At 35.0% G+C, this 59900-nt stretch overlaps 1 protein-coding gene across 1 annotated transcript; it reads right to left on the bottom strand.

The window, feature by feature from the left end:
- Positions 1–9458: 9458 nt before the first annotated feature.
- Positions 9459–53053, bottom strand: LOC126980037 (inactive hydroxysteroid dehydrogenase-like protein 1). Its single transcript, XM_050829666.1, has 6 exons — positions 52844–53053; positions 25489–25611; positions 23399–23506; positions 17804–18024; positions 15273–15500; positions 9459–13359 (listed from the first exon to the last, which is right to left on the bottom strand). The coding sequence occupies exons 1-6, from the start codon at positions 53004–53006 to the stop codon at positions 13249–13251; spliced, it is 954 nt and encodes a 317-aa protein (XP_050685623.1). The 5' UTR covers positions 53007–53053; the 3' UTR covers positions 9459–13248.
- Between the last annotated feature and the right edge of the window lie 6847 nt (positions 53054–59900).

Consider the following 59900-nt stretch of genomic DNA (forward strand, 5'->3'; position numbering starts at 1 on the left):
GCTGGTGGCAGGGGCGTGCATTGGTTCTAGTTTCTATTCTAGCAAGGTAAACACTGTAGATCTAGTCGCACTGTAGTAGTCGTAGACAAACTTTAGTCCGACAGTACTACGTTTTAAGGTCTACATTTTGAAGTTGCATATCGAATATACAGTCTGAAGACTGCCTACCTTTGGTATTTAGTATCGAGCGTTAGGTAAGATTTAATTAGTGGGGTAAAAGTTTCATTTTAGAATATAATAATAAGCCTTTAATTAATTCCAACAACGTTCAAATACATAATAATATAATCTTAACACTACGCGTATAATATAAAATATAAAAGTTCTGTTATTGGAACGCCACTGCGGGTATAGGCCTCCTCCAGCTTACTCCATGTATCCCTCCTCTGTGCTTTTCCTCTCCATTCTTTTCTTGCTATTTTTATTATGTCATCTACCCATATGTTTCTTGGGCGGCCTCTTTTTCTTTTGCCAGATGCTTTCTTCTGCCAGATCCATCCCAAATTGTCGTTTCTACTGTCCATCTTTTGTCCATGAATCTTGCCAATTGACCTGCTCAGCGCCACTTTTGTGTTACAGAGTACTCAAGAGCATCTATCAAATTTGTCCTTTTCCTAATGCTGTCACTTCTAATCTTTTGAATTTTTCTGATTTTCAACATACCCCTTTCCATCGCTTTCGGGCAGGTCGCTAGATTTGTTTTTATTTTTGTATTGTATGTCCACGTTTGACAGCCGTATGTGAGAGTCGGTAGAATGCAGGTGTCCATAGCAATCTTTTTGAGATGCAGAGGGAATGACCCTTTTAAAATTTCTTTTAAGCTCCAGAATTTTTTATAGAGTTTTAGAATAACGTAACCAAATTAAATTAAATAAACTTTAACACTACACACTTCTTTGCAAGGTAGGCAGTGCCTAACTGCCTATATAGTATGAACGCCTCTGGCTGTTTTAATGTTCAAAATCGTTGACAATTAATTTGAATTGATTTGTTTACGACTTGTCAGTCAAAATCTCTCCATCTTGCTGTATATCCGCTAGAGATGTTCTTCTCTGACACGCTCTGTTTGTCTTTACGTTGGTATATTGTAAGTATGGTATGGTATGGTCTTGAGTCTAATATCCTTAGCACACAGTGGGGATGGATACTTACGTATTAAGCCTTAGTAAGCAATATGCCCATGGTGCTATGGTAACTTAGAACATTAATTTTTTCATTGAAACTAACGCCATTTATATACCGATATACTCGTAGAAACGGAATTTGAAACTTTGACAGTTGTAATGTTTTAAAAACAATATTTAATTTATTGCAAATGGCGTCTGTTTGAAAAAAGCTACTCTATACTTGTACTTTTGGCATTTTGTAATACATAAACTCCTTGTTATGTGGATTCACTCACAGAGTACTTTCAGTTATACTTGATTAAGTGTTATTTTAATTGTAGTAAATTATACAAAAAAATATAATAAAAAAACAATGCAATAAAGTGATTGAATGTGAAAAATTGATAAATACACCTACACACGCATTCACGTAGACTGTAATACACAGTACACACATAGGAAAAGTTGCATATACGGCGTCCAGGTGGCGCTAACGGGTAAGAAAATGTGCCGAGTTGCCTATCTATGTCTGTATATTATTACTCTTATGTCTTATCCTCTCTTATGTATGCAATATGCCGTTGTCAGTATGACGCGACATCTCCAAGTGAAACATTATCCCAAAAAAGTGTGTGAACTTATGAACGCACGCAAGAAATTATTCTTCTTTGGCGTAATAAAACAAAAATTATTTAAAAATATATTCCTCGTAATATTACATGTTTGTGTATAAAAAGAACATATTTATAAAGAAGGTATTTAAAAGAACCAACGAAAATATTATTGTACCGCATAATTTAGTTACATAACGTGTAATTTTTTCATATTAAGGACGCGTTCTCAAAACAGAGAGCTATCGAATCGCAACACTACACTGACACCGCTCAAACACATATACGAACTTCAAGTTAATTGCGGGAATCAAATTAATTTGATACTTTAGCAAGTTTGAATTTTGTTTTTTTTAATACCTATGTATTTTTGATAATTGTTTGATGTAATCGTTTAGTAGTTAAATATTAGTTTATATTACTTTAGATGGCAACTCTGTCGCATAGCGTCGTGTGCAGTAAACGCAGATTTTTTTAAATCCAAGTTATCGATGATGCAGAGAACGATTTTGGGATCATTTTTTAAATCCAAATTGGCTGCCGCGCAAAATTATGATTTCAACAATATGGATATCGTATTCGAGGTTCTCGAGGGTGCAGAGAACGAATTTGGGATCATTTTTGAAGTGAAACTTCTTTGCCCGCATGAGGGTAAAATTTTTAAGGATGAAACGGAATAAAGTGTCACGAAAATGAAGGACGTTTTTATCCAAGAAGAGGGGAGGGAGATTGAGTCTGATTGAGATAGAGTGCGAAAATTCGGATGTAGCATGAAGCAGAAGGTACCGCTATGAAGTAAAACAACTTCACTACTAGCTTTGTATCGTGCAGGTTTAATGAGTAATAATAATTAGTAAAACATCTAATAATTTCTAATATTAACAAAAATCAATTGGTTTAGAGAACAGATTAGGATAATTGTTAATATAAACGAGATTTAAAAATTGGTTTTCACAAATAAGTTTCACTTCTGACATGTGTACTTTGTACGCACGCCATTTTTTGTGTTGTCTGGTGCTTTGGACGTAGCTCCCCTAAAAGTGGAGCTGAAAAAAATCATGGAGACATACCTTGTGGGGTACCGTTGGATAAGTCTTTGAAAGTTAGATTCAGGTTTGATACATGACATTTCCTTTGGTCTTTGAAAATAATGCGGGATTAAGGAAGATATTCTTTCAAAATCAAATTTTGAGATTTTTTAATTAGATTGGTAACTATTGGTAATTGGTATATATTTAGGGAATGAAGAATTAATTTATATATAATTTATATATTATATTTATTACATTATACATATATATATATAAAACAATAAATATAATGTAATGTATACTGACGATGTAAATGACACCTATGAAGAAAATTTTGTAGATTTTATAGGCGCCCGATATTCGTTATTGTTGACCCCGAAAACCATGAAAATGACACCCATGATAAGAAGTTCGTAATTTTCATAGGCGCCATCTTGGATTTCGATTCCGACCCGATATTCGTTACTGTTGACCCCGAAAACCATGAATTACACCCATGAAGAGAAGTTGGTAAAATTCATAGGCGCCATCTTGGATTTCGATTTTGACCCGATATTCGTTATTGTTGACCCCGAAAACCTTGAAAACTACACTTATGAAGAAAAGTTGGTAAATTTCATAGGCGCCATCTTGGATTTCGATTTAATATAGACCTTATATTTAGAGATGAAAATAAATCACTAATTCTTCAAAAAAAAAAAATACAGAAACATAATTTTTTGAAAATCTGTTTGCGTACAAAATATGTAAAGTATCAAAGACAGTATTGTAGAGCTTATAAAAAATATTTGTTCCTACAGCGATTTTTCCTAGTACGAGCTGCTGCTTACAACCGACACAGTGTCTACCCACGACGGCGACGGAGCGCGGACTGACGTTGTTTCGATAGATCTCTCTGTGCAATGCGTACGGAGGGACAAAATAAAATAACCCTTAATACTACAACTTAAAGCTCATGCTTATCAGAAAAATATATGAATTTTAGACGATTCATTTTTATTTTTTTCTGAGATTATTTATAACATATTCATTAATTTATTTCCCGTGTTTTTGAAAATATTATATCTGCCTTCCTTACGTAATTTTTAAGAGACATTTCGTCAATTTTGTGTGAAGAGGTAACGGATAATCGTTTTTACGACATAAAATATTTAAATTTCAAAGCAAATGTTTCCCGCTAATTGGAGGTAAAGAAGTAATCTATTTGTGGCAATTTTTAGTTGTGTTAGATTTAGTTTCATTTCATCACAAACTCTACCGAAAAATATTTTATTTTTGTCGGATTCGTAAACGCGTCCTTAAAACTCGTGTATAAATTATAATTTTATATATTTAATCTGATCAAGTGTTACAAGAGGCTTGGTAGTTGAAGTATAATACAAATAGTCTAGTTGACCAGCTAACGTCAGAGTGTCTTATTTGCGTGACGGTGTGAGCGCGCATCGTAAAATTGGTCTAGTTGATCGGCTTACGTCAGGATGTCGAATTTACGTGATGGTCTGAGCGCGCATCGTAATATTCACAATTATTCCCTAATTGCACCAAAAGAAGTATTACTTCAAAAACGGACAATATTTATATATAAATAATAATCAGCAAGATATTGTCGCGTAGCAACGCTTCGATGTACACGAAGAGAGTTACGTTCCGGACGTTTTTTCCCGGTGAACAATTTCGACCATTTATAGAAGCTATTTAAAATACGTCATCTTTAAAGTACTCATTCTACATATAAATACTTTACCAGTGGGACGCTCCTTTGCACTGGATGCCGACTTGCTTATGGGTACCACAATGGCGCCTATTTCTGCCGTGAAGCAGTAATGTGTAAGCGGTATTGTGTGTCGGTCTAAAGGGCGCCGTAGCTAGTGAAATTACTGGGCAAACGAAAATTAACATCTCATGTCTCAACTACACGAGCGCAAAAGTGGGAGAGTCACGCTGCCGTCTTATGTCGTCAGCACAATCGGGCCAGACTCGTCCGGGTTACTTACCACACTCGCACAGAATACCGGCGTGAAGTAACGGCCTAGTACCGCTATGTTTCGCATAGGTTAGTGTCGAGAACCGGAGGCAATCCCTTCCCCCCCCCTCCCCCTCCCCATCACCCCAGAATAAAAATATGAGAGCTCCTTAAAAAGATATTACCCCAGGAGGGTACCGGCTCTACCAGAGTCGGAGAATCCCTCCCCGAGCATTCTCGCTCGGGCTGCCCCTCGTATTCTGGCACAAGGGCACAGTACCGCGCATATCTAAGGACAAACAGGGCAGCAACACCACGGCACCCCGCTCCATGCTTTATGTGGACTTCTGTAATTTCAGGGGAATTCACTCCAATTTAAACGCCGTCCACCACCACCTTGAGACGGCGCAGCCGGCCTTGTGTTTCCTTACGGAGACGCAGATATCTCTACCTAGCGATACGTCATATTTAACGTACCCCGGGTACAAAATTGATCATAATTTTATGCCTCATGTCGGGGTATGTGTGTACGTTAGGGAGGATATCTGCTGTCGCCGTCTCGGCAATTTTGAGGGTAGGGACCTGTCTACTCTCTGGCTCCGCGTAGATTTAGAGGACCGCGTCCGCATCTATGCGTGTGTCTACAGGTCCCATAGTGGTAACGCAGAAACGGATCACCTCATGGGCTGCGTTCAAGCGGCATTTGATGACGTGCTTGCTCAGATCCCCTCCGCTGAAATCGTAGTCTTGGGTGATTTCAACGGGCACAATGCCGAATGGCTTGGATCCCGTACTACAGACTACGCAAGGTGATCTGTGCATAATTTTGCATTGGCGTATGGTCTGTCCCAATTGGTTGAGTCGCCAACGCGGCTCCCGGATGTGGATAGCCACATTCCATCCTTATTAGATCTTCTGCTGACTACACATCCCGATGGTTACCAGGTCTCTGTCGACGCCCCTCTCGGAACGTCCGACCATTGCCTGGTCAGGAGTGTAGTGCCTATCTGACGCCAACGTCGCAGACCACCAGCGACCCGCCGCGTTTGGCACTACAAGTCAGCAGATTGGGATAGGATGCGTTCCTTTTTTGCATCCTACCCTTGGGGCAGGGTTTGTTTCCCTTCGGATGATCCTAGTGCCTGCGCCGTTGCAATAGCCGATGTGATACTACAGGGCATGGATATTTTTATACCAAGCTCTGTAGTACCGATTGGTGGCAGATCACAGCCCTGGTTCGATGTGTCAGTTAAAGCACCATCTGACTGCAAAAAACAGGCATATCGAACTTGAGTTGCGGCGCTGGGCTCAAAGGATCCGAATTGCAAGTTCTGAAGAGGAACTATAACCGTGCCTCCAGATTTTTTAAGTGGCAAATCGCCCGTGCGAAATCGAAGTACGTCGTTAAAATTGGCGAGCAGCTTTCCAGTTACCCGACCGGATTACGCAAGTTCTGGTCGTTGTTGAAAGCTGCTCTTGGTAACTTCAACCAGCCGTCCATGCCACCGTTGCATATGAGGAATGACACACTGGCCCATACGGCAAAAGAGAAAGCCGATCATTTGTGCACTATTTTTGCCTCCAACTCGACTCTTGACGACAACGGAAAAACACCGCCGACCATCCCGCGGTGTCAGAGCTCCATGCCTGAAGTACAGTTCACAGACAGAAAACTGTTGGGCGAGCTCTGTTTTCGTTGGACGTCAGGAAGTCGAGCGGGCCGGATGGCATTTCTCCAATCGTGCTTAGAACGTGTGCCCCTGAGTTGACGCCGGTGCTAACGCGTTTATTCCGGCACTCTTATCCAAAAGGCGTAGTCCCTGATTCATGGAAGTCAGCCCTTGTCCATCCGTATGCATATGAGGAATGACACACTGGCCCATACGGCAAAAGAGAAAGCCGATCATTTGTGCACTATTTTTGCCTCCGACTCGACTCTTGACGACAACGGAAAAACACCGCCGACCATCCCGCGGTGTCAGAGCTCCATGCCTGAAGTACAGTTCACAGACAGAAAACTGTTCGGCGAGCTCTGTTTTCGTTGGACGTCAGGAAGTCGAGCGGGCCGGATGGCATTTCTCCAATCGTGCTTAGAACGTGTGCCCCTGAGTTGACGCCGGTGCTAACGCGTTTATTCCGGCACTCTTATCCAAAAGGCGTAGTCCCTGATTCATGGAAGTCAGCCCTTGTCCATCCGATCCCAAAAATAGGAGACAGTTCGGATCCGGCAAACTACAAGCCTATAGCTATTACCTCCCTACTCTCCAAAATCATGGAGAGCATAATTAACCGCCAGCTCTTGGTATACCTTGAGAGTCACCAGATGATCAACGACCGGCAGTACGGATTTCGCCATGGTCGGTCGACTGGCGATCTTCTGGTATACCTAACACATAGATGGGTGGCGGCTATTGAAAGCAAGGGGGAAGGCCTGGCAGTTAGCCTGGATATAGCGAAAGCCTTTGATCGTGTATGGCACAAGGCGCTCCTCGCGAAACTTCCATCATTTTGGCTTCTCGAGAGCTTGTGCAAGTGGACCTCCAGCTTCCTCACTGGGTGCAGCATACAGGTCGTTGTCGACAGTTATTGCTCGAATCCCAAGCCCGTGAACGCTGGAGTGCCCCAAGGCTGTGTGCTATCTCCCACGCTGTTTCTTTTGCATGTAAATTATATGTTGGACACCGCCAGCATACATTGCTATGCAGACGACATCACTGGTGATGCCGTATACACGGGTCATGCAGGTCTCTCTCGGGAAAACGTCGACCAGTGCCGGGGGAAACTTGTGTCTTCTATCGAGTCCTCTCTCGAGAAGGTCGCGGAATGGGGTAAGTTGAACCTGGTCCAATTTAACCCCCAGAAGACTCAAGTTTGCGCGTTTACCACTAAAAAAACCCCATTTGCCATATCACCGCTCTTCCCTTAAAGCCTCGCCTAGTATCGGAATACTGGGTCTCGAAATCTCGAGCGATTGCCAATTCCATGGCCATTTGGAGGGCAAAGCCAAATTGGCTTCGAAGAAGCTGGGCGTCATAAATAGGGCACGGCAATACTTCAAGCCGGCTCACATTATAGCGCTCTACAAAGCGCAGGTCCGGCCTCACATGGAGTATTGCTGTCATCTCTGGTCTGGCGCACCCCAGTATCAGCTCGATCCATTTGACCGCGTGCAACGCAGAGCAGCTCGAAATATCGGGGATCTAGCACTCTGTGAACGGCTGGATCACTTGGCGTTATGTAGAGACGTGTGTCATCATTGTGTATCTTCTACCGCATTTATCACGGGAAGTGTTCCGAAGAGCTGTTTAACCTGATTCCTGCCGCCGAATTTCACCTTCGCACGACACGCCACAAGTAAGGATATCATCCCCACCATCTGGATGTGTGGCGGTCCTCCACAGTGCGGTTTCCAAGGAGCTTTCTTCCTCGTACTACGAAGCTGTGAAATGAGCTTCCTTGTGCGGTGTTTCCGGGACGAAACGACATGTGTATCTTCAAGAAAAGCGCGTAGACCTTCCTTAAAGGCCGGCAACGCTCTTGTGATTCCTCTGGTGTTGCAAGAGAATGTGAGCGGCGGTGATCACTTAACACCAGGTGACCCGTACGCTCGTTTGTCCTCTTATTCCATAAAAAAAATTGTACTGCCACTCAGAATTTTTGGATTTATCAAGAATCCTGAGCGGCACTGCATTGTGATAGGCCCCTGCCTATTATTATAGGGTATTAATAACCATCAGCTGAACATCCTGCTCGTCTTATCCCTTGTCATAAAAAAAGATGTTGAAAAAGTAATTTGGTTGGATTCTATTATAATAGTGTTTTCATTCACTTGTAAATTTATTTGTGTATAGAGCTTGAAGCACTTATCAAAAATTCAATCAATTGTGGTTCCATTGTAATTATTATGACGGGTACTCACGATATATAAAACAAAGTCGTGTTAGTTACACCATTTATAACTCAAGAACGGCTAGACCAATTTTTCTGTTGTTTTTTTGGATTTAAGTAATGATAATAAGTAATAAAATATCGAAAAAATCACGAAAAAATATTATTATAAAAAATAATTATTTTCTGATACATTTTGTATGGATTGACATTTTCATGACATCTCGAGAATAGAAAGAATTCAATGAAGTTTTTTGTTAGTTTCACGCTACATGAGTTATAAAATACAGTGACATCATGACAGTGTACGTCATGTTATTCAAGTTGACTGGTTGGTGTGCTTGTTTCGAGTGTGCGAGTGACTATTAGCTTATTGTGCCGATATTATCATTAACAATGTCACGACTAAGACGATCAAATTATTCCTGACAAAGACGTAATGCAACTAGGATTCGAAACATTGCGAATGAAAGGACTGAAGAATAACAAGAAATTGCAGGTGAAAAGAACCGCGTTAGTATGGATCGTCTACGTGCTATGAATCACAAGAGCAAAGTGTAGCAGCCCGTAAAACGGATCGGCTGGCAATACGAAATGGTCGATTCATGCAATTGGATCGAAATATCGGCATAAAATCAATAATATTATAGTATTATACTTTTAAATATCATTGCATCAAATATATAAAATATATATCGTGAGTACCCGTCATAATAATTAGAAAACTGTGATTCCATATTATATTCCGGTTTTATGTCCAGTAGTTTCTTTTATAGTAATAAAATGAATATGATATTCATCAAAAATAATTAGTTTAATGAGGATAATAATTTTTGCTACCCACAAATAAAACGGAGACTTTATTAAACTTATTTATTTAATTATATAATACGATGCTTATAAATAAATACAAGAACAACATCCGTAGTTTATTTATCTAATAGAAAAGTAAGTGTGAACTTATATACGCACTCAATAAGTTATGCTTCTTAGGCGTAACTAATATCTATTTAATACGTGTAGATAGACTATGACAGCTGTGGAAACGCCGAAAAAAATATACTTGAGAAGTAACCTCTATTTTGAGCAATTCACGCACACTTACAAAAAGTGTCATACAAATCGCGAGTGTAAGAAACTTGTCATGCACACTAAGTTAATATTGCTGGCCTGTTTTTATCGGTTTTATAACAAGAGACTATCTGGACGTATAAATTATCTAAGGCAATAAACTTAAAAAATATATTCCTCATGCTATTTTACATTTGTAGAAAGAACAATATTGTAATAAAGAAGGTATTAAATACAACCAATTTGAAAAATATGCTATATTTATGTAACATAATTAACTTAAATAACGTTAATTTAAATAACAAATGTATTTATTTTTATTTTATAACTTATATTTGTTGAAATTTATTTAACTCGTCCATTTTCAATTCTGGTTCAGTAGACATATGAGTTACAAGAGGCTTGTGATAGCTGAAGTATGATACAAATGGTCTAGGTTGTAAAGATTAAAAGGGGGTTGATTGTTACTGCTCACAGACTGAGATCCGGACACATGCCTTTGAATAAGTTTAAATTTTTGATGAAAATTGCGGAGTCACCTCTATGTGAGTCATGTGGAACAATTGAGGATTTTGAGCACTTGTTAAAGCAATGTGTCCGATTCAGTGTAGTTTGTAAAATTGTAAGACTTATGGTTTTGAACAGATTTGATACGGGCATGTTTGTAAATATATTTGCCCGCCCTGCATCTAAGGATGCCATAAGTCTGTTTGAATCCATAAGTCTTATTTTTTGAACACTATAAATATAACTTGCTTTTCCTTTTATTAACATTTTTTTTTAGTTTGTTAAGTTAATAATTTTGTTTTTCTTTTGTCTAATGTACTTAGATTATAATGGGGCTGTCATGTACATATGTATAAAAGCCCCTAATTCAATAAAGAAAAAAAATGGTCTAGTTGACCAACTAACGTCAAGATGTCAAATTTCGTAATAATTCACTCTGGTAATTTTTCATAACCACACCGTAATAATAATCAATAACATGTATTACTTATGAACACAAATGGATTGAATTAATTCTAATAGCCTTAACAGTATGCAACAATAGTTATGTCTGTAAAATATTAATTATTACTTTAACTTCTATGTGAGCAGTTAACATAGTTACAGATACAGGAAAGATTGCTGTTTGAGGCAATTTGCATATAGATTTCTTTTATTTAACGACAGAACTGTACACCTGGGGGTGGCCGAAAATCAGCGCTGCACGAAATGCTATGTTTGTTATATAATTTTTTATTTGCATGTCATGTACAGCGTCACAATTTATATATGAAGTAGAAAAATAGGGCCAAAACTGATTACAGTACATAGGTATTAAACAAAAGAAGTAACATTTTATGATTTAAACAAGCCAGAATAAGATAACAAAATATTTACAATTACTATAATAAGCTACTTAGAAAATAATGTTACAGGAGTGTGTGTGCGTGTATGTAAGGTTGTGTGTTGTGTATTTGAGGGTGTATGGTGTGTGTGTGTGTGTGTGTGTGTGTGTTTAGATGATCATTGCAGTCGATGTATATCTCTTATTTCTTTTTTTAGCTGTACTTTGGACAAGCAACACATATCTAAATTAAAATAAGCATTATTGTAGGTGAGAGCCATGTTAAGCAGCATAACCTGATTCGACTCCTTTATCTAAATATAATTGTAGGTTTTGTATCAAATTTAACTTTATTTGAAAGCAGTACTATCAAACTATGGAATGATTGATATGAATTACTTGCATGGTGTTTCCGGGAAGATGCGACATGGGGACCTCCAAAAAACCACGTAAACCTACCAAAAGATTATTTATAATTAATAATCTTTTGCATTAAGTGATTCCTCAGGTAATGCAAAAGGTTATTAAATATAAATCTTCTCTTCCATAAAAAAGAACACAGAATTACTGTTTACATTAAAACACACCATATCGCTTATAATACACCTCTGTCCATTCTTAGATTAATTTCTTTTAATTATATATAGTAACTATAACAATGATAAATTAAAACTATAACGGCCTTATTCATAAACTTGGTATATGTTATACCTTAGAATAAACCAAGAATATGCAAAATGTTTACAAATAGACATTATCTTGCTTCTGATTGGTTAATTCAAGGTTTATTTGGACGCATAACGTTTCCCGCGTTTATTTTTTTAAAATTTGCAAGGTTGCTTGACATTCAGAAAACTTCAGAATTATCATTGTATTGACAGTTTTGTCAGCGATATTGTCAACATTTTGCATATTCTTAAGTTTATTCTCAGGTGTAACATTATACCCAGTTTATGTAAGGCCGTAATAATATAAACAAATTATAATCACCTTTATGCTTAATAATGTAAAATGCTATAAATATCTAAGCCTCACCTCGAGTTTAATACTTTTTTTTTGTACTGAAACGAATGAAAAGTCGAGTCAGTGCAAAATACTAAGAAAAATAGAGATCTTTAAAAAAAAATATTTTATATAGTAGGAATATACACAGTACGAATACACTGTTATATAAGTAGGTCCATCTTTTCTTACTCTATGGTATTATATACAACTAGTTTTGTGTTGAGCGCCATCTTGTGAAATATTGATAATAATAAGTTGTATCATACAACTACATCACATTTGAATGCGTGTAGGAACTAAGTAAATATTATCGGCCTTATTAATAAGCTCAGTATTAAGTTATACCTAGTAATAAAGCAAGAATATACAAAATGTTTACAAATAGACATTTTTGTTATGATTGGTTTATCCGGATGTCACATTTCCCGCGTTTCTTTGTAAGACTGCTTGACATGCGGAAATCTTCAGGATTATCATTGTTTTGACAGTGCTGTCAGCAGTATAGCAAATGCATTAAAAGGCATAAAAGGCATTTATTTTCTCAAAATTGATTCCTTAAGAATTATTTTTGGTGTCATTTCTAATATACTAGATACTACTACCGCTTCGGAAACAAATGGCGTTCTGAGTGGGAAGACGGAGAGCGGAGAAGCGGCGCAAGAAACATACAATATTGTATATATTTTCAATAAAAATATACAATATTGTATAGTAATTTCTATCGCTATAAAACAAATATAATCACAGGCTGCCCGATCACTTAGATATTCAGCTGTGGAGTAATATGATTTACGACAGAGCCATTTTTATAAAACATTTAGTAGTGGCTGGGACTTTATTATAAAAGTGTATACACTGTCATGGTTTATTCTCAGGTATAACTTTATGCGAAGTTTATTTGTGAGGCCGTATTTGTCTTAGTTCATGCTGCTTACCACTGCAGCTCTTCGAATTCGCTTTACGGTAGTTTAAACCGTAGTATAGGAGCTGTATCTCTTTTAATACATCAGTATCCATCCCTACTCCTTTTGTAAACAATTTAATAGGTTATATTTTCTCTTTCATAAAGCTTCTTTTGTTAATGGATAAGTTTCTTCATTTATTATACGGCCATAAGTACTATTGCAGTTTTAAACTAAACATAACAGTTAGTTATTTCTGTAAAACGCCCTCTCATTCACAAGCCTTATAAATATTATAACACATAACAGTACTAAAGTCGCCTACAGAATTTTTCTAAGAATTATTTAGTCTTGGCAACATTGTTACTCATGTATTCGCTTCTGAAATCCTTCAGCATAAGTTGTCCTATTTTAATTCGGGCCCATTCCGGTGCTAGTTTGTAGAAAGTGTACTGAAACAGATAATAATAAACTTTTAATTCACATATTTAATTTAATTGAGGATTATATTAATTCACTATTAACACAACATTTATCCAACAATTAGCACTCAAGGCCGCTACCCGGATAATTCACCAAAATAGCGCATAATTGAAACTATTCTATCTATATTCTAAACCTGACAGTCTATATTATAAAGCTTATATTTTTACAAAAAATAATTGTGTGCTAATGCCATACTAATCATTCAATGTAGATAAAAAAAAGACGTGTGGCACTCGGGGACTGCCGCGGTAAAGCTATTACATAGCATTTTTTATCGAGTTATGCAATTATAATTATTTATTTATGCAGTATTTTTTTTTGATAAAATTAATTTTAAAAAAAGCAAACGGGAAGTGAGTAAAATTTAACTTGCAAGATTTGATTACAGACAGACAACGGGACAGATGAAACTAAATAAAAATGCTTGTCATAATAATAAAAAATTAAAAAACGTGATAAAAAAATAAAGAAATTAAAAAAAATCAAGTTGTACTCCAGGCTCGAACCTGGGACCTTCTGCACAAAAAGCATACGTGATAACCGCTGTTCCACGGCAACTGTAATGACCGTGCCGAAATATCTATATACATGTAAGTGTTAGGTTATTTTCGTTACGGAATTTCTGGATTCGGTCTCCACGCTGAAGGCCCGCGATAGAAGCTATGCAATAGCTTAAAATTGTACGAAAATTTATTAATTGTATGACAATACTATTTAACATGACATGTTAAATGTAATGTATGAAATTAATTATTAATTATTACATGTATTTACATGTTTTGTTTTGTAAGACACATTGTATTATATTTGTAATAAATTAAAAATGCTTATAATTCTGAATTAAAACTATGGCGATCTAGTGCTAGAGAGGAAACCTGGATCCGCTGGATTCCTCAAGGTCGTTGGCTCGGTCCCCAGCCTTAAATAAGAAATATGATGTCCATTTAAGACCCATGCCGCCCAGTAGTTAGTGATCCTGCCAACTGAACTAGAGGTCACGGCTTGAATCCCGGTATGCCGACTATTGATTTTTGTTTCCGAGTCATGGCTGTTTATATGTGTGTATGTATGTATATTTTTCGTATTAAATATAGCGTTGTCCGCATAGTGCACACTATGCCTAGTTTGGAAAAGATGATTTGTGTGCTTCAATATGAATAAAATTGTGGTCATGAATGTTTTACTAAAAGTGCTAAAAGTAACACTTAATCTTAGATCATTTATACATCTAGATAGACTATGACAGCTGTGAGAACGTCGAATAAAATAGATTTTAGAACTGACCTCTATTTTGAGCATTTGAGGCACACTAACACAGTGTCATACAAATCGCGATTGTAAGACGTAGCTTGTCACGCACGCTAAACTTATATTCCTGGCCTGTATTTATCGGTTGTCTAACAGCAAGAAACTCTATCTAGAAGTATAAATAATGTAAGCACTTAGTTATGTCCAGGAAGGTATTCATGTTATATAGTTATAATGGTATAAATACTATAAATCTATGCAATTTTTATGGAAATCCAATGTTTCAATTAGAAAATGTCGAATTTTAATGGCAACATCGACATGGTTTGATAAGTACGGGGTAGATTACATAATAAAGATAAATTTTGATTAATAATTATATTAATATTTATTATATAAATTAATTTAAACTAAAATAATTTTATTCAATAAAGGATACAATATCACGCATTGAAAGTCAAAAACTATCATCCATTCGAAAAATTATGCCTCAGACCTGAGAAGAACGGGCGCAAGAAACTCAGCGGGCTTCTTTTTTTTTCATAAAACAATGATTGCAATGTTATATCGTACAATAAAATTCACAAAGTCACTCCATTTCCAATATGTGGTATCAATTGAGCGAGATTACCTGAATTCCGTGCAGCCAGTACCCCGTCGTGTTTTGAACCCGCCCAAGCAAGTTGACAGCACTCCGAGCGTACGTTTCCGCATCAGGCACAAACAAACTTCCATCCAGGAGCTTCTTTGAGAAGTTGTTCATCTTCGTCGATACGAAGAGTGGAGAAAGATGCTGCACGTAGATGCCTTTTGGCGCGTACTCATGGCGGATTGCGCGCGTAAAATTTCTAACGTACACCTGAAATATAATAGGTAGGTATGTCAAATAAAGTTTAATATCGATTTGAAGTAAATAATTGGATGGAGGTAGCGTGTAGGTATTGGGTAAGCTTCGCTTGTTCAGTCTTAACAAAGTACCGCTTCCTTCTCGGATACAGGAGATGGAAAATGGCGGGCCCAAATGTAATAAGTTGAGAAATGTTTTTAAAAAAAATTGACCTCTTATCTGAATTGGGAGAATTTATTATTTATATATTATGTTTCTGGCTTACTGACATTGACAGTTGTCACTAGTCTCATTATCGAGTGACCTCAGACGTGGCTTGGTATTGGCTTATAAGCATAGTTTCGTGTTTATCGATGGGCTTTAATTTGAATATAGAGGTAGGTTTCACATTAACAATCAATATACGGACTGTATTTAAGCGGATATTATAGTGTTTTTCTTTTTTAATTATAAGACTTACTCAGGAGATTGTGTATGTTCCTAGGAGATAGAGGCAAATTATTTTTAAAGGTCTCTTAACTTTAGATGAGAAAGTAAGAAACTAGCTTTGTTAGACATAGGCACTACGTCTTTTAGACATTATAGTAAGAAGGGACATACTTAAGAAGTATGATTTACATGTAATATATTTATACCCAGGCAGATGCCTGTGCGCAGGGCTTTATACGGTTAGTGTAAGAATTGACTGCGATACAGTTGGAAATGGATAAGGCGAAAGGTAAGTAGAAAACGCGCAAACAAGGCATTTTTAGACAAGTTTATTAGTGAAATTACACCATTTGGAGCTATGAACACTACTTTATCATATAACACGTACCCTTAAGGCTTATTTGTAGGTTTCTAATATTTGCTGTTGGTTATTTTAACTTAACACTCCAGAACTATTTTGAACTACCACTTTTCATTGCAGTTAAACAAGTTTTTTCTCGGCATGACGCATTTGTTTAGTACTATTCTCAGAAAAGGTATTTATATAGCTTGTACTTTTTTTTGTGTAGGTACATTTATTCAGATTAGTAATCAAATTAGAAATAATGAGAATTGTAAGCATATAAACTGTTTGCGCCTGTTCAAATATTACGATTTCCACGCAAGAATTTTGAAAATGTTGGCTTTGTTACATAGATCGCGGGCCGGCAGCCGTGAACTCATATCGCTTAAGGTCGCTAGCATTTAGTGTCGCCTTAATAAGAATATAACAACATTGTATGAAGAGCGGAACCAAGACGGTCAAGACATTTAACTGACCGTAAGTAATACGCCGTACGCGTTAGCTATAAAAATAATTATTTGTTTACGCTCATCGACAATGTTTCCCTTAATAAACTGGGCCTCCTCTGTGACTGAGAACGAAATCGTAATCCTAGATGGTGATCCTGCACCACCCAACGGGCAACAACCTTTGTAAATACAAGGATGAGATGTTTACTTGACATGCCGAATTCCACTTTTGGACGACACGCCACAAGTTAGGATATCTTCCCCAGCATCTGAATGTGTGGCGGTCCTCCACAGTGCGGTTTGCAAGGAGCTTTCTTCCACGTACTACAAAACTGTGGAATGAGCTTCCTTGTACGGTGTTTCCGGGACGATACGACATAGGTATCTTCAAAAAAAGCGCGTACACCTTCCTTAAAGGCTGGCAACGCTCCTGTGATTCCTCTGGTTTTGCAAGAGAATGTGGGCGGCGGTGATCACTTAACACCTGGTGACCCGTACGCTTGTTTGTCCTCCTTTTCCATAAAAAAAAGACATGCCTGCGTGATGCCGATGATGGTGACTTCCTAGGAGTGTTCTGAGCTTCTGGAAGGAGTTGGGCTGGTTGGAGTACGCCAGGTGGCAAACAAACAACACTGCACGCAAAATGAAACCAACTGTTTTAATTACGAAAACTGGAGAACCTATACCATACCATATAGCTGGGTCTCCAAATCTCTTTCAAAAAACCCAGTGGGAGGCACAGGATGCCGGCTAGATTATGGGTACCACAACGGCGCCTTTTTCTGCCGTGAAGCAGTAATGTGTAAGCATTATTGTGTTTCAGACTGAAGGGCGCCGTAGCTAGAGAAATTACTGGGCAAATGAGACTTGACATCTTATGTCTCAAGGAGACGAGCGCAACTGTAGTGCTGCTCAGAATTTATGGGTTTTTTTAAGAATCCTGAGCGGCACTGCATTGTCATGGGCAGGTCGTATCAATTACCATCAGCTGAACGTCCTGCTCGTCTCATCCCTTATTATCATAAAAAAAAGCATTTTTGGAGATGCAAAAACGTGTTATGTATTCAAATGGATCGCTTTATTTTTATGTCTACCTTACTAGCGCCGTAGATCGCCCACATGGGGTGAGGCTGTAGCTCGGAGCCGGAGGACACGTTAACTATGGCGCCCCTCCCCCGCGCCTCCATCCCCGGGAGCAGCATGCGAGACATCCTGGTCACCGCCACCACGTTCACGTTGATCATCTCCATTGCCTTGCTGGTCGGCATCTCACACAGCGGCATCGGGTATTCGTATTGTACTCCCACGTTGTTCACTGGACCATTAAAGATGACATATTTTTAATCGAAAAGGTGGACAAACGGGCGGGTCACGTGGTATTAAGTGATCGCCGCCGCCCACATTCTACTGCAACACCAGAGGAATCACAGGAGTCTTGTCGGCTTTTAAGGAAGGTATACGCCCCCTTCCGTTGAAGGTACCCATGTGGTATCGTCCCAGTAACATCGCACAAGGAAGCTAATTCCACAGGTTAGTAGTATGTGAGAAAAATGTCCTCGGAAACCGCCACACATCCAGATGTGCTGCACATCCAGCCAATTGATGTTACGAGTACCCTATCATCGTTATACACACGAGACGAGAGGCTTTTAGGTGTTAGTTAGTACACGTTTTTCATCTCACATTTACAAGGCTCCGTCGACGGGATGTCGACAATTCACCCAACGTCAGGGTGGCGGGGATTTTTATTGTTATTTTGCTAATTGAAGTACAGAAATAACTAAGTAAAAAAATGATCGGTTGATATAGATATGGTTTCCTTTTGTGAACTAAAGAATAATCAACAAAAGAGTTAATACGGTTAGTATAAGACAACCATAATACAGGATGTCCCAAAGTTATGGGAACGTGAACGTGAATGGGAACATGAAGGGAAAGTACCTTAAACATCGTAGCATTTAATTAGTTAATTTACAAAAAAATACCCACTTAATTGACTACTTTCTCATATCTACATATCATAAAAGTAGGGGTGTTTTTTTTACATTTAAGTCGGTTCGTTTCCCAGACGAGGCAAGTAATTTTAAGAAAATCTTTGAATGCAGAATTACTAACTTTTAAAAATAACAAAGTCTTTTGTCTTTAAGGTACTTTCCCTTCATGTCCCATAATTTTGTGACAACCTGTATATTCAATTAGATCGAAAAATAACACTTGTGAATGTCAAAAGTTATTCATTTCAGAGTTTTAATGAGAAGCGGCAATAAACTTTATGCCAATATTTAAACCTTCATAAATTATTTTAATAACAATCTATCAACTAATGCAACATAACAAAATTTCGTTGCAAGTGAAAATTACCACCGAATATCCAGATGTTGATTTTTTTTACGGTAATAAAATGGAATCCAGATTATGTGAAACCGGTTTACCATTACAATATTATATTTAGTATTATAAAAAAAAAATTGTGTGTGTACACAGTACACATGTCAGAAGTGAAACCTGCATTGTGCATGAACCTCTTAACTGCATATGAAGTCCTGGTACATGATGCCATTTCAACCGCTATGAAAGACATTACTAACACCTCTACCATATTTATGTTCTCCTGGTGTCTATGCAGTTATAAGTCGTGCGTATGACATAAGAATATATTAAGGTATACCTACTCGCGTCATACATAAAAATAAAATAGTATGCATATTTCATTCTCATTCTTTGCCGGCTTCATCCTACACATTTTTGTATTTGTGTCTCTTACCTATCGTTTTTTCCGTTGCATCCGGTTTGATATCACAACGATTCTAAAGAAGTTTCACTTCAATATTTAAAATAATATATTTGTTTCGGGACGAGACGACATGGGTACCTTCAAAAAAAGCGCGTACACCTTCCTTAAAGGCCGGCAACGCTCGTGTGATTCCTATGGTGTTGAAAGAGAATTGACCTTAATACCAGGTGACCCGTACGCTCGTTCGTCCTCCTTTTCCATAAAAAAAATATAAATTTGCTTCTGTTTTTTAAATATAATTAAATTTTTGTGTATTGACCACATACAAATAGCGTAAATTCAAATATTTTTATTCATAATAGAATTTATAATGACTTATTGAACGTCAGGAAATACTACCACCCATTCGAAAATTAAACAACATATATTTTATTACGACTATAAACAAAATAATTAACAATATCACATCATACTTAAAACATTGACATATTGTTGTGTGCGAACTTGTAATGTCTTATGTACATATTATTATGTGATGGCTAATATTAGTTCAATCGCATCAATATTTAATTTCGTTAGAAAAAAAAACCTAACAGGAACAAATAATCGCATAGTCATGTTAATTTTTTAAAAGATTTATGTCAAAGGGTAGTGTCAACAAGAATTACGAATTACGCTCAGAAATAGATATAATATAGACTAAGTAAGTATAAAGTTAGTTTTTTTTTATGAAAATACGGGACAAGACGAGCAGGACGCTGAGCTGATGGTAATTGATACGCCCCCCATTACAATGCAGTGCCACTCAGGATTCTAAAAACCCCAAAAATTCTAAATGGCACTACAAATGCGCTCGTCATCTTGAGACATAATATATCAAGTTTCATTTGCCCAGTAGTTTTACTAGCTACGGCGCCCTTCAGACCGAAACACAATAATGCTTACAAATTACTGCTTCACGGTTGTGTTGTGAATACATATTATTTGCACCTCTCTAGCTCAGTGTTTCCCAAACATTGTTCTGCCATGGCTCGGTAATTATCACACTGCCCCATCGTGACCCCCTTTATACTTTAAACCCCAAACTGGTTCCATTAGGTAAAATTATACACATTTTAATAAAATAAAATCTCAGTCTCGTGCCAGATTTTGGCGAGACAACACGTCCTGAGTATGCCTTGTGTAGAGGCGAAACACGTGTCGAATTGTTTTTTAAAAGCAAATATTGGCGGAATTAACACTAAAGAAAACTTAAATCATTTGCACATTTTAATAGTAAAAAGGTTTATATTATTACCAATATTAGTAGTTTGTAATATTAATAATATTAGTGTTATAATAATAATAATAATATTATTAATATTAGTGTTATAATACACTAAAAATAATGCATTGCTTGTAACTTAATCTAGTAGGCTTCATAAGATACATAATAGCTTTAAGGGTAAATGTATATATTTTTACTATAAAGTCCTGTTATTCACTGTTAAGGCATTATCAATAAATAAATTTAAATGTAAAAAATGGCTCTGTTGTTAGTCTTACTAGGTACTCCACAACTGAATATCTATGTTATTGGACAGCCTGTTACTACATTATAATAATATAACAATAATAATAATATTGACACACTTTTTACACAAATTATCTTGCCCCGAGTTAAGCATATATAGCCTGTAACCCATAATTACAAGACAATCATATATTTAATACAATATACTTACTTAAACATACATAAATACATTTAAATATCCATGACTCGGAAACAAACATCCATATTCATCATATAAATGCTTGCACCTACCGGGATTCGAACCCGGGACCTCTAGCTTAGTAGGTGGGATCGCTAACCACTCGGCTATACAGGTCGTTCTATATTGTATATGTACTTGTTTATTATAGATGCCTCGATCGATAGTAGGGACTGGTAGTATTTTTAAAACAAAGCAGGAATGTTGTGACCCGGTATTTTTTTTTAATGCCCTGGCACCGGGTCGCCACCCGGCAAATGAAAAACACTGCTCTAGCTCATAAAATAAAGTGAAAACCCAAAGTCGTTTTTGCATATATCAGCCATTGAAAAATACTCTATTTGATTGAAATAAGTGGCCGTTGAGTTTTTTTTTATTGAATAGGAGGACAAACGAGCGTACGGGTCACCTGGTGTTAAATGATCACCGCCGCCCACATTATCTTGCAACACCAGAGGTATCACAAGAGCGATGCCGGACTTTAAGGAATGTGTACGCACTTTTTTTGAAGGTACCCATGTCGTATCGTCCCGGAAACACCGCACAAAGAAGCTCATTCCACAGCTTTATAATACGAGGAAGAAAGCTCCTTGAAAACCGCACTGTGGAGGACCGCCACTCATCCAGATGAGTTTCTTGTATGTTCTTCTCACAAGCTCAACGTTTTCCGAACATGTGGTAAATTCAGTAATTTAAAAGAAATATTTATAGTAACTATTCAATTGCGCACAGTTTAAGCCTAATTAAATAAAGTATATTTGACTTTGAAAAACAAAAATTAATAACCACGTGCAAGGTACTTCTTGCCTCACACAGACATAATATTGTGGAGTAAATACCCAAAAAAATTTATTGAAGTAGGCGTTACTTTGCACACGAGACTCAGTCTCGTGCCAGATTTTGGCGAGACAACACGTCCTGAGGATGCCTCGTGCAGAGGCGAAACACGTGTCGAATTGTTTAAAGACAAATATTGGCGGAATTAACACTAAAGAAAACTCAAATCAGTTGTATGAGTAAATAACTGTCTGCAGTTTTCAAATCGATACGACTCAGGAGTCAGGGTCCTTCACACTCATAGCATAGGCCTATTATTGAGGATGTCTTCGGGCGGTTGCTTCACCGCAGCCCATCATGTGACCCTCCTCATAAATAAAAAAAGATAAGAGATATAATGATGAATTCCGATTCTTTGGTTAGAAAGCAAGATACTATTATATATATTTCATAATATTTATACACATACTAGTGGACCCGACAGACGTTGGTCTGTACCTACACACGTCTTAAATTTGAAAAATCGGTCCAGCCGTTAGGAGGAGTTCACTAACATACACATGAGCAGGAAAATTATATTATATGGACGGAATTGAGAATCTAAAGCAATCTCAAATTCACTGGAACATACAAATTATCATCAAAATCGTTCCGGACTTTTAGGAGATAGTTTAATTGTGAATCTCAACCATTCTCGAATCTACCTGAAGACACACACCAATCTCAAATTCACTGGAACACACAAAAATCATCAAAATCGGTCCAGCCGTTTAGGAGATAGTTCAATTGTGAATATAAACTATTCTCGAATCCACCTGAAGACATACAGAAAGTTTCATTAAGATCGGTCCAGCCGTTTAGGAGGATTTCAGTTACAACAGAGTCACAAAAGAAATATACTAGCTGACCCAGCAAACGTTGTATTGCCGATATTAAAATCTTGATACAAAAGTAACTGTTGATCGTAGATGGGTGAAAACTTTAAGTTGTATGTATTTTTAATGCTGACTGATAATCAAACAAATTAAAAAAAAATTTCAAAAAAATTAAAAAAATAAATTTGGCGTGGACCATCCTTAACATTTAGGGGGATGAAAAATAGATGTTGTCCGATTCTCAGACCTACCCAATATGCACTCAAAATTTCATGAGAAACTGTCAAGCCGTTTCGAAGGAGTTTAACTACAAACACCGCGACATGAGAATTTTATATATTAGATATAGATTACAATAACTTTTAAGTAGCCTTCATTAGTTTTAATTATTTCATAAGTTATAATTGTAAGCTGTAAGTCTCCCAAATATTAATTAATAAAAAAAAATAAAAAAATAAGACTTAGAACGTTAACACACTAATATTGATTTATGGTTAGGTATAAAGGAAAAGAAGAAGATTTAAAAATGTAAATTTGCAAAAGTCTATTTACCCAATATTCCCACGGGAATTTCCTTGAGCTCGTCTTCGATGCGCTGATATACCTCAGGGCCTTGGCTGAAGTCTGCCACAATTATCTTAGTCTTCACACCGTGTTTTTCTGAAAACAAATTTGTAATTACACATTAAGTACTTAACCTCGATTTCACCAATGACACCAAACTGAGTTTAATAAAACCTAGTTTTACGTAAGCGAGTTCAAATTACAGTCTTGATCTAAATTAAACACAAAGCGATTTCACCAATACCATAACTTGCAATTATTGTTGTGTGTGAAATCTATATTTATCACCACCTTCGTTGGAATAGATTACTTTCTCCCCGGTGAACAAAGTGTAGGTACTATAATTATCCCAATTCTACAGTTTCAATCCGAATGAAACATATTGTCTTGGAGTTAAGTTGTTAGAATCTAATATATAAAATTCCCGTGTCGTAAAATTCACGTCTGAACCGATTTGTATGAAATATCGGGAAAGTCTGAGAATCGGCCAACATCTATTTTTATATCCCTAAATGATAAGGGTGATCGACCCCTTAATATGTTTTTTTATGGATTTTTTTTATTTTTATTTTATTATGATTCATCATTGAAAAATACGTACAACTTCAAATTTTCGCCCTTCTACGATAAACCCCTATTTTTGTATCGCGATTTTTATTTTATTCTGTTCCATTCACAAATCCGCTATAGGGTTGCAAGATGGCAGTAGTACGATATATTTGGTAGGTCTGAGAGTCGGTTGCATCTATTTTATACGCCATTTTTTTTTTATAGGGCAATACAACGTTTGCTGGGTCAGCTAGTGGCATTATACATTTTAATTGTAAATCACTAAATTTTGAGGTTGGATGTGTCAATAGCTACTTACGTCACGACTTTATTATTCGAAAAAAAAAATGATTCAATCTAGGACGGTTATGGCATATACAGCAATGTTAAGAGAAATTTGTCATATTTTTATACATATAATTACTAAACTTTATAATGTCGTTGATTTTGAACTGTGATTACTTTAGTACCTATAACAAAGCGATCCTGTGATACGGATACGACATTTTTTTAAATCTATCTTTTTTTAATTTTTGTTATATTTTTAAAGTGTTAACCCTCACTTCTAGGATTAATACGCAAAATTTGAAGACAAAATTAATTTATGAACGATGCGGGACTCTAACCCACGACCTATCCGCGTTCCGTGCGATTGCTCTCCCAGCTGAGATGTTAACCGTTCGAGCGACGTATCATAAAATCTTGTATACTTTGTTCAACTCTCAGGTTGTGGCTTCATGATGAAAATTTTATTTTCACCTCTCCAGCACGAAAAGGGCGCTATTGCTACGTGAAAACTCGCGTGAAGGAAAGTGATTTAAATTTCGAACCCCACGTGATCATACATCCAGGAATTACTCCGCGTTAAAAAAATAAACAATGCGATCCGGTGCGTTCCGAAACTCATTTAAGCCTAGTGTATTATCTCATTGTCACAAAAATTTATATGTTACTTATCGAAATTTAGATTTATAAATTTTACTATTGCCTTTTTAAAGACTTAATATTTAAAATAAATACTAGTAATGATATTTATAATAAACATTGTTAAATGTTATCTTAATTGTTTCTCTTACTATATATAACACTTTTCTCGCTAGTCGAGGTGAAAAGTTGTATGTTTTACACGAGAGCAAATTTTTTTTTGTCTCGTGCCTTTAAATCACTCACTACCTCAGTAGTCTATTTTAGAATCACTCGCTAAACTCGTGATTCAATTCTAGACTACTTCGCCAATTCGTGATTTAAAGTCAGCATTCGCAGCAAAAAATAACTTTGCTCACTTGTTGAACAAATAACTATTGTGTATTTTTTTTTAATGAAAGTGCAAAATTTCACAGTACAAGAGCTATTATCTCGTGTTATGATAATATTCCCTTATCCCTTTAAATAAATCAAGAAAGAAAATTGTAGTTTTCCAATAGATTTCCTATCACATTGAATGATAACAAGATTATTTTCATTTTCATGACGCTGTTAGCTTGAATTAAGCTTCGACAACAGTTCAGCTTGCGACAATATTTACAAACCAATTTCCTGAGCGACATCCTTCAGCTTTTCAGGGTTCCGGCTGACCAGCACAATGTTGATGTTCTTCTTAGCCAGCTCCAACGCATAGTACTTGCCGATACCGTCCGTACACCCCGTTACCACTGCAACAAAAACTTCAGATAAAGAAATTACAGTTCTCTTGGTAAGACTATAAATAGTAATCTTCTTCTCCTCTTTATTTTAAATACTACCACATTTTCAATAGAATATCGTCAAAGTTCAGTATTCAGATTCAAATATCTGCATTCAAAATTGGATCTAAAAATCACTTAATCGAACGTCAAGCACTACGATACAAACTAATTTTATCGAGACCGAGAGGATATTTTGGAAGAGAGAGAGAATATTTTTAAAAGAGAAACCCAAGAGGCGTGGGTTCGAGCCTCTATCGTCCATTTTGAGTACAAATTAAAATTGAATACAAAAGTAAATGTTTAAAAAAAATTGACCGCCTTTCTGATTTTTATACTCGCTAATCTCTGAAATTACTCGAAAGACTTTCACGAATGCCCTCCGCGTAGCCTGGAGGAACATTTAAGCGGTTTTTGATCAAAAGCGAATATTATTTAGTCATGATACTGAACAAACGTTATAAAATGTATCTGTTGTTCTCATTTTGAATAACTCGTAAAAGAAGGCGGGCGATGTCAACCCGTAATTAATAATAAAAATAAAATAAAATAAGCCTTTATTGCTGTTCACAAATATTATAAAAGATACTTAACTAAATATAAACTTAAATTTAAATTATATGTTAGGTTAAACAGCTTGTCTTTCGACAAAGGCCTCTTCTAAAGATTTCCACGCCTCTCTGTCTTTCGCTATTTGGATCCATTTAGGCCCAGCTACTCTTTTTACTTCATCTTCCCAGCGTTTAGTTTGTCGCCCTTTTCTTCTACTACCATCTCTTGGATACCAGTCGGTTATTATTTTTGTCCATTTTTCTTGTTTTTCTCTTAACATATGTCCTATCCATCGCCATTTTAGTGTTCTGCATATTGATTTTGCTTCTTTGAATTTAGTCATACTTTTTATATCTTTCAATTTAACTTTATCTCTTCTTTTAACTCCGACTACGCTTCTTTCTATGCTGTTTTGACAGACATTTATTTTATTTGATAATTGTTCGGTTAGAGCCCATGTCTGACAACCATAGGTCAAGCAAGGTAAGATACACGTATGATAAACCTTTCTTTTCTCTTTAATTGGCATTCCCTTATCTTTCATAACTTCACTGAGGGATCAATATCTCTTCCAAGTATTAGCTATTCTCCTATCAATTTCCTTACTCATAGTATTAGTTCCTGAAATTAACTGTCCCAGATAAATGTAATCTTCAACGTACTCTATTTGTTCCGTATTTAATGTGATTTTATATGTTTTTGAAGAGTTCGTCATGATTTTTATTTTTGAGGTGTTCATGGATAGTCCTGCTTTTGCACTTCGATCTGCTAGTTGTCGCAACATTTGCTCTAACTTTCGTGGACTCTCAGAGAATAGAACCAGATCATCCGCAAAGCGTAGGTGGCTTAATTTCTTGCCGTTCACGTTAAGTCCACTCTCACTCCGATCTAAATCCCTAAAAATCATCTCCAAAACTGATGAGAATAATTTGGGTGAGATAGGGCCTCCTTGTCGGACTCCTCGCTCTATAGGGAACTCTTCTCCTGTTTTTTCCAATCTAATTTGCGCGGTACTTCTGAAATAAACGTTCTTCAAAATGTTTATATATTTTTCTTCTATTCCTTGATGATGTAGTGCTTCCCAGATATACTTGTGTTCCAAGGAATCGAAGGCCTTGTTGAAATCTACATATCCTAAATAATAGTTTTTCTTATATTCATTGTATTTTTGCAGGATTTGTCTAAGGACATGTATGTGATCTATCGTCGAAAAATTGTTTCGAAAACCAGCTTGTTCTTTTGGTTGATTTTCGTCGAGATGCGAAATAATATTATTTTTGAAAAAATTTTGTAAATATTCGACATTAAACTGATTGGACGGTAATTTCCTATGTCACTTTTGTCTTCTTTTTTGTGTAGAAGTATTATTGTAGATTTTGTCCATTGATCAGGAATATTTTCAGTCTCGAGAATTTCATTATATAAGTCCGTTAATATGGGAACACTTGCGGGTATAGTAGATTTGAGTAATTCATTTGTGATTTGATCAGACCCTGGCACCTTTCCTGCTTTCTGTGAATTAATTGCTTTAATTGTTTCTTTTTTTAATATTGTAGGTACTGACTTTGCGGTTTTTGAATTACTTTCACCTGAAATATCTCTAGGATATTTGCTTTGATATAAATTTATATAGTATTCTGTGGCTTCTTTGATCATTTCATCCCTTTTACTTGTAATATTTCCGGTTTTCCTCTTAACACTAGACATCCATTTTTTGACTCTATTCAATTCTTTAAAGGCTTTCTTTATTCCCCCAGTTTTTACGATATGTTCTTTCAAAATAGTTTGCCGTCTTGCTTTCTTATCCTTTCTAATGTTCTCAATTATTTTTTTACTAATTTCTGATATCTTAATACGGTTTTCTTGGTTTTTCTGGCCTTGTAATAATTGTTTTCTAGTCTGTATTAGTTGTCTTGTTATTATGGATATTGAATTTGTTGTCACCTTAAACCTAAAACCACGTTGTACCTCAAAGTCCTTGTTTTAGTTTTTAATAAATTTAAAACATGTTCATATCTTTCTTCCATAGGTGTGTTTTTACCCTTGAATTTTTCTGCTAGACCTTTTAGTTCAGTCGTAAGCATATCGATATTTCCAGTACTCACCAGAGTAGAATGGTAATTTTGCCATCTTCTATTCCTTTTTATGGGCTTTCCTGTTAATGTCGCACGGACCATTCTATGATCTGTATGGAAGTTAAGGTTTTGGATAATTGAAACATCATTGAAGACTTTGCTATTATTAGATAGGATATAGTCAATTTCATTTCTATGAAAACCATTGGGAGAAATCCATGTCCATTTCTTTGATGCCTTTTTTGTGAAGAAGCTGTTGAGGATGCTGAGTTTGTTTTGTAGAGCAAATGTGATTAGCCTTGTACCATTTTTGCTTCTTTTGCCACATCCGTATTTGCCTATCGCGTGCTCTTCTCCCTTGTTACTGCATATCCCTATTTGTCCATTAAAATCGCCCATTATTATAATATTTTTATGTGAATTTCTAATAGCAAATTGCAAATCCACATAGAACCTATCTATTTTTTCAATGTCTTCCTTTTTATGAGATTCGGTTGGGGAATATACTTGAATAATAGACCACATTTCTGTTTTATTAATAGGCAGCTCTATATTAAGGATTGTTATTCTTTCTGAGATACCTTTGATTTCCTCGATTTTACTAGCACGACTCTTTTTGATCAAAATAATAATTAATAATAACGTAATCTAAATAGAAGCGAGGTACTTGGTGCGGGTTAAAAGGCCGTGTGAAAAGGCCAATGATGAAGTCATTGTATACAATGTAATAACTACGAAACTGTGGTCTATGTTCAAAGTTGTGTACGTGATGTACGTAACTGTTGTGCTGCAGACCGATTGGAAAATCAACCAATTTCAATTTACCCAGGTACTGATGTACTAAATTAAAGTACTTAGCATAAAAGTGATAACTGTAAATCGCTTAAGCACTTATTACGATTACTATTACTAGTACTTATAATGGTGACAAAATAATTAGAAACAAAATATAAAAACGATAATCCTATTTTATTTTTACAATAACCTAATATAACAACTAGTCATCTCAATCGGTCGAATAATTTTGTAAGCATATATAAAAACTCCTAAAGACATAACCTTATTTAAATCAAATAATAAATCGTTTCGTTTTTGTAGCATTATGTAGTTTGTTTCGAAAAATTTTATAGAAAAACGGATCCATAATATTTAATAACCTATAAATGAATTTCCTACATATTTTTAAATAAATGCAGTAGGAAATATACACGATCATTATTTATAAATTTTCTAAAGACTAAATTTTAATGAAATAACTAGACACATTATGATTTATCGATTTCTCAACCCTGCAACACAACAAACATAATATTAGAATTTGTTTGAGATTGACGCAAAACGTAACAATAGGTAAACATATCAATTTCAAGTGTATAAATATGTAAATGCTTGTTAATTAGTTTGATAATCTACATTTAATATTATTATTTTGTTAGTATTTTGAATATTCTGAAAGTATTTTGAATTTAGACTACCGAACTGATTTTAGAAATTACCTTTTAACCGACTTCAAAAAATGAGGAGGTTCTGAATTCGTCGGTATGTATTTTTTATGTTTGTTACCTCAAAACTTTGGAGTAGGTGAACCCATTTTGATAATTCTTTTAAGTTGGTGTCAGCCAAGGTAGTTTTGTAACTACATACATAGTTATAGGTGAGATGTGCTTGAGTCGCACGTGCGATGTGAGGAGGCGAGAGGCGAGAGCGGGGCCGCGACGTTACGGCACCGATTCCAAAAATAACAATAATCGTTACTAGAATTAGATTAATTATTAGATTGTATAAAAATACGTAATTATTTTCATACTTTTGAGCGCATATTATATCTATTGTTTTGGAATAGTATTTTTGAAGTAGGTTATTTTTTTGTTAAACTTTTTTTTTAGTGAAAAGCTTCTTCGCTTTACTTCATTTATATTTAAAATGTTTTCGGTCTTAAAAATTAATATTTGCAAATCTAGTCAGAGTAGACATGAGCTAAATACTGAGTTTCTGTAACATAGATACTAACTATGAATACGTGTTAATAAATATGAAACTCCATTATACCTCCATATAACCTCTCAGTCTTAGATAATTTATACGTCTAGATAGTCTCTTGCTGTTAGACAACCGATAAAAATAGGCCAGGAATATTAGTTAAGTGTGCATGACAAGTTACGTCTTACACTCGCGATTTATATGACACTGTGTTAGTGTGCGTGACTTGCTCAAAATAGTCTTCTATTTCTTTCTACGTTTTCACAGCTGTCATAGTCTATCTAAACGTATAGATGATCTAAGCTCACAGTATTTTTTATACGCTTTATATTATAGCTTCACTTGCATGTTTGTATGTATGTTTGTAACTGACTCCTTTAGACGCGATTTTGACCCACTTTAAACGGCCAGATTTCATTCAAACTTTGTAGATTTATCGAGGACCGATGACAGTACACTAATTTGATAAGATTAATCCATTATTCAATTTGCAATCTAAGGTTTTTGTCAATTTATATATTTTTTTCTATAGTCAATAAGGCAGGAATTGATGTTAAAGTACTTAATAGTTTTAAAAGTACGCTTTTATAGAAAATTTAACTGAAAAAAAAACTAAACAGTACGCTTTATATACGCGTGCATTTTAGTTTTTTTAAACTATAATTTTTATGTGACGTGAAGCAGTTGATTGGCCAATCGACTGCTGTTACGATAATCACAACATAACAGTTGCGAGAGATTATAAACTGTCAAGGCCTTATTACAAGATTGCTTTTACAAACTAACCTTGAAATTTGTTTAACATTCTCAAAAGATTGGTTGAATATGTTGCAAAAACAAAAAAAAATAATGCACACATTGTGTCAATTCAGGTTTATCCAGGAAATGATTGGTTATAAGTGGTCGGGAAGCAGAAATCTGTTATTTTTTGGTAGATGGCTTTAGTGGGCGTAATCTTATAATTTATTTCTCAAACAATTATTACAGACTAACAGACCCGACAGAATATGTTGCTCTGTAAAAAAATGTTGATAATAAAAAAACTCTTTAGCTGGAATTTCGTAAAATCCTTTATTAATTGACCTTTACTCGGCGAAAGGAATATTCCTACCAAATTTCAAGTCTCTACGACTTATGGTGCCAGAGATATCATGATGAGTCAATACATAGGCGGAAATCTCTGATATATCTTAATATATATAAATCCAGTGTCCTGATGTTTGTTTCCAGTGAATTCCGAAAATAATGAACGGATTTTTTCCTGGAGTGTAGTTTAGTCCAACTTGAGAGATACGATAGTTTATATTTCGATTTGGGACCCATAATTATTTTTATTTCCAATATTTGTTTCGTATGGACATATTTTCAATCAGAAAATTAATTCACGCACGGTTTGACAGTTCTGCTGTGAAACAATTCCATCATAACAACAGGGAGAGCATATTTTACGTAATAATTCTTGATGTTTTTAAATATTATTGACAAATTGATAAATAGAGTATTTTATTTATTATGTACAGAAGATCGTCTGTCGGTTCAGCTATCTATATATATAAAAATGAATTGCTGTTCGTTAGTCTCGCTAAAACTCTAGAACGGCTAGACCGATATGGCAAATTTAGGTCTTGAATTAATTTTTTAAGTCCAGAGAAGGTTTAAAAGGTGAATGAATAGGAAAATGCTTGGAATTAATTAAACAACAAAGGAGAATGGGACTTTTGGGCCTGATGGTTAACAAGTTGAAATATACTTTAAAAAAAGGTTATATCTTTCTGATGTAAAATACAAAAAACTAGCTCATTTTGCAATCTACAAACCGAAAAAACATTAAAATAAAGAAAATAGATTAAAAATGTATTCGAATGAATATTAATATGAATAAAATATATTATTTACTCAGGAAAAACAGAACTGAGCAATTATTATATTATCAAAAAAATTGATCAATAAATCGATTCACATAAAAAATAGATACTAGTGAAATCCTTGTTCATCAACGCTAACTCCACTTTGACAATGACAGTCTGCCAGATCATTTCGTTTCTTCGTCATTGTCACTTCGTTCCTTGTTGTATTCGTCGTGTTACCGACTTGTTAACTACCTACCCAATGGAATTCCAAGGAAAGTTGTCTCTAGCAGTCTGTTTTACAGTTCATGTATTAGCTAATGAGTATATATTATTCTTATCTGTGCAAATAAAACTATCTTTTAATTTAGGTACACTTTATTATATCTAATTACCAATTGTCTTATATTATAATTCAAAAAAGTGTCGCTACAGTAGTAGATAGGTAGGTATTTTTTATCATCATTTTTTTTTACATCTTATATAAGTATGTGATAAATCCTTAGCAGCTAGGCATTGAATAAACCTACTATAGATGAGCTGTCAACATAACCTCATTTTTATATCTTCGATTACTCAGCTCCTAGATTGACAAATCTTGCAAAATTTTCTATGATGGATTATTTAAATATTATCTTTTAAATGGTGCTACTTTCATCTTGTTATCACCTGGGCCCAGGAATGTATGGAAGCGTTTCAATCTCTTTTGTTTTTCTTTTGATGTGTCCGTACATAATTTCTATGAGAGAATTTATTGACGCACGGTTTGACAGTTCTGCTGTGATACAATTTCATTACGACAGCAATTTCAGTAATCCTTGATGTTATGATATATTATTGACAAATTCATAGCTAGTCAGTCAGTCAGTCATAGGGTCAGCTAGTAATATTATAAAGATTTTTGCTCGTTACAAAGATAACGTTTCGCACTAAAACCACTTTATTGTTTTTTGTTTCGTTCGTTCAACTGTGAGTTATTCTTAGCAACTTGAACGGTTAGAATAATTCATAACTCCATGAATACTGCTTTATATCAATGAAAATTATTTTAATTAGTCACTACACAGCGCAGGGATAGATACTTACGTTTAAAGCAATATTAATTGAAGTAAAACTTGATGGTTAGACTTTGATCTTACATTAAACATTAATCACTTTATCTATAAATATAAATTTAACATCTATTAGAAGTGTATACAGCATTTTAATTCTTAATAAATGATCTTGTATTATGTCGTTTGATACGAGGGCTGCACTAAAAGTATCGGGAATGGAATATTTCCACTGTTCTTGTCGTATTAAAATCTTTTTAATTGAAAACTCCTTCCTTGGTTTTAAAAATCGAATACCATTTATTTATTTAAAAAAAGATATTCGGTCTTATCACAAGGACTTTTCAAACTTGTTTAGTCGTTGAGAAAATGGAATTGACTCGAGAAAATTCTAGAGCGATTATTTATTATGACTTTCGAAGTGGCTTAACACAAAAACAGTGTGTTGACCGGATTATTTCTGCATTTGGTGATAAAACCCCATCCAAAACCACAATTTATCGCTGGTTTGCTGAATTTCAACGTGGACGTGTCAAGCTCAGTGATGATCCCCGTCAAGGTCGTCCAAAAACTGCAGTCACCAAAGAAAACGTTGATGCTGTGCGTAAGCTGATTGAGGAAGATCGACATGTGACATACCGCGAAATTCAGGCAACTTTAGACATTGGCATGAGTCAAATACAAATAATCTTGCATGAACAATTAGGTCTAAAAAAGTTGTTTTCCCGATGGATACCGCAATTGCTCTGTGAAGAGCAAAAAGCGGCTCCCGTTACTTGGTGCGTCTCTCGAAAGATTCCACGCAGGATCCTCAAATACTGTATACAACATCGTATCAGGTGACGAATCCTGGATATACGCGTACGAACCCGAAACAAAAAACCAGTCACGAGTTTGGGTGTTCGAAAATGAGTTAAAGCCAACAAAAATTTTACGTTCGTTCGGAGTGTTGCAAAAAAATGGTGGCCACGTTTGTCTCCAAAACCGGCCATGTTGCGACTATTCCTCTTGAGGGACAAAGAACGGTTAGTGCAGAATGGTATGCTAGCATTTGTTTGCCACAGATCGTTTCTGAACTCCGTTAAGAGAACTGCAACCGCCGCATCATCCTCCATCACGACAATGCGAGTTCTCACAACGCGCACGGAACAAAAGAGTTTTTAGAGCAAGAAAACATAGAATTATTAGACCATCCGCCGTACAGCCCCGACCTAAGCCCTAATGATTTCTATACTTTTCCTAAAATAAAGAATAAATTGCGTAGTCAGAGATTTTCATCACCTGAAGAAGCTGTGGACGCCTACAAAACGGCCATTTTTGAGACCCCAACTTCCGAATGGAATGGTTGCTTTAATGATTGGTTCCATCGTATGGAAAAATGTGTCAAATTTCGCGGAGAATACTTCGAAAAGCAACAAATACATTTTTAAATAGTAATGTTGTGTCGATAATAGATACGCGAACGCGCGCGGGTTAAATCGCGCGGTTAAAAAGCGACTTTCAACAATTAGAGACTAGATTATTACAATTAGAACACAAAGGGTTAAAACCGTTAGGGAGTTACGTTTCTTTTCGATCACATTTCTCCGCGGGCTGACGTGTCAATTTGCGTCAGTGGCGTAAGTCGTGCGGTTGTGAAGTCCTGCGTGCCATGTGACAAAAATAGTCAAAGTTAGTCATTCGCAAGTGTAAAGAATGACCTATAGATTGGTATTAATATCATAAGATTTCTGTCTATGGTATTTGGTGTATGACACAAAAAGTGAAAATTGTTTCAACTCCCCTCGGTCTCCACTACGTAATGCAAAAATATCATTAATTTAATATCAACCAAGTAGTTTCTAACGGTCTACATTATCAACAACACCTTTATAATTGCTAAGAGGAATGTGAATAAGGAAAATAATAAACTCAAAACTATTAAATTTTAGGACTGAAATTTCCTTGAGTTGACCACTATTAAATCCCATAGTAACTTTGTAAGTAGGTTACAAAGATACATTTATCTTATTGTAATAGACGTTCGCCTTGCCTTCTTGAATATAAATGTATGTTAAATGTTAAAAGATAAAACCTTTATTTATATACAGTTTGTTTATATAGTTGCACGTGCGTATAATATTGTAGTCAATAGCTCTTTGGAAGATTTTTTATGATTTATTTACGTTTTTTTTAAAGTAAGTTGAAACTTGTTAGTACATATTTTTTTACCGAGTTGCAGGATCCTATAAAGTATAGACTATAAAAAAAATAGTTATTGATGGCAATGCTAACTAATGAATGCTATTTTAACATGAACGCTAGTTTGTGCCATACGTGCAGTGGCATGCAATATTTTTTCTACGACCACGAAATAAATAAAAATATATTTATTTAGGTTCAGGTAAACAATGGCGCGTGAACTATGGACGCTGCTACCGCGCATGCGCGATTTCAACCATAATTCACATTGAGCAGGCGCGGAATATTGAAAAGTGTACACACATAATAATACACTTCTAGCCAATGCCATGAAACTATTTACAAATTGTTTACTTCATTGTAATTCCTAGTTTCCTACATTTGATTGGATACTATGATATTCACCCAACGCTCTGTAGGAATAAATAATTCTGTGTTACGGTTTGAGGGTTTGCATTGAGTAAATTGAGTAGGATTATATTTTGTTTGATTTAACGCGAGTCTTACACTTTTAAATACTTACTTACTTTTTAATGTATTAAATCTACTTTGAGATCTTTTTAATAATATATAATAATAATATAATATTGACACACTTTAACACAAATTATCTCGCAAATTACTTTAGGGAAACTAGGCATAGCCTGTACTATGGGGTACAAGACAACGATATATTTAATACAAGATACTTACTTAAGCATACATAAATACATACAAACATTTATGACTCGGAAACAAACATCCATGTTCATTATATAAATGTTGGCACATTTTGGGATTCTAACCCGGGACCTCTAGCGCAGTAGGGCTATTAGGGTCGTCAATAATAATAATAGATAGGTTAATTAATTAATAAGGAGTGCACAGGTCATGTTATCCAAATTATAATATTATTATTTTATCACAAGTATCACCTATTGTTCGTGAAGCTCCGTAAAATCTTCTCGTCCTAAATACCACAGAGTCTGAAGACGAAGGTTTTTAACTAGTGTGTGTTTCACGGTACGCAGACGTGTTCGCTAACTATGGGCCTAATGAGAAAGCTCATGGTCATATTTCCCTGCGAGATCGAATCAAAAATAGAGGAGATCCGTAGGAGAACCAAAGATACCGACATAGCCCAAAATATTGCGAAACTGTAGTGGCAGTGGGCAGGGCACATTGTTTGATGGACAGATGGCCCATGGGGCAGGAGAGTCCTCGAAAGGCGACCATGTACCGGAAGACGTAGTGTTGGTAGGCCCCATACAACACGACGATCTGGTCAAGATCACCGGAATACTTTGGATAATGGCAGCGCAAGACCGATCGTCGTGGAGATCTTTGGGGGAGGCGTTTGTCCAGCAGTGGACTTCTTCCGGCTGATGATGATGTATGACTTACTGAGACCAACATATTTGTGACATTTGCTGTCTTCGGCAGTCAAAGCAGCAGCTCCAGGACCAACTGACGTATCTTAGACACGAGAAGGAGCCAGAGTGTCTACGCATGTTGCGTCCCACACCAGCACCCTTCTTTGTACCTAAGCCAGGGTCATTCCATTAGGCCGCTTGCCATCGTGGCGGGTAATACCATTTGGCTGGATGGTCTTGTTACCGGGAGGTCTGCTTGATGTGTTTTTTCTTATTATTATTTTCTTTAAAGTTATTATATATTTTATTTTATGAAATGCTCACATAATGCCTCTATTTATTTACGATATGTGTGGATTGATGCATCTACTATACTCAATAACTCTATGAGTATTAATTTTCTTTTTTGACTTACTCGTGTAAGCCTTTAAGTTTTTGACATTTCAGTATTTTTGTTGCGTCACTTTGCATATATTGTAATTGAAATGATTTGTAAAACAATTAAAATGTAAATCTTGACTTAAAAGAGTAGCAATGAGTTTCTTGCTACTTCTTCTCATTAGCTTAACCCTTACCCGAAGTAGCGGTAAATTCAATAAGAAACAATTTTTTTTTGTATAATTTATTTGTATAAGTGTCATTTCCGTGACACACAATATATTATGTCGAAGTAATAAAAAAACTTGCTTAGCCCACAAAAGTACACCAAATATATACAACATGAGCTTATTAGAAAAAAGATAATTTAATAAAAAAAATTGTGAGCATGTATGCATGGGAAGATATCAATCATCCATGCAAGACTGGAGGAAAACCTTAAAGAAACTTAACTACTTGACATGTGTTTTTGTTTATGTGACTTTCAATGGGCGTTTTAACTGCACTTAGTTATGCAATTCTGTCAAGGTGATGCTAGCCAAGCATTGTATACACTTTACAAGCAATGACTGAAGATGTGTTTATTTATTTACTATTTAAATATAAGGGGAAACGTATAAAAAGGCATTTTATAACGTGTTTTCTCACGTTGTGCGTGTATTGCATTTATTGCTATTCTGTTTATCTATGGATGCACCTCTGCACGACGTCCATAGATAATCTGTATAACTCATAAAAAAAAACTACTTAATAAATCAATAAAATTAGATGTACCGTGACAGGCAAATGGACATGTATGATTCTATAATGGTTCCAGATTTTTCTCTTGGATGAAGGGATTCCTTAAACATCATTATGATATAAATATCCATATCTATATATCCATAATAAATAAAAAAAATGTTAATAAGTATAATATTTTGAGTCCGATCCACCCCAAGAACATTGAAAACATATCCATACTGTGATAATTTATGCAACGGCCATCTTCTATTACAAAAAATATTTATAGATTTGTTCTGTGCACCCTCAAGAAACTGCTGTATAGATAATTTTGCGTGGCCGCGATCTTGAATTTTAAAAAAGGTACATAACTTCACACGGCCGACATCTTTGATTTTATAAACCGACTTCAAAAAAGGAGGAAGTTCTCGATTCGTTGGTATATTTTGTTATGTTTGTTACCTCAAAACTTTCGACTGGGTGAACCGATATTGATAATTCTTTTTTTATTTGAAAGCTGGTGCTTACCGAGTGGTCCCATTGTAATTTGGTCCAGATCTGACAGTGGAATCCATGTTAAAACCATAAGTCTTAAAGGAGAATGGGACTTTTGGGCCTAATGGTTAACAAGTTAAAATATACTTTAAAAAAAAGGGTATATTTTTCTGATGTAAAATACAAAAAACTAGCTCATTAGCAATCTACAAACCGAAAAAACATTAAAATAAAAAAATCGATTAAAATGTAATCGAATGAATATTTAATCGATTAAAATAACACTTACATCCAGTTGTTTTATTTCAATAATATTAGTTAGGTGCATAGTTTATGATCAAATAACCATATTATTATGAATAAAATATATTATTTTCTCAGGAAAAAACAGAACTGAGCAATTATTTTTTTATCAATAAATCGATTTACATAAAAAATCGATACTGGTGAAATCCTTGTTCCTCAACGCTAACTTCACTTTGACAATGACAGTCTGACAGATCATTTCATTTCTTCGTCCTTCTCACTTCGTTTCTTGTAAGTTGTTGTATTCGTTGAGTTACCTATCGGCTTGTTAACTACCTACCCAATTGAATTCCAAGGAAAGTTGTCTCTAGCAGTCTTTTATACAGTTCATGCATGTGCTAATGAGTATATATTATCTAAGCAAATAATACAATTAATCTTAATTTAGGTATACTATATTATATCTGATTACCAATTGTCTTATATTATAATGCAAAAAAATGTCGTTACAGTAGGCGATAGGTATACGTAGATAGGTAGGTATTTTTTGTCTAAAAAAGAACAAGGTTGGTATCCATCTTATATAAGTATGTGATAAATCCTTAGCAGCTAGGCATTGAATAAACCTACTATAGATGAGCTGTCAACATAAAGGTAGTTAGACATAACCTCATTTTTATATCTTCGATTACTCAGCTCCTAGATTGACAAATCTTGCTAAATTTTCAATTATGGATTATTTAAATGTTATCTTTTAAATGGTGCTACTTTCATCGTGTTATCACCTGGGCCCAGGAATGTATGGAAGCGGTTCAATCTCCTTTGCTATACATACGTATAGCAAAGTGAATGATAAATTTACGAATAACTCAATATCACGCCAACCGATTTCGATGATTCTTTTTTTATTGGGTAGCACATACTTCGAAGATAGTTTGGTGAGAGTTTGGTTAGGTTCTGATAACGGAATCCATGACAAAGTAACGGAACACTGTCTGTAATCAAATTGCAAAGTAATTACGTTCATTGCTGCATTGAAAATTTTAGTATATTTACATATTTTTAGACAAATTGTTAGTGTACTTCAAATTCACTAAAAATAATAAAATTAAAATTTTTTTAACAAAAAAACAACCGCCTTCAAAAACACTATTCCAAAACAATATATATATAATGTGCACTAAAAAGTATAAAAATTATTGCGTATTTTTATACAATCTAATGAATTAATCTTATTCTAGTTACGATTATTGTAATTTTTGGTGTTGCTATAACCTAACTCCCCGTGACTCACATTAATTTTACTTCGATGCCACAATGCTTCGATGGAAAATCATAATAAATATTTGTTTCCCGTTAATTGCTTGAAACTTTTTAGTTTCAGACCTGAGGTCAAAATCCAAAATATTTCTGCAATGTTTAATTAGCTTACTCACTAATTATCTAATGAGTCTTCTTAACAATACGAATTATTTTAATGAACAAGTTCACACACAAAAAAATTGTTTCATGCTGTGTATAATTCAATTTTAATCTTAATAATTATCAATGTGAAATCAAATTATTTTTAATATAACCAAGCACTCGGATTTTATAGTCGCATTGTGTTTTGCAATGTAAAATAAAAATTTGCAATTAAAAAAAAAACATATTTTTATTGACTACTTTGAGTACCGAAAATTTACACTAGATATAACCGCTTTTCGCAAAATTAATACGTCGGATGGTTTTTGTATTTTTTACTTTTTGAAATCACATGCTGTAACAAAAAAGTCATAAATCGACGTGGGAATTTCCAGTTTAAACATGAAACCAAAACGCTCGGTTTAAATTACTCCAAATAACATCATATATGTTTCCAAAAATGCAGAAAAGTTAAAAACATCGGGTGGTTGTTTAATTTTTTTTTAATAATCAAGCACAAAAAAAGAATGCTGGGAAAGTTTCTTGCACCGCTTCTTCTCTCTAGGACAAGATTATGATTATTTTATAGCAATAGCAATGAAAGTACAATATTGTATATTTTTATTAAAAAGAGCGCAAAAAAAGAATGCTGGGAGAGTTTCTTGCACTTCTTCTTCCCTCTCAGAGCGCCATTTGTTTCCGAAGCGGTAGTAGTATCAAGTATATTAGAAATGACATCAAGAAGAATTCTAAAGGAAACTTTGAGAAAATAAATGACTTTTATGCCTTTATGCCAATTATTACTAATTAATATATATATATATATGTATTTTAATTATATATATAACTTTAAATACGACTCGTACGCTGTATGAGCAAGGTCACTGGCATGTATTAAAATATATTTCCATAATCGTGTAGTATTGCCATAGCGATACGACATTGTTAGGTTCAATAAAGCGAGTACATCTATCTAAAATGCTGGTGCTGGCGAGGTTCCTGTAATGTTGCAAGGGTATGAGCACCGGGGATCACTTATCACTGGGTGACCTGTACACTCGTGAATTCAAGCTCTAAAGGTTGATGCATCCAATATACGATAATATTTATTTAAACAGTTTATTATTTATAACTTTTTATGAAATACTAGCTGACCCGACAGACGTTGTTCTGTATATAATAAATAAAATAATATTTTTATATGAATTTGTCAATAATATATCATAACATCAAGAATTACTTCGTAAAATATGCACCCTGCTGTCGTAATGAAATTGTTTCACAGCAGAACTGTCAAACCGTGCGTCAATAAATTCTCTCATAGAAATTATGTATGGACACATCAAAGGAAAAACAAATTTGTTGTTTTTATTTAATTCCGAGCATTTTTCTATTTATTCACCTTTTAAACCTTCTCTGGAATTCCACAAATAATTCAAGACCTACATTTTCCAAATCGGTCCAGCCGTTCTCGAGTTTTAGCGAGACTAACGAACAGAAATTCATTTTTATATATTTAGATTTGATATTATTTAAACTCGATTCATATATTGAAAGCAGCACCTCACAAACGAATTTGTTTAAGCCATTTTGAACTACTCCTATTTGATTGAAAAGAATTGGCCGTTGAGTTTCTTGTATTTTCTTCTCACGAGCTCAACTTTTTCTGGTAGATTCAGTAATTTAAAAGAAATATTTATAGTGATGATTCAAAACAGTTTTAGCCTAATTAAATAAAGTCTATTTGACTTTCACTTTGATACTCGACCAGGACTAATCAATCAAATCGCCTAATACGATTCAAAATTTTATAAATTAACTTTACCTAACTTTACTTCAGTAAAGTATACTAATTTTATACCAAATAACCCAACTCTAATTGAAATAAATCAAGTTATTTCTACAATTTTATTTTATAATGATAAATAATTTGAAACTGAGGTGATACCAATTTTCTCTGGTTATTTACGCAAGGCAATAACGCAATTTTAGAATCAAATCGCTGCAAACGATAAATTATATAGAATCACGGATTGATTGCGATTTGTAATAGATTTACAAAATTATACTTTACTTTGTTTCAATAGTTCCTATTATTTTCTGGACATGGTCGCCTACACAAAGACAGATTAAAAACTAGAGACTTGCCAAAGAGCCATGGAGAGGAGTATCTATATATATAAAAATGAATTGCTGTTCGTTAGTCTCGCTAAAACTCGAGAACGGCTGGATCGATTTGGCTAATTTTGGTCTTGAATTATTTGTGGAAGTCCAGAGAAGGTTTAAAAGGTGAATAAAGAGGAAAACGCTGCTAAATTAAATAAAAACAACAAGTTTGTTTTTCCTATGATGTGTCCATACATAATTTCTATGAGAGAATTTATTGACGCACGGTTTGACAGTTCTGCTGTGAAACAATTTCATTACGACAGCAGGGTGCATATTTTACGAAGTAATTTTTGATGTTATGATATATAATTGACAAATTCATGTAAATACATTTTTTTTTATTATATACAGAACAACGTCTGTCGGGCCAGCTATTGCTGAATATTAATAAAACACATAAAGTTCGAAACACAGTCTTAAGACAGAAAACTAAAATCACTAATGTCACTAATGCTATAAGAAAATTTAAATGGCGCTGGACAGGACACACCCTTCGGGGTATAGACAAATGGAGCAAATGTATCACAGACTGGTATCTCAGAAACTTAAAAAGGAAACCGCCGGGACAATAGAGGAGATGGTCAGACGAACTTAGGACGATAGCAGGCAAGATATGGCATAACCTATAGGTTAGCTAAAGATAGAAAAGAGTGGAAGAAGTTGGAAGAGGCCTTTGTCAATAGACTAGAGTAGGAGTAGTAGAATAGAGTTTGTAAGTTTATTTGTAAATGATACTATCTGAATAAAGGCTTGTATTATTATTATTTTTTCTGGACAAAACTGGTAGCTGGCTGTTAATTTGTTTAATAATGAAGCGAACTAATACTATTTTTGTGCTGCAGAAGAGGGCTATTCACGCTATTTATAATTAGGTCCTAAAGAAAGAGAAATGCCAAATGAAATAAACATTTAAATTTTGCCCCTCAATATAATCTTGCAAATAATAGAAAAATTTGGGAATTTTTCAGATACTGTGTCATATTGTTAAGCAAGTCTTTTGTTGGGCGATGTATGGGCTTCTACAACATGATCTAAGAAAATGCATAAAACTAAATTGTTAGAAAACGTTTATGTGGTAAATGTTTGTATAACATAAGTCTGCAGATTGTGAATAGAGCGACCGCCCTCAGCCTATTTAATCATAAATGTACTGTGTAGAAAATTTAATTTATTAAATTAATGTAAAGTCTCGTGCCAGATTTTGGTGAGACAACACGCCCTGAGGATGCCTCGTGTAGAAGCGAAACACGTGTCGAATTGTTTAAAAATCAAATATTGGCGGAATTAACACTAAAGAAAACTTAAATCATTTGTATAATGTACTGTGTTGCAATCTAATTGAATTTAAAATGAAACTCCACTTAGTTTCTTGCGCCCATTGTTCTCAATTTTGAGGCATATAACTTTTTTGTATAGGTAGTAGGTATAAATTTCATTAATTTTTAATGTTTATTATCTTCAGTATTTTTTTATTTATTCTATTCAATAGAACATTAATGCTATTTATTATCAAAGAGGAAGTAAATACAACGTAATATTTATAAGTGACAGTTACTAATATTTTATCGCTTTTACTTACTATTACCACAGAGTAGGAATAGGTAAACTAGCTGACCCAGCAAACGTTGTATTGCCGATATTAAAATCGCTATAAAAAAGTAACTGTTGATCGTAGATGGGTGAAAAATTTAAGTTGTATGTATTTTTTAAAGCTGACTTATAATCAAACAAATTTAAAAAAAATGTAAAAAAAAATAAAAAAAAATTCGTGTGGACCACCCTTAATATTTAGGGGGATGAAAAATAGATGTTGGCCGATTCTCAGACCTACCCAATATGCACTCAAAATTTCATGAGAATCGGTGAAGCCGTTTCAGAGGAGTTCAAAGTTTAACACCATGACACGTGAATTTTATATATTAGATATTATACTCTGTACTTATCAACTATTATTTAATCAAAGTTGACTAAATTCAGTGAAAGTTCCAGTCGCGATAATTGTATTAGTACTCTTGCGAGTGCAGTATTATCAAAAGTACTTTAAAAAAAAACTTAAATACTTAGTTTCCGATTTATATGACATACTAGCTGACCTGACAGACATTGTTCTAGACATCCAATATAAAAAATTCTCGTGTCCCGGTGTTTGTTATCAAACTCGTCCGAAACGGCTTAACCGATTTCTATGAAATTTTGTGTGCGTTTCGGGTAGGTTTGAGAATCGGCCAACATCCATTTTTCATATCCCTAACCTTTTTTTAACAATTTTATTATGATTCAGCATTAAAAATATAGACGACTGAAATTTTGACCGCTCTACGATTTACAACTATTTTTTATCGCGATTTTTATATTATTCTGTTCCATCCACAGATCCGGAATTGCAAGATGGCAATTGAATACAAAGTTGTAATACGATATAAATATTTGGTAGGTCTGAGAATCGGTTGCATCTATACTATCTATATCATACCCCATTTTTTTTACTCTATATGGCAAAACAACGTTTGTTGGGTCAGCTAGTAATAAATAAAATACTGATTTTATGAATATGTCAATAAGAATTCATAATATCGAGAATTATTTCTTAAAATATGCTTCCTGTTGTTATAATGAAATTATTGTTTTACTACAGAACTGTCAAACTATGCGTCAATAAATTCTCTAATGGAAAATAATTTGTCCATTCAAAACAAATATTGGAAATAAAAATAATTATGGGTCTCAAATCGAAATAAAAACTATCCTATCCTTCAAGTTGGACTAAACTGCGCTCCATGAATTAATCCCCATTAAAATGCGTTTAAGAGTTCACTGGAACCAAACATCAGGACACTGGATTAATGTATATTATGATATTATATTCGCACTGCAGACGAGATCTTCTTTATTATAGAAAATCACTTTTGAAATAAGAAAAGTCGAGAGTTGTTAATTCACGTTGTATTGGTAAGCAATATATCATACAAATTTGATCATAGTTGTATGTTCCTGGTTAAAAAAACCAGGTATAAGAAATTGCATGTTAAAAATTCTAGTGGACTGTATTAAATATGTTAAAGTTGTACTAGAGCCAATTGACGCTGGTGGCTTGGGCACGGGGAAGGGCGCTGGTGAGGGACGCGACTTGTGTCGACACTCTGGGGGCCTACTCCTAAAATTGATATTCGATATATAGTGGAATTAGTCGTGTCGAATCCTACTCTTAGTTACATCGTAATCAATGTCGAAACGATGATTGAACGAACGAAACATTATTCGATATTATCGGTCCTAACCCTACTCTTAGTTGAAAATGTCAGAGACGAATATTCGAATTTCACAAATAATCAAACGTCACTTTTACGATAATCTCAACGACACCTTCTAGGCTGTCGATGCTATTATCTTTTCAAGTTGTGTAGATATATTTGCTATACAATAAACATTCTTAATAAACATTCTTAATAAATATTATTGAAATAATTATATGTGATTTACTATTCAACAGGATTTTTTGACGACTAAGTCATTTTGTTGATCGTTTATGCGTAGAAATAATGCAAATGGCCGCCTGAGAAATAGGAAGTCGACGAGAAGGGTTGAGTTACTTTTTTTTAACATTTTATTATCCGCAAGTTTTGTATTATTTATTCAATTTTAAATGGTCATATTATATTCATTACATATTTTTTTAACATTAACATTATGTGTAAATGATACCAAATTGGTGGTGCAGAGTCTGGCATGGTCGTTAGCGCCTAAACTATGTTTTGACTTTTGACACTTAACAGCGACATAGCACAAATAATGTTTAGGTTTGAACATATTTCATTCACACTAACATCGTAAAAAAATCAAAATATTAGTCTATGGTAACTATAAACGATAAGGAATTCGAACATTTGTTAGAGTAGGATAGTTGCGATATATTCGGAGTATTATCGTATCGTTCCGAATGTATCGTTGTCGATTTTGCGAGTATACCTCCTGGCTCCTTCTCATGTCCAAGTAACTTCAGTTGATGCTGGGGCTGCTGCTTCGACTGCCGGAGACAGCTGGCGTCGCAAATATGTTGGTCTCAATGAGTCATATAATATCTTTGTGCCGTTTGGTGTCGAGACACATGGCCCGTGGGGCCCAGAGGCGCGGAGTATGTTCAAAATACTATCGTCACGCCTCAATAAGGCTACTGGACACCCAAGCGCTGGCAGCTATTCCAGTCAACAGAACAACCTAGCTATCCAACGTGGAAATGCTGCCAGTATTCTTGGTACGCTTCCTAATTCTTTCTTCGTAATGGTAGTTTAATTTTTATGTAGTCATAGTATTGTAAATATAGTTATAGGATTTGTTTTGTTCTAATATATTAGTTTCTATAAAGTAAAGAGAAAATTAATGTTAGAGTTATAATTAACTACCTACCTACTAAGCTAGAGGTCCCGGGTTCGAATCCCGGTAGGTGCAAGCATTTATATGATGAATATGGATGTTTGTTTCCGAGTCACGGATGTTTAAATGTATTTATGTATGTTTATATGAATTTATGTATGTTTAAGTAAGTATATTGTATTAAATATATCATTGTCTTGTAACCCATAACACAGGCTATATATGCTTAACTTGGGGCAAGATAATTTGTGTAAAAAGTGTGTCAATATTATAATGGTCTTTGTAAATATACATTTTTATAATAAAGTCCACACCCATGTTCAGAACATAGACCCACAATATACTAGCGTTAAGACAAACAATGAGTGCGAAAGAGAAGAACATCTCAAACCAAGATACAGCAAGATAGAAAAGGAAAGCGAATCAATTGTTACTGTAACCGATATTGATGACAGGTCATAAATTACTGTCAGTCACGCTTGGCATTATTTAGCTCCTTCAAATGACCTCTACTATATACCACTGGACTGGCGGCTGTCAAAGTGATTTTGTGCCTGTTTGATATACGCCATTTAGGCGCTGTTGGCTATGTAGCGAGAGTTTGCGGTACTAAAACTAGTGATGACAACCTCAGAAAACATCGATAGATGGTGGGAAACAATTTACAAAAAAAAAATGTGTACTTTATAACGTTGATTCTTGAAGTATAAATAACACGGAAAACGAACGAAATTAATTATTCAAAATGCAAAAATACTTCAGAGTATTGTACGATCCTTTCGCAGCCATTCGTATTATAACTACGTCAAAATTAGTTCTCTGGACGCTCGCGAGTGGCGCTTCAAATAGGCACAAAAAATTGCTGTCAAACATATGAAACAGATCAGTGGCTCCTTCGTATGTTCAGTACTAAACCACTAGCTAACGCATACACTGACAAATGAAACTTGGTCACGCATTGTGGTGCTGTCAGGTCATCTATACCGTAGTATATTCTAAGTCTATGGTTCAGACTAACAAATTTAAAGTTTTATTTAAAAAAAAGTGGTGTACTTAACTGCAGAATTATCTAACCGATTAGATAGCCGCGGACTAGATTATGATTAACTTTTCACAATAATTTATCAACAACATTGTACAAATCGTATTTTTAAAAGAGCGCAACAAAAAGTAATGAGAGAGTTTCTTGCGCAGTCAGTATACAATAAACAAATAGACTCACAATCACGCTCAAAAAGTGTCTGTAGCAAAACTCTGACTGCGCGTCTGTAAGGCAGAGTTTTCGTGTAGTTGTGTTTTGACCGCGCTTTGAATACAACGCCACGCAATGACAAAGTTTTCAGTGAAAAACTGTCCGAACTACTGTATATCCAAATTTAAAAAGGATGGAGTGTCGTATTTTAGGTCAGTGTCCCTTTAAAATTAACAAAAAAATGTAGCTTACTTCAACGTTTTCTTTAGAATTTTAATTACATTTAAATGACTAAGAGAAATAAATATTCTAGTTGTTTATAATACGTTAATAAGATCTAATAAATAAAATTCTCATGTCGCGGTGTTTGTAGTTAAACTCCTTCGAAATGGCTTGACCGATTCTCATGAAATTTTGAGTGCATATTGGGTAGGTCTGAGAATCGGACAACAACTATTTTTCATCCCCCTAAATGTTAAGGGTGGTCCACGCCAAATTTTTTTTACATTTTTTTATTTTTTTTTAAAGTTTAATGAGTCAGCAATAAAAAATACATACAATTTCAAATTTTCACCCATCTACGATCAACAGTTATTTTTGTATCGCGATTTTAATATCGGCAATACAACTTTAGGGTCAGCTAGTAATTTAATATAAAAAAGCAATTGTGTGGTTGTATGAAACCACGATGCAAGTGAAACTTTTTTCACAAAATAACATAGGTATTAATATCAGCATAGAAGAAAAACCAAATGTATATATTATGCTTTACATTTTCATAAAATAAAAAAACCTTTATCAAGTGTTTGGGGTTCGAACCTACTCTTCCATCCGAACGCAATTGCTCCATTAAGAGAACTATAGGCGCCGCCCGACCGTCACGCGACATGCAACACACAGACGATGTAATAAAAGTTTTACTTTAATAAAATTATTCAATTTATCTTAATTCAATATCCAAAGTCAAAGTCAAATAAATTTTATTGGGCTTAAACTAAGCGCTTTTGAATCGTCACTACAAACATTTCTTTTATATTGCTAAATTTACCGTAAAAAGTTGAGCTCGTGAGAAGAACTAACAAGAAACTGAACGGCTTCTCTTTTCAATTAAATAGAGTATTTTACAACGGCTGTTATATATTAGTTTGAAAGGTGCTGCATCGGACCCAGTAAACGTTGTATTGCCGATTTCAAAATCGCGATACAAAAGTAACTGTTGATCGTAGATGTGTGAAAAGGAGAATGGGACTTTTGGGCCTGATGGTTAGCAAGTTGAAATATACTTTAAAAAAAAGGGTATATTTTTCTGATGTAAAATACATAAAACGAGCTTATTTTGCAATCTACAAACCGAAAAAACATTAAAATAAAGAAAATCGATTAAAATGACGTAATCGAATGAATATTTAATCGATTAAAATAACATGAAGATCCAGTTGTTTTATTTCAATAATATTAGTAAGGTGCATAGTTTATGTTCGAATTATTATTATGAATAAAATAAATTATTTTCACAGGAAAAAACAGAACTAAGCAATTATTTTTTTATCAATAAATCGATCAATAAATCGATTTACATAAAAAATCGATACTAGTGAAATCCTCAACGCTAACTTCACTTTGACAATGACAGTCTGACAGATCATTTCGTTTCTTCGTCATTGTCAGTTGTCACTTCGTTTCATATTGTACCTATTCGTTGAGTTACCGACTTGTTAACTACCTACCTAATTGAATTCCAAGGAAAGTAATTGTCTCTAGCAGTCTGTTTTACAGTTCATGTATGAGCTAATGAGTATAATATATTATTCTTATCTGAGCAAATAAAACTATCTTTTAATTTAGGTATACTATATTATATTATCTAATTACCAATTGTCTTATAATGCAAAAAAATGTCGTTACAGTAGTAGATAGGTATACGTAGATAGGTATACGTAGATAGGTAGGTATTTTTATTAATTTTCATTCAGGTTGATTATATAATTATTAACTGACACTAAAAAGGAAAAAAACTAATTTTAAAAAAACCGACTTCAAAAACTGAAAAGTATCAACTAACTGGCGAACGAACTGCCGATTACCTAATACCTCGTTTGCTAAATGAGCTGCCCTTCATTGAGCGGCATAATTTAAATACTAAAAACATAAATTACAGACTAAAAGATTAACTATTACAAAAATTATAGCAGCTAAGAGAATTTGAACCTGCTAAGTCATATTTATAAGTTATATTTATTTGTTTTTATGTCTTTTAGAATATTTTCACTGTGTTCATTTAATTTATAGCATAAGTTGTGAGTTGTGACGTATTATTAAGTGTTATTAGCATTAGTTGTTAACCTTTGTGGTTTTTTTTAGATGCTAAGTTGACCTAGTTTTATATCGGTATATGTAATATGATAAATAAAAAAAATAATACACCTTTACCTTTAATATTAATAAGAGTTTTTAAGCGTAGTTGATTTTTTAATATAAGTAAATTATTTTTTTAACGTAAGTAGAATTATTTTATTATTTAGCTCTACGACCGCTAGCGCATCAAGCAACCTATGTTGTAACTTTGTACATCTTCGAAGACGTGGTGTTGCCCAACGCAATATTACTTCAAACATGAAAGCAGCTTTATTTGGCAACATTGTTTACGTCTTATTGCCACATGAGCTACCGTACCATATACTTGACCCCACTTATTTGTGCCTGTCGATTATCACTACAAAGTCGCTTTCTCTGTCCCTATATCCCTATGTATGCTTAAATCTTTAAAACTACGCAACGGATTTTGATGCGGTTTTTTTAAATAGGTAGAGCGATTGAAGAGGAAGGTTTATATGAATAATAACATCCATTAAATAGTGGAGAAATACTGTTATTTTTGAGGTTTCTAATGTGATGTCGTAAATAATTTCATTTTTCCCGCTTAAATTACAAACGCAGGCTGAACCCTACGAGATTTATCAAAATAATATACTAAGTATTGTACACATTGAAAAGGTCTACAGAAAACTCCACTATGGAATATGTCTATCTCTTATGGATATCCCACAATAACATTTTTTTGTCATTTACTTTTTACGACAAATAATGGCTAATTTTCGAAACGATTTTAACCAATACAGCATTAATCCTTATCTAATTAAATACCTTAAATACATTGTTGATTTAATATAGATCTATATGGCCCTAAATAATAAAACCATTGTTGTTGTGTCCTGTTCCTAACAATACTCTTTTAATTGTTTTAATTTTCGTTTTGTTTGTTGTAATTATGTTGTTTTCACTTTTGGTTTAACATATCTTTGGGTTTTTTTATTATTGTCTTTTTATGATTGTGGACATAATAAAAGGCATAAAAGACATATATTTTCTAAAAATTGATTCCTTTAGAATTCTTTTTGATGTCATTTCAAATATACTAGATACTAATACTGTTTCGGAAACAAATGACACTCTGAGAGAAAAGAAGCGGCGCAAGAACTTCTCCAAAATTAAGTATTTAATTTATGGAACTGTTTTGTCTTCTAGTTTATGTATATTTGTAAACTTGCTATTGTAAAATACTGTTTTGTTCCTGAAGAATTAAATAAAACTAAGATTATCGGCTATCGCGAACCGTTTACTATAATTTATCCAGAGAATATTCATAATTTCATTTATTGACAAGACTTTTTCCAGCTTCAATGTAGGGGGAGTCCGGGAAAGTTTAGCATTTTTGTTTTATTTGTTTGTCTATTTTAAACGTGGGTTATATTATTAGGCCAATGTCACTTTGGTATAAATCGTTAATTTCTCATTAACTATTAATGATGTATAAACTTTATTAAGAGAAAATATACCTAAATAATGCAGCTTAAGGTACAATTTATAGAAAATAGCGATTTGTAACTATATTTGTACCTACAAAGATTTATGAGTATTTTAGCGGAAGGCGGGTATCTCCCGGAGTAAAAAGAACTATGTAGGGGGCTACATAGTCTTTTTTACACGCTTTTAATTAGCTTCAGCTGTATGTATGTTTGTTTGTAACCGACACAATTGGGCGCGATTTTGACCTACTTTAAACGGTCAGATTTCGTTCAAACTTCGTAGATTTATCTCGATAAACGAAACGAAAACGTTTGAACGAAATCTGGCCGTTCCTCGGACCGATGACAACACATGAATTTGATAAAACTATTCCATTTTCCAATTTGCAAAATAAGATTTTTGTTAACATATACTTATATTTTTTCATTTATAGACGGAAGGCAGAAATTAATGTTCATTTTAAATTTTAACTATTAGCTTTTTAACCGAAGCGTGTATTTTAGTTTTCTTTAAACTACTTTTATTACAATCTAGCAATGATTTTTTAATATTGCTTGAGATCTGTAATTGAGAAAACATACTAGTTAAATATATTTTATGATGACTAGCATCTTCCCGTGAGCACGCTCACAGAAATGCTTTCTCATTCACTTTCTGGTTGAAAATCCATATAAATAGGTACATTTGAAAAAATTGTACAAAACTTTTTGAGTGTGTCATAGGGACCTATAATATTATACTTTAGCGCATTAAAATCACCCAAAATAAATACTAGGTACTTAAAATAAATTTTGACAGCTACTGACTCTCGCATGAACGACATTGACACTGCTTCCGATTAGGGTTACCATCCATCCGGACATGTCCGAATTTTTAGAGTCTAGGCCGGATAGTGTCTGGCTTTCTTGTCTTGATTTTTTTAGATAGAATTTAGTAATAAAACTACATAATAATTAACTAATATCAAAAAAGTCTTTAATTTTACGAAAACGAAATCTAAACGGGATCAACCTAAAAGTCCGGAGTTTTATTGAAATGTCAGGCTTTTTGTCGACTTCAAATTACTAAATGGCAACCCTACTCCTGATCCTACAGAATGATTGTTCACATAAAGTGTCCGTCAAAGTCATTATAATAATTGTTTTTATTCTTTAATTCAATCATTTCCTCAATCAACAATTTAATTTATATTTTCTCCAATATTCTGACAGTAGTCGATAAACAAATGTTATATCAATTAATAAAACTATCGCTATAAAAACTGGTACTTTAGATGTTTATATAGGGCAGAATATTTGTTCCACAGACCATGTAATGAACCAAACATAACCTCAAACATTACATTATTTACAAACTCGCTCTTATGATAACCACTCACCAGCCCAATTGCCATACTTCTTCCACAACGGATACACTTCTGTTGGGTTGAAATAAGGTGTCAAATACGATATAGCCAACTCTAGAACACTCCACAATGAGCCTATTACATACAGACCGACGACGTACGCGCCTATATACGTAAGAATGAGTGCAGTAAACATTGTTCTTGTATTGAAATTTATTAGAAAGTACACGACATACTCGCCCGGCGCACAGATTGCTACTAACTTACCTACTAAGTATAACTTGTAAGTTGTAACTCGCCTGGGCCTTGAATGTTGACAGCTGACTTGAATGTCGCCGTTTGTGTGTAAACTGTTGACGCCTGAGTAAAAAAACATTACGAATGCATTGACATTACGGTATCGAATTCAAATAAGGAATCTGCAATTAGGAACGATTTGGAAATTAGGGGAGGAATTTTCGATTGTTTTTTTTTTATGTTAGACACTGGAAAAAGATATTATTTACATCAATGAGATAATTGGTGATGTTTTGAATAATATTCCGGAAAGAGACAGTAACCAACTGTTCCTGCCTTTAGTTTTTTTGAAGTCATACTTCTTTTGGCACGTTATGAAAAAATTATGAGAGTGAAATTTTAAGATGCGCGCGCATCACTGTAACTCAAAACTAACAGAGTGAAGTTTTTTGGTGTCTTCGTCCATTATTAGGACAGGCAAAGGGTTCAAGCCCATACAGCCGTATTCGTTATTTAGTAATTGATTGTCAAAGCCATCTTTGCAAGATTTTTACAATATTGTTCTTTCTACAAACATAGAATAGCAGGAAGAATAATAATTTTAAGGATTTTTGCTTTGTTACGCCAAACAAGTATAACCTTTTTGCGTAGTACACACACACTTTTTTTGTATGTTGTAGCAAACTGTAACGCCAACCCCATCCTCTCATGGACTTTTGATGAAGACTTTTGCGCTACATTCACTGAAGTGGAAATCACTACAGAGTACCTTCATTCCTTTGTCTAACACTTTCTTTATAAGTGTTCGTAAATCCACTTCTACTAATTAAAAAACAGTCTCGTTAGTCGACTTCTAAGATAGATATAGGAATAATAGACAAGCACACAAAGAATTGTTTTTTAGTTTAAAAAAAAGTTAAAACAAGCATAAAACAAGTAATTCAAAGGTTTTTGAAGGGTCTTTTTTTGCAATAGAATTTTTTTTCTATGTTTCAGTATTTATGGCAAGACTAGGTATACCAAACTAATTAAAGTGGAACAGACTATAAATTAAATTTGTAAACAAAATTTATGAACGATGCGGGACTCGAACAAGCGATCTCTCCAGACAGAGATTGGAACAGCTGTTTAAACTATTGTAGGTACTGTCACTGATTGATAAATTCAATCCGACATTTAAAGTGGTTCAAAGATTATTTTACATAGATACATACTAGCATACGTATGAAGCTAAAGCATGTTCAAGGCCAATAAAGGGTACTGTCATAAGTCGTAATATCAATAAAATAATAAAAATGCTTGTCATAATAATAAAAAATAAAAAAAAACGTGATAAAAAATACAAAGAAGACTTAAGGATATGTGCAACAGGATTAAGTAGTGTTTATAGCTCCAAATGCTTATACTTTCACCACAAAACTTGTCTAAAACACCTTGTTTGCGTGTTTTCTTCTTACTCTTCGCCTTAAGAGTTCCGTAACTTATATTTATGTTTTCAGCGGAGACAGTCTTAAAATTAAAGATATTCTCAAACTTATCAATAGATTTTTATGTAAACTCTCCGTTATATTTGGGCAGGATTTTTTTAGAGATATAAAATAGAATCTTACAAAAAATTCTTCGAATGTTTGAGCTACGTCCAGTTCGAGTTCATTATCACGTTACCAAACCTATAGGTATAGAACAAGCAAATATTAAGTTAGAACTAGAACAGAAATTACAACAATAATTTCTGTACAATTTATACTTTAACGGAATATTGTCTCCATTCTGTTCACAAGCAATATTCTGTTGGTGCTGGTCCAGCATGACTAAGGGTATTTGTCATGCTATTGCAACTTATATTAATGAAGAAACGTAAACCGTACGTAACGTAATAAAATTAACTTTCTCCCTACTTACAACTACTCTTTCTAACCAACAGCCTCAAAATCAAAATATTTCCAAGCAATCGTATATTTTTCTGCACTTCTTTGGCCCCTCTTTTTTCCTAATTCATTAATGAGTTGTACCCATCTACCCATACATCCATCAATTGGCTATTTTTTCCCTTATTTCTGGAATGGAAGTTTTAAACTGTTTTGCAAGACTGTGTGTCACCTCTGAAACTCCTTCTACAGAAATAACAATCCTTATAGTCTCCTTGTTCCATGTGTTAGTTAATTACTGTAAACTTTGTATTTATTAACTATTATTTATGTAATATGTTTAGCAAATAAAAAAATTGTAATTAATTACTTAATTTAAAATTGTAATTAGTTCACGCCGTTTTATTAAAGTATAAATACCTAAATAAATAATTAAATAAATGTGAAACTCATTTTTAAAAAACACACCCGCATTGGTATATTGAAAATATCGAAACTGTTGAAAAAATTTTAGAACCACAGAGGACATGTTTTGGAAATAAGTATCTAATATTATTTAGTTTTGGCAATCGTAAGTATCTCTCCTTCTCTGTTATAGTTCTGGTAAGTAAAAGCTTGTAAGTTACACGGTTATTATCATTTCTGGGTCAAGACCTAATTACCACATCGTAATCTTTTCCATCTTAAACTTTAAATGTAAAAATATTAATCAAACACACTGATAAATTTAGCAGTTTTATATTTCATAACAATAAATGCCTGATCAAATAATATTAGCAATAACATGCTGTGGTTCATATTGCCATATGTTTTACTAAGGAGCCATCGTAAATATAAATATATAATATGTCCCAACTCGCGGGCTTAGCATGGACAGGGGAAAACCATAACAAGTTGCCTCTATGGCCTGCTGCAATCTACATGAGCATTTAGCAACCTAACCAACATTCGCGTTAGGAAAGTGAGCATATACCGATTTTGGTACTAGGCTATCGAAAATAATAAATACATCTACTACTCCATAAAGAGGACTAGTAAATCAAGCTTCAAGTGGGATGTCACTTCGACACTTGCTGCCCTGTGCTTCCCTGGGGCGTAAATAGAAAAGGGGATTCACAGGCCCAAAGATATCGTAAGAGGCGACTAAGGGCTTTTAGAAGTGGGGAGTTACGCTGCCGTCGTATGACGTCAGCAACGGGCCAGATTCATCATGTGGCGGTCCTCCACAGTGCGGTTTTCAAGGAGCTTTCTTCGAATGAAAGGAATGAGCTTCCTAGTGTGGTGTTTCCGGGACGATACGACATGGGTACCTTCAAAAAAAGCGCGTACACCTTCCTTAAAGGCCGGCAACGCTCTTGTGATTCCTCTGGTGTTGCAAGAGAATGTGGGCGGCGATGATCACTTAACACCAGGTGACCCGTACGCTCGTTTGTCCTCCTATTCCATAAAAAAAATTAAATAACAGTTAAATACAGCATGCTACAGTGGAGTGATTAGGTCACTGCGTCCTCTAGCATTGTAATGTCGAAACCTAATGAGGTACTCTTGAAAGAAATTTGTAACAGTTGCATGCGAATACGAAATCTATTTCAAAAGAATTTCAATGTGCTAATCGTAATTTTTAATCACATTGCATAATTTTTTTTAATGAAAATAAGGGACGAGATGGGCTGGACGTCCAGCTGATGGTAATTGATACGCCCTGCCCATTATAATGCAGTGCCGCTCCGTCAATAATCCTGAGCGGCATAATTGCGCTCGTCACCTTGAGACATAAGATGTTAAATCTCATATGCCCAGTAATTTTACTAGCTACGGCGCCCTTCAGACCGAAACACAATAATGCGTACAGATTACTAATTTAAATAGTCAAATTAATAATTTACTGCATGAGAAAATGATAACGAATTTAACATCTATTTCAAAGCTGTCAACAGCGTGAACTTGTTGCTTAGCTTATACGCAGACACAATGTTGTTATCTTAGATTAAAGATTGGTCTCCGCTGCGCTCCAACTAGATACCGCAGGCATAGATGCAAAGTGCGGCAACTAATACTACGCCCAGGTCGGCGCACTCGAGCCAGTCTGGAGCAACGTGACATGACATCGTGACATTGTTACGTTGACATGCCACATGTTCTGTTAAATTTAATGATTGAAACTGAAATGCCGGGTCGTGAAGTAAGACTTTGTAAAAAGAACACTAGAATAAATAAGACAGACACTGGGATCACATACCACCAGTAAGTATTTTGTATTTTATTAATTTCAATGTAAAATAACACGAAGCGTATGTAACAAAATTTTAAAGTGGCATCTTGAGTGTCAAGATGCCACGCACACAAGAATCTAACGGTTGCCGTAATAGAAAAGCTATTATTCTTACGTAGTGCGTAGTTAGTCGGAGCGCGGTGGAGACCAATCCTTGATTTAAGGTTGATAAAGTTCGAAAGTATTTGTAACATCCCCTTAATAACCTAAAACTTTGTTCCTTTTTCAAATAGCCGTGCAACTTTAGGACGTCTCTTAAAAATTAATACTCTTAGTTATAAGCTCAACTGTATTGAATCACCATGTAACCTTCATAGTGGCTAGTGGGAGAAGTTCCCAATTTAAAACCGTGACCTGAGGCGCAGCTCTCCATTATGAACTGCCAAAACCTCAAACGGTCACAACTTTTATTCCGGAGAGCGAAGCCACTAGCGTAGATGAAGCGCTCTCCCTCCCGACTCAACAGAGAGCTCGGGAAGGTGCTATATGACAGGGTCGAGACAGGAGGTCGAGTTACGACCTTCAACGTTGACCACCCGTCTGCTGAAGCCCTGAAAGCTGTGGAGTCCAAAGTGATTATTGGATTCAATAGGGTCAGCTTCAAATTTAAGAGCGAAACTACCAACACTCTTGCAACCTCTACGTCCAACAAGGGTCGGCTTTGGCTCAGGTAGGGGTACAGAACGCTCCGGGCACCTCCGGAGCTGGTACCCCAACTATCAACTATATATCTATTCCAGCACTGACAGAGGCTCCAAGTACATCTGGAATTGGAGCCTCGGTTTTCTCTGTCAGAGCTGGACCTATAACTAAAGGTCCAACTAAGGGCAAATCGCAGGCCGGACGTCCTCGCGGTGAAAAACCGCACAAAAGGACGATTAGACCTGCAAAAGGCAAAAAGCCCTAAATATGGCACCCAAGGGTCAACCGGCGAGAATTCTTCAAGCTAACCTCCACCATGCTGTAGCTGCTACTGCAGTAACCTCGCCATCTTTGGACATAACCTTCGCTGCGGAAAATCTTGCCAGACATATCCTTAACTGGAAGGTAAGTAATGAAAACTCCATGTCCCATCCCGACCACAAACACATAACTTTTTCTTTAGCAGCCATTCTTGACTGCCGAACCATAACCTTTAGGAATCCGAGACGGACTACCTGGGACACCTACCAGGTAAACCTAAGGCGGAACCTAGAATCAATTCCGAAGAGTATCAAGTCCGTATAGAGCCTTGAAACGAGCTGTCCACTAGAAACAAAGACCTCGAATCGAGAAGTACCGTGGTGGAACTCTAAGCTTGAAAACCTTAGAAAGAAAACCCGAATATTATTCAACAATGCTAAAAACACCAAAAACTGGTCAGCTTACACAAAAGCCTTGACGGAATACAATAAAGAAATAAGGTGGGCCCGCAGAGCATCACTGAGGACGGAGGAGGCTAAGTGAGGACGTCATGAGTACGACTCAAGGTGCAAGACTTCATAAAATGCTCTCGAAAACACGCCCGAACCAACTGGGACTTCTGAGAAAACCAGATGGGACCTTCACATCCGATAAGAAGGAAACCTTGGAACTTCTATTCTCAACCCATTTCCCTGGAGCGCTCAATCTTGAGGTTGAAGAACTTAAGGCGAGTACACCACACAGAACTCGTAGGGAGGACTGGTGTATGTCCGCCAAAGTAATAAGGCCGGCACAGGTGAAATGGGCAATTAAATTGGCATTTAAATCGTTCCAACCCTTTATAGGGTGGCCATCCTCCCCACTTGCTATAAAGCAAGTGGGGAGGATGGCATTCTTCCTATCTTGCTGCAGAAAGGAATTGACATTCTCCTTCCACATTTACTCAGGATATACAGAGCGAGTTTTGCTTGTGGACACATCCCTTACTCCACAGTAAGGTCAAGGTACTGTTTATTCCAAAGGCTGGCAGAAAGGACTACTCAATTCCAAAATCCTTCCGACCAATCAGCCTTAACTCATCCTTCTTGAAAGGTATGGAGAAGGTGATAGACAGGTACATCAGATAAGGTTTTACCTAATAACCCCATCCACCGTACTCAACATGCCTATTGTAGAGGTAGATTTAGTTAAGGCTTTAGCCGATAAAATGGCCGACTCTACCACTGTCAAATGGGTTGAGTCGATGCTCTCAAGTAGGATTGTTAGATTGAGGCTACATGGAGTCTCTCTTGATGTAATGACCACAAAAGGATGTCCACAAGGAGGCGTCATTTCGCCTCTACTATGGATCCTTGTCATTGATGGGCTTCTCTATAAGATGGATGAACTTCGAATCGACACTCAAGGTTATGCTGATGACCTAGTGATAATGATTCGAGGCGTGTTGTAAGAGTATGTGATGTATTTACGTACGTATTGTACGGCGGTGATCACTTAATAAAAAAATAATGCCATAATGTATAGGTTTGTAGCAATGTGTAATGATGAAACAAATATTAGATCAAGTAAATATGGCGTGCAGTTAGGAGCAGTGTGGTTTATATTGCAAGGGTAAGGTATGAAGGTTACATGGTTATGGTTATGGTTTGTAAAGTGGCTTTGATCCAGTTCATTTCAGCCCTGTTACACTGCGACCAATGTGTTCTATTGTGATAGCCACTGTTAACTATAGCTCACTGCAAACATTGATTCTTTTCATGAATCTTATTATGTCTTTTGCAGAGAGCTGACGTATCTCAAATGGTTGAAG

Source organism: Leptidea sinapis, chromosome 4 (genome assembly GCF_905404315.1).
Source record: "Leptidea sinapis chromosome 4, ilLepSina1.1, whole genome shotgun sequence".
Taxonomy (NCBI): Eukaryota; Metazoa; Arthropoda; class Insecta; order Lepidoptera; family Pieridae; genus Leptidea; species Leptidea sinapis.

Excerpts from the sequence above, each read along its gene's own strand:
- LOC126980037 (XM_050829666.1), bottom strand. The coding sequence starts at position 53,006 with ATGTTTACTGCACTCATTCTTACGTATATAGGCGCGTACGTCGTCGGT. Across the intron at positions 25,612-52,843 it reads GAAGTATGGCAATTGGGCTG|TGGTAACGGGGTGTACGGAC; the intron begins GTGAGTGGTTAT and ends TTTTTGTTGCAG. Across the intron at positions 15,501-17,803 it reads CGATCTACGGCGCTAGTAAG|GTGTACGTTAGAAATTTTAC; the intron begins GTAGACATAAAA and ends ATTATATTTCAG.